The sequence below is a fragment of the Prunus avium genome, chromosome 7, assembly GCF_965620075.1.
Source record: "Prunus avium chromosome 7, drPruAviu1.hap1.1, whole genome shotgun sequence".
Classification (NCBI taxonomy): domain Eukaryota; kingdom Viridiplantae; phylum Streptophyta; class Magnoliopsida; order Rosales; family Rosaceae; genus Prunus; species Prunus avium.
In genome coordinates this window covers 22,349,229-22,407,406 of record NC_142290.1, presented here as the reverse complement: position 1 = coordinate 22,407,406, position 58,178 = coordinate 22,349,229, and the positions used below count along the sequence as shown (strand labels likewise).

The 58,178-nt window shown below is 35.9% G+C and overlaps 1 protein-coding gene, 1 long non-coding RNA gene and 1 pseudogene across 2 annotated transcripts; 1 reads left to right on the top strand and 2 right to left on the bottom strand.

Annotated features, from left to right (window-relative positions):
• Positions 1-8,801: 8,801 nt before the first annotated feature.
• On the top strand, positions 8,802-11,249 carry LOC110772005 (uncharacterized). The gene is made up of 3 exons (XR_015837031.1): positions 8,802-9,494; positions 10,466-10,643; positions 10,801-11,249. It is a non-coding gene; the product is annotated as an uncharacterized LOC110772005 (long non-coding RNA).
• Positions 11,250-17,197: 5,948 nt separating this feature from the next.
• LOC110772004 (uncharacterized) lies at positions 17,198-39,122 on the bottom strand (annotated as a pseudogene).
• Positions 39,123-41,850: 2,728 nt separating this feature from the next.
• LOC110772014 (two-component response regulator ORR10-like) lies at positions 41,851-43,919 on the bottom strand. The gene is made up of 5 exons (XM_021976376.2): positions 43,403-43,919; positions 43,127-43,230; positions 42,909-42,986; positions 42,507-42,577; positions 41,851-42,331 (listed from the first exon to the last, which is right to left on the bottom strand). Exons 1-5 carry the CDS (start codon positions 43,506-43,508, stop codon positions 42,013-42,015), a joined length of 678 nt encoding a protein of 225 aa, XP_021832068.1. The 5' UTR covers positions 43,509-43,919; the 3' UTR covers positions 41,851-42,012.
• Positions 43,920-58,178: the final 14,259 nt, after the last annotated feature.

The window sequence follows — 58,178 nt, the reverse complement described above, 5'->3', positions numbered from 1 at the left end:
ATTAGTGGGCTAGCAAGTAGTTAGGTTATTTTTATTTCTATTAGTGAACCCAAGTCCTAGAAACAACAAGCCCAATATTTTTATTTTTTTTATTTAAACTAGCCCCTTGACACACGCTCACGCGTGTGCCAATTGATTTTCTTTTTTTAGTTTTTAGAATTAAGAAAATAAAAAAATGGGTAGTTATTTGCCATAAAAGTAGGATCCAATATCTGATTTTAGTTTTAATTTTAATTTTTTTTAATTGTGAATTTACCATATTATCCTCATTTAATTAATAATTTTAATTCTTAATATTTGAATTAACCAATGACATTTTCTGGTATTTTGAATGTTTCACCATTCTCTGCCTTTTTCTTTATATATATATAGATAAAGTATTTAACTTTTGTCTAAGCTCTCTATCTTTAAAAACGTACCATTCTTACGGTCTCTCTCTGCAACTCTCATCTCTTCTTCAACACAATTACTTCATCATTTTTTTCAAACTATTCTCCTCGTAACTTCCAAAGAAAAAAAAAACTGAAGCTCAGTTTCTTTAATTGTTTGGATCATCATGTGAGGCTGGAAGTGACTTGTTTCAGTTGGTAGGATCTCCATCTTTGGAATTTTCTTCATCAAGCAACTGAAATCTCTTTCTAATGTTTATATATATATCCTCTGTAAACTATTTTTCCAGCCATGCATGTACAAATTTGTTGGTTCTAAACTGTCTTTCTTATCAAAACCGAACACCCTTTGGACAATGGTCTCCTTTTCCTTATTTTTGTCCTTTTGAGTTTTAAATTCTTGACTCTTTGTGTTTTTCTTCTATCTACAAGTAAAGATTTATTAAAGTTGTGTATTTGTATTTCTCTTAATTAGATTGGGAGACGTTTAATTTTCAATTTATGTTGGGAATCTTGGGAGAGGACTTGGGGCTTCACAGTGAATAACTTGGTACTCAAAGAGATGCCTAAGTGGTGTGAGGAAAAGCCCAAAGGAAGAAAAAGAAAATTTATGTTCAGAAAACTGTTTTGTGGCAGTATGTTTGATTTTGAGCTAGAGTTTGAACAATATCATTATTTTTGTATAGATAAGAAGAAGAAGATAGTAGCTATTGCAGAGCAAGTTGGTGAACAAATTTGGAAGTGAAGTACCACCTCATTGAGTTGAGGTAGGGGGTTTTTGAATAAGAAAATGTTTTAGTTGTTTTAATGATGCCTCTTACAATTGTGAATATGGTTTCTGTATTTTGTTTAATGGTACGGTCGTTTTCAAGCAACAAAAACACATGCTTTGAAACAATTTTTATACTATATGTTTCCTTTATAACTTTTACAAGGTTCTCGTTGATTTATTTCTTTTGAGTTAAACTCATGATGTTAACCTGAATTTGTTTTTTTTGTGAAAAATATGAGAATATATATATTGATTTATACTTGGAAGAGGATTGTGGGTAACTTGAATTACGTGAAAGCTTGGCTGTTATTTGGGCAACCTGTAAATTCTGAAATGGTATGGGCACAATGACCCAATTTTCACGGGGAAGGCTCTATGTGTGGACAGTAAAGTGTTGAGATATTGATATGTTACTGACTAGCCAAGCCAGGTGTGCTACCAAATCCCTTCCAGCATGTTTTGAGACAAAAACAGACTTTAAATCTTATGGTTTCAAATGTTTTCATAGCATAACTTATGCAGCAGAAATTTTCAAAATCCTGCAGTTTAGCTTATTTGCATTCAGCATTTTGAAATGTCATTTGTACTCAGAATTCTTTGAAATTTTGACACATTATAGTTTCACATGTCTTCTTCAATTCTGGAAATTTTCGTTCCTATTGGTGCAAAGCTCAATTTTTGGTGCATTTTATCTTACTGGACGTTGCTAGATTTTTCTTTGTGGCTAGTAAAATCAATGAGAAATTTTCTAACCATTTTAAGTTGTTTAATTTTGTTGATTTCTTCCATTAAACTTTCTATTCTATTATTTTTATTTGTCATTTAATCGTTTATGTATCCCTTTAATTCACACTTCAGTTTTGGGGTGTGACAATTGGTATCAGAGCCCAGGTTGTAGATTGTTAGGACTGAGTATAGAAGTAGGTAGACTAGGAACTGTTTTGAGTTTCAATAGTTTGAAGGCAAAAAGTCACTTTTAGTCCCTGTAGTTTGTCACTTTTACCACTTTGGTCCCTGTCGTTTCAATTTAGTCAATTTTGTCACTGTAGTTTCAATTTGAAGCAATTCAAGACAATTCTCAATTTCTGTCAAATTTTTTTAACTTCTATTACTTCTAAAGGGGCAATTCGGTCCATAAATATAAATTAAGAAAAATAATTTTAAAATAAAAATAAAACCTCTATTTTCCCTTATCCTCAACACCAACACCCACCAAAAGTCCCCAGCAACCACCTCTTGTAACCCAACCACCACCCAAGCCAACCAAGCCTGCCCCAACCTCAAACGAAATCGTGATATGTCCTCGGAAAATCATGATCGGTGGCAAGGGAAGATCGACTTTGTTTTCGGGGAGCTTCTCTTCCAACCAGACGACGTTGCTATTGTTGTTAAGAGAGTGAGAGGCTGCGATTGCGGGATTGAGTGAGGGTTTGAGGGGCAGGGAAGGGCTAAGGGGCACCGGAGAAAACGAGAGAGAGCCAAGTCGCAGTGGAGATCAACAACGCGACGACGAAGATGATGGCGGTGGCCACATGGCTTTGATGGTGACGACGGTTTTTGGGTGATCGGGTGGCGTTGATGTCGTGGTCTTTGGGGTTTGTTGACGGCGTCGTCATCGTCCCCAACGTTCATGTTTGTACACCGATCGCCACATCAAAACCTCATCTCTGTGAATTTGATTAATTAGGGGTTTGGGTTTGGGACATTTGTTCTTTGTGATTTTTTTATTTTTTTTTATTTGAAAATTTGAAGCTTTTTTGAATTTTGAAACAGCAAATGTTAACAGAGGCTTAGAGTTTTGGTAAATAGAGAGGTTGCTGTGGTGGTGGTTCTTGTGAAAAGGCGCAAAATCGTGGTTGTACAATTTTGCTATATCGAGGCCTGTTTATGTATCGTTAAGGGTTGGGGCAGGCTTGGGTGGCTAGGTTGGTGGTTGGTTACAGGGAGGTGGTGGTTGGCTGGGGTTGGCTGGGGTGGGGACTGTTGGTGGGCGTCGGGGTTGGGAGGAGGAATGGAGAAAGATGTTTTATTTTTATTTTAAAATTATTTTTCTTATTTTAATAATTTGTGGACTGAATTACCCCTCTACAACTAACGGAAGTTAAAAAAAATTGACAGAAATTGAGAATTGTCCTTAAATTGCTTCAAATTGAAACTACAGGGACAAAATTGACCAAATTGAAACGACAGGGACCAAAGTGGTAAAAGTGATAAACTATAGGGACCAAAAGTGACCTTTTGCCTAGTTTGAATGTTGTTGTGGAATAAACGTTTGCTATGGAATAGTTTGAAAAAGTTATATATGTGCATTATTTATTATAATATATATTATATTACATATATTACATATATAGACGTATATGTATATTATCTATATATATAAAGCAAAAGGCAGAGAATGGTGAAACATTCAAAATACCAGAAAATGCCCTTGGTTAATTCAAACATTAATAATTGAAATTATTAATTAAATGAGGATAATATAGTAAATTCACATTTTTTTTTCATATTTAAAAAAATAAAAATAAAAATAAAATCAGATAATAGGTCCTACTTTTATGGAACATAACTACCCATATTATCTTTTCTTAATTCTAAAAATAAAATAAAAAATAAAAAAGAAAACCAAGTAATAATAATAATAATAATATACGTGTATACATTTATATATATATATATCATTCCCGTTCTCTTGGACCTTTGTGGTCTAAGGATTTTGTGATCACTCATCCTTTGATCTAATCTAAGGGTATAGAAAAACTGAGTTAAAAATTCATATAAATATTTATATAATTTTAACTTACCCAAAATATTCTTTTGGAAGATAAAAAATTAAAAAAAGAGAAAAACAAAAGAAGAAAAGCTCAAAACACGTTCTTTCTTATTTGTTCCGTCGCTCAAGAAGCTTGTAGCTACCATTGCAGTGGAGGGAGGTGCGGCTTCAATTACACAACCTATGGTCGCCGATTCCGAAAAGTGTGACCAACCCATTATTGAACATCAAAATAATAGGTATATTAGAAAATTAATAGGTATATTATTATCCATAAAAATAATAGGTAAATTAGAAAATTAATAGGTATATTATCATTCATAAAAAAGAAAAAAATTGATATGCTGTTTTTAATAAATCACGAAATCTATATATATAAAGCAAAAGGCAGAGAATGGTGAAACATTCAAAATACCAAAAAATGTCCTTGGTTAATTCAAACATTAAGAATTGAAATTATTAATTAAATGAGGATAATATGGTAAATTCACATTTTTTCATATTTAAAAAAATAAAAATAAAAACAAAATCAGATAATAGGTCCTACTTTTATGGAACATAACTACTCATGTTATCTTTTCTTAATTAAAATAAAAGAAAAAAGAAAAAAGAAAACCAATTGGCGGGGCTAGTAATAATAATAATAATAATAATATACGTGTATACATAAAAAGAATAGGATATGATTTTATAGAGGGTTACTGGAACGAAGCCAATTAACATTAAAGATAATATTAAAAAAGCCTTACCAAAGATACGTGTACCCATCTTAAAAATTAATAATCATTTTTCGTGAATATATCATTTGGATATGATATTATACTTAAATGATATATGTGAACTGCTATAGTGAGTATATAGTACTTACCAATATATCATTTATATATTTGTAATTGTAACTGATATACGTGAATATATCACGAAAAAAGTAAGCAATATATAATACATTGCTAAGCCTATATATACATTACCAATATCACGTAATGTAAGAAGTTTATATTGAATCATGTTAAGCCTATATCACGTAATGATATTCACGTTGGATTTATAAATACTACTGCTAAGCCTATATATCACAGTCTCTGATTTGGACAGAGACTTAGCAATATATTTTATATATAGTGTATATTGTGCAATATAATTTAAGGAGAGACTGTGCAATATAGGCTTAATCCTATATTATGCCCTCCAACTGCACAATATGTACAGTATAATCTGCTATATAATCTGCTAAGCCTATATTGTACAGTTTCTTAACATGTCTCTGCTAGGGGGATTCTGAATGTACTCATGGGTGTACTTACCACTAAAATGGTAAATTATGTCCAAATGATAATGTATATAACTTCTTACTTTTGTGAACTGCTAAGCCTATCATTTGGTAACAAAATATTGGTACACATTATCTTTTTAGAAACTTCTTTTTTAAAAAGCCTCTCCTTTCTTATTTGGTAAGCCTCTGTCCAAATAACATGGATGGGTACCAAATCATATGCCCTTGGTTGGTACTCGCGTGAATATATTCAGTCTCTCCTTTCCTATAATTAAGCCTAGACATGGATTGTTCAAACAACTTGTGGGTGACCTCTCTTTCCTCGACTCTACACCCTTGTTGACTTAATTTGTATTGTGAATTTACCATATTATCTTTTTTTAATATATATATATGCCCTTGGTTCATAGATGGGTACTATATAATCTGCTAAGCCTATATATAGTCTCTCCTATATATTCACGCGCGCTACTGCTAAGCAGAGACTGTGATATATATTCTTATTATCTTTTTCGTTGGATGTATACGTACTTCATGGATGTCTATAATATTAAAAAAGAAAAAAAATTGATATGCTGTTTTTAATAAATCACGAAATAGGTACATTATTATTCAAAAAAATTTAAAATCAAGTAACCAATAAATCAAATGTTAAAATATTAGGAGATAAACACATAAGAAGCATTTTGATCGAAAACACATAAGAAGCATAGGTGAGTGTAAAAAGTTACAAACATGACTTTTTTCTATTTTAATGCACACAAAAAAACTAACTAACAAATCCCTAAATTTATATCAATTATTTGAATGACTAATTTTTTTTTTCAAGGGGAAAATATTGATTTTACATTAGACTCATAAATCCAAATTCCTACGAAAAACGCTATATATTACCAATAAAAGAGCCAGCTTCAGCACTAGCCTACACTACTAGAAAATCAGCTACTAGCCACTGATATAGAGAGAAATTCAAATAAGTGCCTTTAAATTTTTTTGCGGATACTAATAATATCACCATGCCTATTAAAGTAATTAGCATAGACATGAGTGTCTAATACAATTAAAGTGAATTTCAGACTTTTACTTAATTCTTTATCAGTCCCAAATGATGTTGAAAGAAGCTGTCAACCCACTCCCAATCGGTTTCACTTACAAATAACCCAATTCAGCTTGGCTTCCCTTGACTCGGAGCTTCTTCTGGCTTAAATTAGTTGCTGACTTTTAGGGTAGTCCCAAAGGGCTTTGATGACAGAAGTACTTGGCAACATAGGTCCAAAAATAAGGGCCATATTTTCCTGCTGGTTCCTATTACCTTGACTATGAAATTTGAAAGCAGGCAGGAGAATATAAACACATACATATTTGAAAAGCAGAGCAGCCTATAAAGTGGAATTATTCAACCATACATGCATTGTATTCCAAATGAGGATCATGCTTCTGCTTTCAAGAGATGCAATGGGCTTCCCAGCTTCCTCCCTCTATGGTGCTTCTACTTTCAAGAGATGGTCTTCTAGGCCCCCTTGGTGATCCTTTTTTTTATGTTAATATCTTTTGTATATTTCTGTAAGCTTTTTGTTGGCCTCATGGATTTGTTTCTACTATGTCTTTGCTTGCCTGGGTTCTTTGGGTTTCCTTATTAGAGTTCTAGCTAGGGCCGTTTACCTGAGTGTATTTATCCACGTTGTACTCTTGTGCATCCATCTCCTATTGCTGGAGGACTCATGTAAAGTAATGAGCATTATGTATATGAGGTATACCAAATTTCTATCTCTATGCATTTTGCCTTTTATGGAATTAATTTTGGAAACAAGATAATTAAGGGGAAGAAACAAGAACAATTGGGATGTAGTAACCTTGAGAAGGTACAATTTAACTAACAACGACAAGCTGATGCACCAACAAGACTAGTAAATTAAATATAGTCAATAGAATAATATGAAAATCAGCCCCCAAATCGTATTTGAAAAGTGCATATTATTAAATTAAAATACACATTCTTGTGAATATTAAAAGTAATATATGAATGGGAACTAATGGCTTTAAGTGTATTAAATAAATGATAAATGATATAGGGTGTTATTAAATGGTTACTCATACAATGGAGAAGATACTAAAACTCAAATATGTCTTGTTTGAAGAGTACACAAACTGATATGTCATGATTAGTGCCTAATATAATAGACACCATTCCAAATATCAGATCCCAAGCTTGAAGCCATTGAACATGGCTTTGACTTAACTCAAATGGCTTGTATCTTAAAAGATATTTCTTTAATGGAAAATAGGGAATGACTGACTCATTAAATGGTACCCAAAAAACAATAGCAACCCCAAACTAGGATACTTATTTAAAAATAGTGGCTGCATAGTCTCTATTGGTTAATGGAGACAATTTATTGTCTCAAAATTTAACTTAGGGAACAAATCTGGATCAGTACATAATGTGTGTTTTTTTAGTAGTGCTATTATATATCCCAAAGAAAACCTCCCTGCTAACTGCAAATATTTCAACTGACATGTAGAAAGACAAGAGAGGTCGGTCGAATGACCATTTATCGGATGGTAAGAGAACACATATGTGCATATAAAATCATAACTCATCCACTTAACTAAAACTTTCCATCAGGATTTCTTGTTTGACATGTATATCAAAATGAGGAACCGCATCAAAAGATTCGACAGCTGCCTAACAAGCTCAATTTTCTTTCTTCTTTGAAATACTGTTATACTGAACAAGCCGTCATTATATCTATGATGGGTTGCACTTGCACGTAAGGAAAACTAAATTTGAGGGGAGAAACCCAAATTTTCTATGATATTGTAATAAGAAGATGGAAAATTAGTTACCCAAATAGCCCGCAGAAAAAGCCTTTCAAGAGTACCATCCATGTTAGTTTTGTTGTACAGTGCCGCACCAAAACACATGCGGTAAGCGACCAGAACTGTGAGGTTTAACCATCTTCAGCAGCCAATTTGTACAGAAGGTTATTCACAATACAAATTGGCTGCTGAAGACGGTATAGATCTCACAGTTCTGGTCGCTTACCGGATGTGTTTTGGTGCAGCCGTAATGTTTGTCCTATCCATAATATTTGAAAGGTCCTGCCACTTTTGTACAAAGAAGAATGAATGGTAACGTTTAGAAAAGAGAGATACAGGGAGAAGACAGAGGGTGGAGGGTGGAGGGTGGAGGGTGGAGGGTGGATTAATAGGAATAAGCAACAGCGAAGTACAAGACAAGTAAAGTGTTCAAATTACTAAGTATGGGGTTCATGGGTTTCCAACAGAGAGAAGGGGGAAGATTCATAAAGACGCACTACTCAGTTTTAGAAAAGGGGGTTTTATAAATATATATATATACTCAGTTACAATGGCAACTGATAAAATTCGCATAAAAAAAGAAACTGAATTGCATAAAATATGAACATACCAAATCAATGACAAGCAAAGAGGAGCAGATAAGCCATGATAAAGTCATTGATTATACCATGCAAGAAACGCTACTAACAAACCCATATACAACAATTGCCACAAATTTTTTTGAAAAGAAAGAGACACACATAATTGTGTGCTTCAGCTCGGCTGTGCTTTTAATATAATTCAAAATATAAAACCAACTTTCCAATTAAGAAAATTAAAGAAAATAAACTTGAGAAATAAGTAATCCCTTTGAGACTATGATCATTTGGTAATATACAAGGGAAGGACAGTGCTGAAATAGGCCAAACTCTTACATGAGATGAAATTTGAATTCAAAAGACTTTCTTTTGTAGTTTAAGGTGGAATTTCCTCTTTTATTCATGTGGTGGGTAGTTTTATTGGGAATGAATGTGATTAACATGTGATTAAATTAAACTATTATCAAATTACTAAATGTCCGTTTGGCATTGCGTTTTGAGGAAGCAGCTCTAGTGGCCCTGTGTGGTTCCTTCTCTTTTGGGTGTGCTGTATGTGACCAAATTCACATAACACCACTTGCATACAGTATTAATATTTTTATGCATTTTTTTGTGTTCTGATTTTCGTGTGTTTGTTTTGAATAATACTGTGGTACGCCTTCGAGTTCATTGTGGTTTGCATTGGGAAGTATGGTGATATACCCAAAATTCCAGAGTTTCCACACAACAAAGGCCCTGAAGTATTTCAAGGCCGGGCTGCATGCTCATGATTACTGCAAATTGGACGAGGACGCTGCTTCTGATTTGCTAAAGGATAAGAAGGTCGTTGTAGTTGGCTACAAAAAATAAGCTATTGATTTAGCTCTAGAGGCAGCGGAGGCAAACCAAGGTAAATATATAGGTTTATAATTTCCATCCCCTTTCATGTAGTTGTTTGATTTTCAGGTTAATTTTTAAATATGTTTCCCTGTTCTGGATTGTTAGCTTTCTTCTGTATGTTTTTTTTTTTGGCATGCAAACCAATTAATCTTCAGTGATGATGAGCACTGGAAAATTTTGGTAAAAAAGAATCCTAATGAAACTAAGACAAAATAAAACAAAGAGCTGTGGAATTTTACTGATTTTCAGACTACACGAACTTTTTTCGTTCTCACTTTTGTACCCAAACTTTCATTTCACTACAGTTTCATACCTACCGTCAGTCTTTCCGTTAACAAATCTGTTAACTGCTGATGTGGCAGTAAATGGGCCGCATGGACCACTTAAATTATGTCAAAGGGAACTCAATTAAGATGGTTTTGACTACACTTTGACTGGAAACGTTTTCAACGATTCTGAAACTGAATCACATGAATAGAATACAATTCCACAACATCAGATTTGACTTAAAACAAATATGTTGTTCAATTGCTAACATAATAAAATTCATAAATATATGATACAACTTTCAATTTTTTTCTTTAAGCGTTTACTCTACCATTTCCTTGACCCATCTGCATAATGCAAACACTCATGTAGCATGCAACCTTCTTGTCTTCTTTTGTTGCTGAAAGTCTGTTCCATGAAAATTGTGTTAATCTAAGTCTAAAAGTTATATACGAGGGCCTTATACTTTAAGTGGTTAAGAGTACTTATCCATGCATTCTAGGTTCTAAGTTCGATTCTCCCTCTCCCAGTGTTACTTTAATTGTATCCCAAAAAAAACATTTAAAGTTGTATGTCATAATTTGTTTGAAAACCAAAAAGGAAAAAAAAAAGAGGCTGATGTATTGCATATATTGCATATAGATTTTGGTCTTTATGATTTTAACCTGAGTTATTTTGGTGGTTTGGTTTTTCATGGATTTTTTTTTTTTTCAGGACCAGAAGGGAAACCATGCACCATGGTTGTAAGGACTTTACATTGGACTATTCCACACTACTGGGTTTGGGGTTTGCCCTTTTTCTTGTTCTATTCAACATGATCTTCACAGTTTCTCCACCAAAGACCTAACCAAAGCTTCCTCAGGGCCCTCCTTCCCTAGTTATGCCTCCAATGGTAAATCAACAACATTAATTAATTGATATAAGAAAAGAAAATGTTTTTGTACTGCCTTGCTCTGCAGCTAATAACAGAGTCAAAGCTTATTGAACCATACAAACTGTGGAAGCTGCCTTTGGAGAAGTATGGACTAAAACCAGATTATCCATTTCAGGAAGACTATGCATCCTACCAGACCAGCCATCATGTTTACGTTCGAAATTCTCACAAAAGTAGGATGTGATAATACTGCAGAAGGGCAACAAGGCAGGGGATAAGAAACATAAACATGAGCTGATTTCAGGCTTCCCCTCGCACTAAACTAATGGGAGAATTAGAACATGCAACAATGTCATTATTTTTAAACCTGTTTGGTGAACCCTGGGGTCTCATCAGCAGAGCAGAAATAGAGAACCACAGACTTTCCTTTGAATTTGGAGAGGCTCACAGTTTTTACATCCTGATCTTTCAATGTGAAGGATGGTGGAACCTTACCCTTGTCCGCCTGTAAAGAAGCACACAATCATAAGTTCCATAATCAATCAACAAAGAAGTAGCCATATCCCACAAGACGCTCAACATATCAGAAAATCTGAATTAAGCAATGTACCTTAGCTTAACATCTTCCCGGAAGAAGAAGAAGAAGATGTTTATTTAATATTTCTTCAATATTTTTAATATTAGAGTATAATTAATTTATATTTTATATTTCAAGTTTGGTCAACGAGAAATTTTAGATTTCATTAGTTTCGGGTAACAAGTTAATAACTTGTTGAATTTTTTAAAAGGCGAAATCTCCATTTCTCCCTTAGATTATAGAAATCATGCTGATACCATCCTCCACGTCCCACATGCTACCATGGGACAACATAGAACAAATCTTATGTGTCACCGGAGTTGGTCGACAACATTCACTACCACCCGCCACTGTGTTGGCCGCCATCAGCCACTATTATTAATTTTGATATCCTATTTTTATGTATAGTATTGCTTTCAAATAGATATTAAGGGACATAGCATGTAGTTGCTCGCTGGATGAAGCTGCTCGCTAGCTCCAAACTTTGTGAAGCATGGCATGTTCTTCCAAAACTCATTCTTTAACACTACTCATGTTTTCTAAATTTGGGTCTACATCGTCTTCTACGGATGTTGCTGCAAATCATTTTTGAAATCTGCTTCTATATTTGAAAATCACTTCACCCATTGAGATTTTTTGAGAGTAAAACTTCTACTTTGCATTCTCTACTTGGTGACGTCTTAGTTTTCATTATTAGATTTTGAAGATTATTCTTTGAAATATGTTGTGTTTTTTAAAATCTACATATAGGTTCAGTTATGACTAGTTATTTTCTTCAGTCTATATCAGATTCTTGGTTGATTTCTTCAAGAGAATGGTTTCTTGAAGAAATTGGCCCTTTCATTTAAGAATCTATATTTCATTATGTTTGTTCAATCTGGAGTTGAGTCGTCGGTGCCATGGAGTGAAGGAGCTGATGGACTGGCTGCCACTCACATGAAGGACTAGCTACTAGCTCAACTAAGTTGGAGAATAAGGTTGCACAAGGAGGTAATAGACCAAGGACTGCTTGAGCTTGAGATTACTTTTTCTATAAGAACCTTCTTGACGTAATGGATTGTTTGGTCAATTTGATGACCCCCAGTTTTTCCCAGTGGTGGGTTTCTAGGTCACCATGTTTTCTGTGTTGATGCTTGATGAATACTAGGCTTTTGAGTGAACAATTTCTGGTGTGTGTTCTTATTTGTTTGACTAGTCATACTCTATCTAATGCTTTTGATTTATGAATGACTATTCACACACTGTGCACCTTAGTTGTTGCTTGCACAAGGGATGCCTGGATTGATGGGTCCTACTAAGTGCTTAGGTTGTCACTTAGTCATTTTCTAGGTTTGTAGGGGCAATTCAGAATTGATTGATGAATGGATGTGTATTCTGCTGTGTGTTCTTAGGTTTAAGCCTAGTTATAGACTAGTCATATTTCTGCTAGGTACATATGATCATTGTCATTGTCATATCAGTTTGATTAGGGGATTTGGATTTGTGTATCCGGTGTCTGTTCATAAGTCTAAGACTAGTAGTTGACTAGTCATATTGTTATTAGAAACAGTTAATCATTGTTGTCTTACATTTGTCCATTAGAGGAGGAGCTGAAGAATACAAGGAATTGTAGGTCCTAGTACTCCTCCTTGTGTGGCCTGCCATGGTGGAGGGGAGGGAGGAGTATGGTGTTGCCTCCTTATCCTCCCATCATCCAAAACCCTAAAAAAAGATGACGTTCATCTATATCTCTATATAGGCTAGGCATTTCAAGTTGGGTACCCATGACCCATATCACTTTAAATGACTCATGCGAGTCATCAAGTGGATCAAAATCAACCAAAACTCCCTATTCCATATTTCACCGTTATGGGTGTGCGATCTATTAGGTTTTAATCGGTAAGATAGTGGGCAATTCAGACTCTTCCTTAATCGATTGTGAATTAAAACCCCTTTTTAATTCTCCCTTTCATGAGAACATAGTTATGGCATATCCTCAAGGCTTTCACAAACCATAAGTGACGTCTAGCAACATGTTCTGATTACCCAAGCCAATGTCGAATAAGGTGGAGAACCTATTCAATTGAAATTACAATGTAATATTTTCCTTCTCTAACTCAATGTTTACTCTCACATCATTAGGGCATGGAAAACATGTCAAGCCCCTAATGTGAACTTCAAGCTTATATGACTCATACAAGTGTGATTGGAATCACCATTCTCAATCATACTTAATGCTTCAGCTGAAGACTCTTAAATCCTATCGTCAGAGCATTCTCCTTCTTTACTGAAGGTAGAGATCCCTTGTTGTACACTCACCTGCTTCCACGGATTGATCATGAACCCTAATTATACAATATGGTCATGCCCCCGAGGAGAACAATGTTTTGGTATATCAAAGGTCCACGACGCTGCCACAAAACCACTGTGGTGACTCGGATCGAGGATTAATTTACAGTATTGCAACTATGGAGATTTTGTTTGACGTGCAGGTAAAATTTCCATACAAGATCCCTGGTTGATCACGCTCAGTGAATTCACTCCCTAGTGAACACCTATACAAATAACTTGAGACTAGTAATCCTCTAAATTGAGCAGATATAGTGTATACCGGTCTTTGGGGATTGTCAATGCCCAGTTAACAGTCCTATGACCAAGAACTCTTCAGGGTATGAGTTTATAGGGAAAGATCTCCTAGACCTAACTTCTTTAGATCGCTTTCCCCATCTCATTGCCCATGGACTTGTCTTTTAGATGAATAACCTAAATCGACTAATTGCCCTTGTTATTTACCAAAAACGGTAATGAAATATCCTTAAAGTAACGTCATATGTTTGGCTTTAGGGCATTTTTCCAACAAACACAAGTTAAATGAGCCCAAATGGACCCATGGCTGAAATTCCCGTACTTAGGCTATTCTCAAGTTAGGGTTTGAGCCTCCTAGGAAATTGGTTGTGGTGTTCAGACGAATGAGAAATCCTCTCGTCCACCTTAGCTAAAATCGGTCCACCAAGAGGTTTGTAGCATATCTATCCTCTTGGTTGATACCTTCTTCACCTCATTTGCATTTGGTGTGGTGAAATACAAGGCATCACCTTTGAAGCATTTGTTGAAGAATCTCAACAAGTTCAAGGAAGTGGCCTTGCACAAGTTGTTAAAACTTGGTTTAACCAAGATGAGCTTTAAGGGTATTTTCTCATCCTTATTCCCCTTTAGTTTTGTGTATAAAGAGATTAGTCCTTAAAGATACATTGGTAAAAATAAAAAAAATTATTCGATCGATAGTCTATTATAAGGAGAGGGGGAATTCTATTTTAAGGGGAGGCGGCACCCACAAGGGATTCGAACTGATGCCATGGGGTTTGCAAACAAAGACCTCAACCACTGAGGTAAACACCTACTGGCAATACATGGGTAAAATTTGAGTAGGCTTATCCCAACATGATTTAAGTAAATAGCTTCAGCATTTGAATAGTTGATTCACATGTTCTGTGGCTAAAATACAATTGAAAGTTGTTAGATACACGTTTCCTTCACATTTGTGGTCGTCATAACAAGGCCTTGGATTGCTTCAACCTTGAAGCTATTTAGAGCATCTCCAATAGCCTCTTCAATCACTTCGAGATACTCAAATAGGTGAGCCACATCATAAAAAATCTCTCCCACCAACCTTGTTTAACTCAATCATCAATACTGCAATCTACACTCATAGATCATCCTTACAAAAAATTAGACAAATCGAAAACCGTTTCGACATCCAATTGTGTTCTACAAAATCAATGAACACGGTGTTTCAAGAAAGTACTAAAATTTCAATAACTCAATTGAGAGGTCATATCGAATTTAAATGATTTTTTTGTAGAGATGATTTTTGACTGATTATCTGAAAAATAGACGGGTTGGATTAGTGAAATACAATGCAGAGTGGGCCCTACAAGGGTATCTCTCAAATAAGCTTATTTGACGGGGAAGCTCTTTGTGTGTATATATATATATATATATACAATTATTCTCTTATACTAAAATTTCAATAATTAAATTGAGTGGTTAAATGATATCGAATTCGAGTGATTTTTTTTTTCCAGAGATGATATTTGAATGAATATCTACAAAATAGACGACTTGAATTAGTGAAATACAATACGGAGTGGGCCCTACAAGGGTGTCCCTCAATAAACTTATTTGAGGGATCCCTTAACTGAAACTCATTATATATATTGAAATGCCCCCTATAACTCAATTTCAATCTCAGTTTCCCCCCTGAAACTCCAAGTGTCTCACTTTCCCCTATGAAACTCCATATAGTGTCTCTCACTTTGCCTAGATTCCATCTAACCGTAACAGAAGTCATCAAACTTGCACAAGTGGCTCCCATGTGCCATTTTTCTTGGTTCATGTCCATATAAGAATTTATGGGTATATTAACTATGCACAAATTAGTCCCAAATGACAAACAATTGTGGACCCTAAAAACCTCCTTCAACAATTGAATTGAAGCTGCGATGGAGGGTCGACAACGAAAGCATTGCCATTGTGGGAAGCTCTGCCGAGTTCAGACCTCGTGGACAAATTCCAACCCAGAGGTTTCTAGTCTGCCCACTGGTAACAACCACTTTAATATTTGTAGATTTTTGCTTGTTTATGGTAGTTTTTGATGATATTATGGTGTTACAGGGAAGGAACAGAGGTTGTTGCTTCTTTGAGTGGTTTGATCCAGAGATGTGTTCTCGTTCAAAGGATATAATACCTGGGTTGCTGAAGAATAGGGGAAGACTAGAACAAGATCTAGCCAAGCTTCGAGGTAGAGAGAAATTGTTGTGGGGATTTCTGTTTCTTTCTTGGATAATGTTGATTTCCATGATGGTTGGTGGTTTAAGGGATAATCATCATTAGGTTTAGAGTTGACTATGTAATGTAGGTTTAGTAATCTTAACTGTAACAAAGGGGAGAAGGAAGGTTTGTAATCTGCAAGTGTTTTGGGAATGGTTGAGCACAATGGCATTTGTGTGTTATGTAATCTGGTGTTTTTTTAGAATGGCTAATCCAATGGTATTTGAATATTGTCATACTTTTTGTTGTTGTTTAATGTTTCTCTGTAAAGTGGTCTTACTTTCTTTTCTTTTTTTTTTGGTATCAACTGACCATACTTTGAGATAGTGAGCAAACTAAACAAATAGGTAAAGGAGTTCTGAAACTAAAAAATCACCACTAGCTCAATTTACTTGACAAATAAACTTGATGCCAACATAGGCTTAATTCATTAAGTACATTTCTACTGTGAACATCAGTTTACACATTCTAATTCGACAAGAAAAGACCATGTCCACATCAAAAACCCAAAAAGACATATAAAAAACTTATATCCACATCAACTGCAGCCAATTATACATCAAATCTATTTCAAAAGGCTTACAATTCCATATCAAGAACACAAAATGCCAAAATTAGTTCTTTCACTTAAACAACAATGATTGTTTTCTCCCTTTCCTTATCAAAACATAATTCCACATCAACTGCAGTCAACACAATTGCAATCTTCTTCATGGACATCAAAATCACCATTGCCAAGGTTGCATAGTGGCCTTAACTTTCTTTAGCCACTTCTTGTTGTTTGCAGCAGATGTCAACCTCTTCTTTGAAGACCTCCCTCTTTATCAGAAATGATGTGGGCTTGCAGTGACTATGATTGAGCTCGAGATGATTGGCTTGGCTGTGAAAGATGCGTTGATTGGCTTTGTTGTGAAAGATGAGTTGATTGGCTTGGCTGTGCATTAGGCTCAGTGACAATTTGAACGAGCTCTGCTCACCTACATAAATGACATATTAGTATGTATGTTTTTGTAAAACTAGTGTATAAATTGAGTTATAGGAAGCTTATGTCTTGGCTGTGAATGAGGTTGGACTGACTGTCCTAATGTATTAGCTCTCCTCACCTACACAAATGATATATTAGTGTCAGTTTTTCTAAATATAATAAATAAATGGTGCAATTGTAATGAAATATAATAAGCAATACTTACAAATGTTTACGCCTTGGTTGGTTCTTCATTGGCTCCTTACATTTAGTTCTGTTATGGCCCTCTTGCCCACAATTGCTACATTTGATGACAGTGTGGTATCTTTGGAGTTTGTTGGGATTTGATTTCTTTTTAGGCTCATCAGATGCCTTCTTCCTACTCTTCTTTGGCCTACCAGGTTGTTTATGGTAAAGAGAAGGCTTCAAAGAAGGTAAACCACTTTTAGGCCATAAGTCTTGGCTAGGCAATGGGTGAATCATGTCCCTATAAGTTCTTAGATAAGCATCCTTCTTGTAGAAGTCATGCACATAATCTTCTGGATTCCCATGGAATCTACTCACTACAGCACAAGCATGGAGGCAAGGAAGACCACTGAGATCCCATGCTCTGCAAGAGCATGTGTGGGCATTCAAATCTACCACAAACTGTCTCCCACTGTGATGTATCACTTGGAATTTATTTTGCCCTGCATGCCTTGGAATGCACCACTGCCCAGCTGCCTCATTTACCTCCAATACCCCTCTAGGCCCAACTTGACCATGCCACTTATCCATGGCTACTCTCCTTGAAGCCATTAAGATCATTAAATACATTCTAATCCTCTCCAAAGCAATCAACACAGGCTTGTTCCTTGCAGGTAATATGGATGAGTTAAAAGCCTCACTTAAGTTATTCATCAAAATGTCACATTTAAAGTTAGTTCTAAAATGGGATCTAGCCCATTGACTTGCATCCCTCTCACATAACCAAGCATGTGCAACTATATCTAACTCTAACATCTTCTTCATTTCCTCAACAAACCATGGCAGTGTAGTGGCCCTTGCTATTGATTCCATTTGCAGCTTTAGGGCCAATCCTTTATGTTCCTTCAAGAAATTTGCATATAAATGCTTCAAACAACACCTATGCTCAACATTTGGGAATAAATCATCCACAACATCAATTAATCCCTTTTGTTTGTCAGTCATAAACAATTAGCCGTGGCTATTCTCTATCTTCAAATCATGACTTAATAGCTCCAAAAACCACTTCCAAGTATTGTAACTCTCAACTTCAGCTACAACATATGCCAATGGGAACATCCCATTATTTGCATCAACTCCTACAGCACGTAGCAATTGGCCAGGGTGAGGGCCTTTGATGTGGCAACCATCCAACCCTATATAAGGCCTACAACCATCCAAGAACCCTTGCTTACAAGCTTGCAAGCAAATGTAAACCCTCTGAAATCTTGGCATATCACCCTCTAACTCAAACTTTACCACCACTTAACTACCAGGATTTGTCCTTTTCAACTCCTCATAATAATCCCATAAAAGTTCATATTGTTCGGTATAACTCCCCTCAATATTGTTGGTTGCCAAGCTTCTTGCCCTATAAGCTTGTGCCCTAGAAGGATAATAACCAGTTTCTTGGTTCACCTTCTCTTGAAAAGATCCCACATCCCAGTTAGGATTTGTTAAATTGCTTTCATACCAATTTGAAAAATACTTTGCATTGGCATGAATATTCGCATTCCCCTACCCACAAGTATGTTTCCCGACATAAGTTTTCACTTGAACATGCTTGCTTCCATGCACAGATGATGCATAAAGGTGAAATGGACACTTCTCATCACAAATTACTCGAATCCTACTACCATCATTCACCTTAAACTTAAGCTCTCTTCCAATTAGGACAGAATGCCTCCTCACAGCTGTCCTAAAGATTTCACGACTAGGAAATCTTAAACCAAGCTCAAATTAAGGATTTTTCATATCGATGGATGGGATGAAGTCTTTAAAGTTAGGGAGCTTTCTCTTTCTCAAGCAGTTTCCAGTCACAACCTCAGACTCAGAAGAAGAGTGCTCTGGTGTACACATCCTAGGTGAGGCAGGGTTATTATCTGACTCCTCATCCTCTTCACTTGTATTAGGGTCTATGTAAATTGCATCATGATCTACATATCCCTGAAACTGATTATCATCATCCCTCAACAATCTCACATCCTCCTCACTTTGTACATAGGCAAGGTCTACCAAATCTGGGTCTTCATCCAAATCCTCGTCACTCTCACTGCTAGTTTGTTCTTCTTCCTCATTTGTCCAATTTGATTCCACATTTACAACACAAAATAGAGCATAAAACTTGAATTTACTCTACCAACCAATCATTTGTAGCAGTAAAAAGCCACAAAGTCAAATCAAAAGCGTCATCTTCATGAGTATACTGTTGCTTCGATTCAGCTGCACCAAAATGGATTCAGCTGCATCCTCAACTTGTGATACTCGCAAGTGCACGAGCCGTTTGGTAGTATAGCATATGTAAGTGCGAGGTCGATCCCACGAGGATTGGTGATTGAATGATCCAATTTGTTTCCCCTACACAAAATAGAAATGAAAAAGAAAATAAATAAAACAAGAAAAAAGGAAATAACTCAAGCAAATAAGTTCCCAAGTTCAATTAGATTAACGGATTGATTCTAGCTAAAGTATGATTAAGCCATGGTGTTTGGTCATAACCTTGTGTTCCTAATTCCCTAATTTGATCATTTGTTGTCTAACCTAAAACTAAGCATTAGGAACCCATTAAGCATAGAAGAACAATTTAAACAACCAAGCATGTATCTAATCCCTGTTGTCGAATGTCCATACATACTCTTCTTATCCATAGTTCAATTCGAATTAAAGCATGGTGTCTACTCTTAATTCAAACCAAGATAGCTAACATGCAAGCCTAAATGGTGATCAATCATTCAAACTAGCATATTAACTTATAAGCATAATGAATAAGAACAAAAACCATAATTGAAACTTGGAAACTAATTAAACTTGAATACTTAAGAAAGAATGTACATTACAAATAAAAGTAAAGTGGAACTAAGAAAACTTGAAGGAAAATTTAGTAAACTCATTTTGTTACAACAATTTACAACTTGAAAGGAAACTAAGAGAATTTGAGGGAGAGAAGGGAAGGGAGCTCTAGAGAAGTGTTTGAGAGCTCCCCCCCTTGGGGTGTGTTTTGAAGCTTGAAGACTTCTCTATTTATAGGGCTAAGAGGGAGGAACATCATGATGAACTCCCACACCATCCTTCATCTTTTGCTGCACCTCAAGCATCTTCACATGGGTTCAAAGGTGATCAGTTGTGGCTGCCTTTGCTGCCAACCCATGTGGTTGCCTTTTGGTTGCCAACCCATGTGGTTGCCTTTTGGTTGCTGAAAAACGAGTTTTCTGAACCAGTCTTGGTGTAGGAAGGCCAGAGGTTTCAAAACGTATCCAATGGTGCTCAAATTTGGATATGTTATACTAGACACCCATTGGAACAACTTCTATGAAGAAAGTATTCCCATCGGAGCAGTAGAAGTGTGCGTTTTGGGCCTTGCAAGTTGACAGCCGAACAGAGACTGGAATTGACTTCATTTCATTTCTTTGCTTTACATGCATGCACATGCTTTGTTTATAATAGCTCCAGCATGTACCAACTTGCTCCTTTAGAATTTCATAGCTGGAATGCCTCCCCACTTCACTCATTATGTTGGATCCAAAGTCAGTTGCAGCATGGGTGAGGCACATGGCTTAAAGGAGGAGACAAGGCTCAAAGCTGGCAGCTGCAAATCCTCCTGAGCATGGTTCAGTGTTGGACGGGCTAAGGACTCCACATATGTTCAATTGGGCTGAATTTTGGATATGTTATACTAGACACCCAATTGAACAACTTCTATGAAGAATGTCTCCTCATCCGAGTTGTGCAGATTGCTGAAATGAGACCTGCAAGGTGACTTACGAAACTGGACTGACAAGGAGTCTGGCCCAACTTTGGTTTTGTCTTTAAGCTCTTGCTCTTATGCCAATCAGCCCTTAACATGCATGGATTGCATCAAATGTGATCTCTTGCTATCTTAACCTACAAAACACACAAATAGAGGTAAGTGACTCAAAATAAAGAGAAACTAAGCAAAATCACTAAGTAAAGAAGGCAAGCAAGTGTATGAAATTATGGACTTATCAAAACAGAAAATGGATTAAAAGCACAAGTTTAACTCAATAACATAACCAAATCATAAGCTAGAATGGTACAAAATGATATACAATTATGAACCGATCAAATACCCCCAAACCTAGATTTTGCTAATCCTCGAGCAAAACAAAAGGAAAACAAAGATAAAAACAAAACAAGAAGTTAAGTAAACCACTTCCGCAGGTAACTCGATTGCATTGAGCATATGCAACAAGCCTTTAAACCTCTAGGCATCCCTAGTAGGAGGAGTTGTGTCTCCTGAGGGTTTAACAGATACGACACCCACAAACGTTTTCCTAACTCTACAAAACAAAGTGGTTAGAAAACTTATTAGATTTGTTAGTCCTTAAGCAAAATAAAACAAAAACAAAAACAAAAAAAAACAAAAAAAACTCAAAATAATCTTCCCGAACATTTTCTGAAGAGAAATGACTCATGCACATGACTCAAAAGTTTTAACAATAAAAGCTCAGTTTTTTTTTTTTTTTTCAATATTTACAGGGTGGCAAAGTTCAAAACACAACATGCTCAAAGTGTAGTAATGTGATAGCCAAATGCAACAAATTCCCCAATCTTAGTTTTCACACAATTTCAAAAATCATACCAAGCACAAATGCAACTTCAAATCTCACCAAAGTTGTCCTCTCACAAATGAATCACTCAGAAGAGGGCTACAATGCAACACTCAATTATAAACATGAGATTAGAGTTAAATCATAAGGGACATAACTCAAAAATAGGAAGATGAAGAACATGCATTAATATGATCTCAAGAAGGATGCCAAACACTTAAAAGTAAGAAAATGCATGCAATTCAACCACATGACATTTAAGATCAATTTAGGTCTTTAAGATAGGTTGTAATGGGGCCAAGGGTGTAAGGTGAGTGAGAAATGAAGGGTATGGATAATACAAAGTCCAAGGAACTCAAAATGTAAGAGCATAAAATAATTGTTTACAAGACTTCGAATCATCATGATTAGATTTTTTTCTTTTACATGATCAAAACTCCTTATACCTTCATTTACATTGATTCACACTCCTTTCCAAACACCAATTTATTTTGAAGGCCCAAAAATGAATTTTCAATCAACCACCACTTAATCACAACTTTTTTTTTTTTTTTTTTTCTTCTTTTCTTTCACCAATTGTGTGAATTTCTCTTCTATTTTTTTTTTCTTTATGTAATATCCCTTCCCAAACTTAGCATGAAAAACACATCCGAATTAGAGCTCATGAGTTCCTTAGAAAGGTAAATATTTGTTTTTCGGGCTAAGGTGAGGAAATATAATTGGTAAAATGAAAGAAAAGGTTTACATGTAGGCTCAAAATGGTTAACAATGGAAAATCATGCTTAAGCATGCATAAGGTTAGCTTGAAAGGCACAAACGATCCAAAGAGGGCCTTAATATCATTTCTTAAATGTCATGAAATCAAATTGCAAAAGAATGAATGACTTTTAAGTGTTCAACCAAATCAATGAATAATGAGATCAAACAACAACTTTGATGACAAGAAAATAAGAGTATGTGTATAACACTCATGAAATGAAGAACAAGGCTCAAAAGCTCACATTATATGGTTATATAAGTCTAATTTATGCTTGATACAATTCTTTGGGGTCATGCAAATCCTTTAATTGGAAAATTATGAAACAAATGGCAAGTGCAAAGAAGGTTTCGAACATATCATGCTAGAACGATGCCAAAATTTTATTTTTTTCATAATTAAATAATAATAATAAAATGAAATCCAATTTTAAGTCATGCAAACATTTATCACAATCTCATCATAAGTGTTCGGAAAGTGACTCAAAACAAAACAAGACTCAAAATAAAACAAGCAAGAAATTAATTTAAATTTGTTGTTTTTTTTTTTTTTTTTTTAAAGAAAAACCAAATTTACTTGCTAAACTCCAATACCCCCAAACCTAGAAATGAACATTGTCCTCAATGTTTAAAAATTAGGAACAAGCAATGTCATAACAAGAAATGAAAGGTACTAAAGTAAGTAAATATAAAATCACAAAACACACAAGAATTAAAATACAAAAATAAAATAATTACAAAATAAAAATTACAAAACAAACAAACAAATAAAAAAGAAACGAAACAGTAAAACACTCGAAACCAAAAGTCCTAAACAAACAATCTTACGCAAACCAAAACCCAAACGATTGAAAGCCCAACCCAAAAGAAGGTTAACCCACTTTGAAACCTAAACAACGGTGAAAACCCGAAGCCCACAATGAAGTCCGAAGCCCACACGTTTATTATTATTTTTTTATTTTTAAGAAGAAACGTGAATTGGGAGCGCAAAGGCGGGATTTCTGAAAAGAGAAAATGTGGTCCCTGTTGTGTGGATTTCAGCTACACCAAAATGGATTCAGCTGCATCCTCAACTTGTGATACTCGCAAGTGCACGAGCCGTTCGGTAGTATAGCGTATGTAAGTGCGAGGTCGATCCCATGAGGATTGGTGATTGAATGATCCAATTCATTTCCCTACACAAAATAGAAATGAAAAAAAAAAGGAAATAAATACAACAAGAAAGAAAGAAAATAACTAACTCAAGCAGATAAGTTCCCAAGTTCAATTTAGATTAATGGATTGATTCTAGCTAAAGTATGATTAAGCCATGGTGTGTGGTCATAACCTTGTGTTCCTAATTCCCTAATTTGATCATTTGTTGTCTAACCTAAAATTAAGCATTAGGAACCCATTAAGCATAGAAGAACATTTTAAACAACCAAGTATGTATCTAATCCCTGTTGTCGAATGTCCATACATACTCTTCCTATTCATAGTTCAATTCGAATTAAAGCATGGTGTATACTCTTAATTCAAACCAAGATAGCTAACATGCAAGCCTAAATGGTGATCAATCATTCAAACTAGCATATTAACTTATAAGCATAATGAATAAGAACATGAACCATAATTGAAACTTGGAAACTAATCAAACTTGAAACTAAAGAAAAGAATTTACATAACAATGAAAATTAAAGTAGAACTTGGAAAGACTTAAAGAGAATTTCAGCACAAATATTTCATTACAACAATTGAAAACTAGAAAATGTAACTAAGAGAATTTGAGGGAGAGAAGGGAAGGGAGCTCTAGAGAAGTGTTTGAGAGCTCCCCCCCTTGGGGTGTGTTTACAAGCTTGGGAAACCTCACTATATATAGGCCTAAGGAAGCTGAAAATCTGAATTAAGTATGGCTAATGCATACAACACTTGTTTTATAAAATCTGAAATGGTTGATGCACTTCACTAATGCATACAACACTTCCATTATAAAATCTGAAATGGTTGATGCACTTCACTAATAAATCCCACCAGCAGCCCTAGCTCATCTTCATGTCACCATGACCAAGCTTCCAACCAGAAATAATAGCTCATCCTGAGGTCAGCATGACCAGCAACTTCAAGGGCTTACGAATTGGGCTTCCCTTAAGCAAATTAAGACTTTAAGCACTCAAACTTGAAGTTAAGAATGTCTTCTTTCCAGCCATATATCATTTGGGCCAATCCAAGGTCGGAGGAGGAAGTTAAGGCCAAAACAAATTGCTAACTCATTTTGCGCGCTGATAAAATCCATCCTGAGCATGGCTCTGTGTTTGCTAGGTAACAGACTCCATATTTATCCAATGGGGCTGAATTTTGGATATGTTATATTACACACCCATTGGAACAACTTTCATGAAGAATGTGGCCTCATCCGAGCTATGTAGGTTGCTGAAACAAAGCTTGCAATATGACCTACGAAACTGGGCTGGCAGGGGACTGTAGCCAAAATTGAGTTTGTCTTTAAGCTCTTCATCCATTCATCCAAATTAGGCCCTAACATGCATGGATTGCATCATTTACTATCCAAAGCCCTCATTATTACCTAAAGCTTAATGAACTGAAAGATAAACACAAAAAGGATTAAAAGCACAAGTTTAACTAAAAAACATAACCAAATCATAAGCTAGAAGGGTACAAAATGATATGTAAATATGCACCGATCAAATACCCCCAAACCTAGGTTTTGCTAGTCCTCGAGCAAAACAAAAGGAAAACAAAGATAAAAACAAACAAGAAGTTAACTAGACCACTTTCGTAGGTAACTCGATTGCATTGAGCATATGCAACAAGCCTTTAAACCTCTAGGCATCCCTAGTAGGAGGAGTTGTGTCTCCTGAGGGTTTAACAGATACGATACCCACAAACGTTTTACTGACTCTGTAAAACAAGGTATTTAGAAAACTTAAAAGATTGTTAGTCCTTAAGCAAAATATAAAAAAAAAAAAAAAAAAAATTACATTAACAAAAACAAAACAAAACAAAACAAAAAAAAATTACAAAAATAAAAAGAACTCAAAACAATCTTTCCGAACATTTTCTGAAGAGAAATGACTAATGCACATGACTCAATAGTTTTAACAATAAAAGCTTAAATTTAAACATTATTCACAAAGCGGCAAAGTTCAAAACATAATATGCTCAAAGTGTGGTAGTGTGATAGCCAAATGCAACAAATTCCCCAATCTTAGTTTTCACACAATTTCAAAAATCATACAAAGCACAAGTTCAACTTCAAATCTCACCAAAGTTGTCATCTCACAAATGAATCACTCGGACGAGGGCTATAATGCAACACTCAGTTATAAACATGAGATTAGAGTTAAACCATAAAGACTTAACTCGAAATAGAAAGATGAAGAACTTGCATTAATATGATCTCAAGAAGGATGCCAAACACTTAAAAGTAGAAAAATGAATGCAATTCAACCACATGACATTTAAGATCAATTTAGGTCTTTAGCATAGGTTGTAATGGGGCCAAGGGTGTAAGGTGAGTAAGAAATGAAGGGTATGGATAAAACAAAGTCCAAGAAACTCAAAATATAAGAGCATAAAACAATTGTTTACAAGACTTCGAATCATCACGATTAGATTTTTTCTTTTACATGATCAAAACTCCTTATACCTTCATTTACAATGATTTAAACTCCTTTCCAAACACCAATGAAACCCAAAAACAAAATTTCATTCAACTACCATTTAATCATAACTTTTTTTTTTCTTTTCTTTCACCAATTGTGTGATTTTCTTTTTTTTCTTTTTTTTTTCTTCTATGTAATATCCCTTCCCAAACTTAGCATGAAAAACACATCCGAATTAGAGCTCATGAGTTCCTTAGAAAGGTAAATATTTATTTTTCGGGCTAAGGCGAGGAATTATAATTGGTAAAATGAAAGAAAAGGTTTACATGTAGGCTCAAAATGGTTAACAATGGAAAATCATGCTTAAGCATGCATAAGGTTAGCTTGAAAGGCACAAACGATCCAAAGAAGGCCTTAATATCATTTCTTTAAATGTCATGAAATCAAATTGCATAAGAATGAATGACTTTTAAGTGTTCAACCAAATCAATGAATAATGAGATCAAACAACAACTTTGATGACAAGAAAATAAGAGTATGTGTATAACACTCATGAAATGAAGCACAAGGCTCAAAAGCTCACATTATATGGTTATATAAGTCTAATTTATGCTTCATACAATTCTTTGGGTCATGCAAATCCTTTAATTGGAAAATTATGAAACAAATGGCAAGTGAAAAGAAGGTTTCGAACATATCATGCTAGAACGATGCCAAATTAATCAATTAATTAAATTTTTTTTTTTACAATAAAAATTTACAAGGAAAAAAATAAATAATAAATAAAATTCAATTTTCATTTAAGTCATGCAAACATTTATCACAATCTCATCAAATGTGTTCGGAAAGTGAATAAAATCAAAATCAAAATCAAAATCAAAATAAAAATAAAAGCAAGACTTAACAAAATAAAATAAAAATAAAAACAAGCAAATAAAAAAAAATTAAATAAAATTAAGGAAAAACCAATTTTACATGCTAAACTCCAATACCCCCAAACCTAGAAATGAACATTGTCCTCAATGTTTAAAAATTAGGAACAAGCAATGTCATAATAAGAAATGAAAGGTACTAAATTAAATATAAACCACCAAAAAAAAAAAAAAAAAAAAACACAAATAAAATAAAATAATTACAAAAATAAAAATTACAAAACAAACAAACAAATAAACAAAAAAGAAAAAAAAAATGAAACAGTAAAACACTCGAAACAGAAAGCCCTAAACAGACAAAACAGTAAGCCCTAAACAGACAGTCTTACGCAAACCAAAACCCAAACAATTGAAAGCCCAACCCAAAAGAAAGTTAACCCACCTTGAAACCTAACAACGGTGAAAACCTAACCCACAATGAAATCTGAAGCCCACACGTTTGTTATTATTATTATTATTTTTTTTATTTTATTTTAAATAAAATGAAACTTGAATTGGGAGCGCAAAGGCGGGATTTCTGAAAAGAAAGTGTGTGGTCCCTGATGCCTTGGTTCCTGGGAAGTCACGGGTGAAAGGGGTGAGGGACGTGTCGCCGCGCAGAAGCAGCTGTCACATCCCCCAAGCCAGAATTATTGGCTTCTTGGGTGAAGCGGGACGACTTTTTCACTAGAAGGTGGTGAAAGGTGAAAATGCAATTAAGGGGGGTTGGGAAACGGGTGCGGCGACATATAGAGATAAGCCGTAAGGGCCGCACAGAACTCAGAACCGCAGCGGCTAGGGTTTAGCAGACTAAGTCTATAAAAGGTAAAAAGAAAGGGTAAAAAAAACACAAACTCAGAAACACACAAAAGAGAAAAGAAAGAAAGAAGAAAAGAGAGTGAGAAATCAAATGGCCTCTAACTACCCATTTTCGTTGGATCTCAACCTAGCTCCACCGACTCAGACGCGAGGCCAAGCAGCGGCACCAGTATGGATGCCCTACTTTGCTTCCGCACGGGGGCCTGTGACAGTAACTGACTCAATACTCCTGGACAACGATGTTGCCATTGGAGTGGCTAGAAATTTAGTGACTCCTAAAGATATACGTGTTCTGGGGACAAGGGATGACAACCGGGTCGTGAGCGATGCCCTGGCACTGAGCGTGCAGAGTACGGCAACAGTCGCAAGTTTGGGTCATCGCCTACTTGCGAAGTCCCATGAGGTAGAGGTGCTGAAAGGTCAGTTGGCGGCGGAGCGAAGTATGGTTGAGGAGTGTCAGACTGCTATAAAAAGCTTGAAAAGGGAGAGGTCAAGGATAGTGGAGGTGAATCGACACCAGCTAGAAGTATTGCGGGACGAGAATAGAAACCTATCAAAGATGGTAGAGTTGTACTCTCGCGACATGCGAAAACAGCTGGAAGACCTAGACCGACCGGGTAAACGCAAACAAGCAGATCACGAGAGTAGTTACGCTCAAGCTAAGATTGTGATCTTTGGGAGCTCAAGTGATGAGCCCCAAGAAGCTGTGCGTGAAGCCCCGGAAGAGGACAGCCAGAGGGCCAAACTCAAAGCTCCAATGGTCGAGACACCAAGCACCGAGAAGAAATGATTTCCTACTGCATTATTGTTGTTTTTATTTTATTTTGTTGTTTTTATATTTTCGTTATTTTGTTTCGGAAATAAAAGAGTAAGGTTGCAGAAAGAAAAAGAAAAAGAAAAAGAAAACACACTTCCCAACTAAAATAAAACAAAGACGACAAACGGAAAAGAAAACACATTTCCCTAACTAAAATAAACTAAAGATGATAGCCGAAAGGGAAAAGCAAAAACACAAAGCTCTAGAAAATGAAAGTAACGGGCAAAAATATTAAACACCAGAAAACACGGAGGAAAAAAAGTAAAGTAAAGTAAAGGTGCTCCCCCTTGAAGCGATTAGGTCGAGCATGCCCGGGAAATCCGAAATGGTGTTGGCTCTCTCTCATCAGCATATGTCTATTTAAACCACACTTCTGCAAGCGGATGATACCCAGCATTTCTTCCTGCAAACTCAAGGAAAAAAAATCAAAAAATTCAGAAGCAAAACAAATGGCATCCTCATGCACTCACCTTGATGATCTCAACCTTGAGCTCTCACTTGCACCACCGAATGCCCAGACAAGGGCTCCTCCAACTCCTGTCTTCCCAAACTCCACATATCATCACGGTACGGCCTCAAACTTTGCTGAGATAATACCAAACTTTTCTGAGGCAATGCCGAACAGAGCAGCGCTGCTGGGAGGCATGATTGGCAGCAAGCTCACACCGACAGATCATCTGCATGTGGCACAGAGGTCTGACAAGGCAGCGGTGGAGGAGTCCCACAATTTAACTGTGCTCCACGCGGTCTCCGCTACCAATTTGGGCATGCGATTACTGACGAGGACAAGGGAGTGTGCCGCGATGAGCGAGGAAATAGCTTCCTTGAAGGCTATGGTGGCGGACTTGCAGAAGCGGCTCTACTGTGCCAATCAGCACGTGGAAGCACTGCAGAGAAAAAATGAGGACCATGTGGAGCTGCTGCAGATTCTACAAGTGCGAGAAAATAGAGGCAAGCCATGATGATGATGGAGATGAAGAAGATGAAGAAGATGATGAAGAAGATGATGATGAAGATGATGATGATGATGTTTTTTTTTTTTTATTATTGTTTTTGTTTTTATTTTGTTTTTGTTGTTTTGTTGTTTTTTTTTTTTTATGCAATGTTTGAAATAAAAATGTGTTTTAACACTCAGAAATAAACTAACCAACCAAACCACGTAAATAAAAACATAAACTAACTTAACGAAACAAAAACAAAAACAAATCAAAAACAAAGACTCAACAGAAAAGAAAACAAAGAAAATAAAAATAAACTTAATTTAAATACACACGAATATACAAGCAACTCACGGATGACCAGTTAAGGGCCTCAGAAAACACAGCCAGGGGATCCGGGAAGGTTGGAGGGGTCACAATGGTCCCGCTTAAAACCCAAACTTCTTAGACACCGAAGGTGTCGCCTATAGAACTCCTAGACACTGTATTGACGGAAGTGCTCACTGGAGTTACCATAAGTCAGCTCATATGAAAAATCTTTTTAAAATTTTTAAGATAAGAAACAAAAACAAATTAAGATAAAATGGAACAACAAACCATAAACGAAAATGAACTAAGTACTCTAAACAAATTCAAACAAACAACATAAATTGTTGTACTAAAAGAAACAAACCAACAAACCAAAGAAAAACACAAACAGCACTTTCTATCACCCGTTTACCACCATTTGGACAGATTCGTTTCTCTGTTTTTCAGCTTCGACCTGTGTTCAGTTTTTAGGCTATAACTTTCCAACCGTAAGTCCAAATTTCACGTTCTTTATATGGTTGGATTCAGCACAGAAAAACAAAGAACTCAAAGCGGACCAAAAGGTAAAAACAATGACGGAAATAAACATAATTCAAAGAAGAGAAAGGATTGAAATGCTCCCCCTTGAAGCGATTAGGTCGAATGTGATGCACTTGGAGGTCGCGACTTCTCCCATTGCTCCACACTTCCCATTCTTATGATTGAGGTTGCCATCTCTCTCCATTTTTATTAAGCTATCATAAATTGCTAAAACAAGCACACAAACTTGAAATGGAATTAAAAGGATTAGGAAATAAAAACTAAAATGAAAAGGAAAATCAACACACATCCAATTCCATGCTTCAAAGCAACAAGCACCAATGGGTTGTGTAAGCTGGGACTTAAACCCAGTTCTCTTGCTTGTTGGGCAATTGTCCTTTTCTGTTGGACTACAAACACAACTTGTCCATTAACGTCATTAACTTTAAAACTTGAAATTGTCTAGTTAAGAAAAAAAAATAAAGTAGGAAAGCCAAATAGAATCAAACAATGTTACCGATCCCCGGCAACGGCGCCAAAAACTTGGTGCGTGGATACAGCTCCACCAAAATGGATTAAGCTGCATCCTCAACTTGTGATACTCGCAAGTGCACGAACCGTTGGTAGTTTAGCGTATGTAAGTGCGAGGTCGATTCCACAGGGATTGGTGATTGAATGATCCAATTTAGTTTCCCTACACAAAACAGAAATGAAAAAAAAAAGGAAATAAATACAACAAGAAAGAAAGAAAATAACTAACTCAAGCAGATAAGTTCCCAAGTTCAATTTAGATTAATGGATTGATTCTAGCTAAAGTATGATTAAGCCATGGTGTGTGGTCATAACCTTGTGTTCCTAATTCCCTAATTTGATCATTTGTTGTCTAACCTAAAATTAAGCATTAGGAACCCATTAAGCATAGAAGAACATTTTAAACAACCAAGTATGTATCTAATCCCTGTTGTCGAATGTCCATACATACTCTTCCTATTCATAGTTCAATTCGAATTAAAGCATGGTGTATACTCTTAATTCAAACCAAGATAGCTAACATGCAAGCCTAAATGGTGATCAATCATTCAAACTAGCATATTAACTTATAAGCATAATGAATAAGAACATGAACCATAATTGAAACTTGGAAACTAATCAAACTTGAAACTAAAGAAAAGAATTTACATAACAATGAAAATTAAAGTAGAACTTGGAAAGACTTAAAGAGAATTTCAGCACAAATATTTCATTACAACAATTGAAAACTAGAAAATGTAACTAAGAGAATTTGAGGGAGAGAAGGGAAGGGAGCTCTAGAGAAGTGTTTGAGAGTTCCCCCCCTTGGGGTGTGTTTACAAGCTTGGGAAACCTCACTATATATAGGCCTAAGGAAGCTGAAAATCTGAATTAAGTATGGCTAATGCATACAACACTTGTTTTATAAAATCTGAAATGGTTGATGCACTTCACTAATGCATACAACACTTCCATTATAAAATCTGAAATGGTTGATGCACTTCACTAATAAATCCCACCAGCAGCCCTAGCTCATCTTCATGTCACCATGACCAAGCTTCCAACCAGAAATAATAGCTCATCCTGAGGTCAGCATGACCAGCAACTTCAAGGGCTTACGAATTGGGCTTCCCTTAAGCAAATTAAGACTTTAAGCACTCAAACTTGAAGTTAAGAATGTCTTCTTTCCAGCCATATATCATTTGGGCCAATCCAAGGTCGGAGGAGGAAGTTAAGGCCAAAACAAATTGCTAACTCATTTTGCGCGCTGATAAAATCCATCCTGAGCATGGCTCTGTGTTTGCTAGGTAACAGACTCCATATTTATCCAATGGGGCTGAATTTTGGATATGTTATATTACACACCCATTGGAACAACTTTCATGAAGAATGTGGCCTCATCCGAGCTATGTAGGTTGCTGAAACAAAGCTTGCAATATGACCTACGAAACTGGGCTGGCAGGGGACTGTAGCCAAAATTGAGTTTGTCTTTAAGCTCTTCATCCATTCATCCAAATTAGGCCCTAACATGCATGGATTGCATCATTTACTATCCAAAGCCCTCATTATTACCTAAAGCTTAATGAACTGAAAGATAAACACAAAAAGGATTAAAAGCACAAGTTTAACTAAAAAACATAACCAAATCATAAGCTAGAAGGGTACAAAATGATATGTAAATATGCACCGATCAGTCCCTAATGCCTCGGTTCCTGGGAAGTCACGGGTGAAAGGGGTGAGGGACGTGTCAGCGTGCAGAAGCAGCTGTCACATCCCCCAAGCCAGAATTATTGGCCTCTTGGGTGAAGCGGGACGACTTTTCACTTGGAAGGTTGTGAAAGGTGAAAATGCAATTAAGGGGAGGTTGGGAAATGGGTGCGGCGATATATAGAGATAAGCCGTAAGGGCCACACATAACCCAGAATCGCAGCGGCTAGGGTTTAGCAGACTAAGTCTATAAAAAGGTAAAAAGAACGGGTGAAAAACACAAACTCAGAAACACACAAAACAGAAAAGAAAGAAGAACAAAGAGTGAGAAATCAAATGGCCTCTAACTACCCATTTTCGTTGGATCTCAACCTAGCTCCACCGACTCAGACACGAGGCCAAGCAGCGGCACCAGTATGGATGCCCTACTTTGCTTCCGCACGGGGGCCTGTGACAGTAACTGACTCAATACTCCTGGACAACGATGTTGCCATTGGAGTGGCTAGAAATTTAGTGACTCCTAAAGATATACGTGTGCTGGGGACAAGGGATGACAACCGGGTCGTGAGCGATGCCCTGGCACTGAGCGTGCAGAGTACGGCAACAGTCGCAAGTTTGGGTCATCGCCTACTTGCGAAGTCCCATGAGGTAGAGGTGCTAAAAGGTCAGTTGGCGGCGGAGCGAAGTATGGTTGAAGAGTGTCAGAGTGCTATAAAAAGCTTGAAAAGGGAGAGGGCAAGGATAGTGGAGGTGAATCGACACCAGCTAGAAGTATTGCGGGACGAGAATAAAAACCTATCAAAAATGGTAGAGTTGTACTCTCGCGACATGCGAAAGCAGCTAGAGGACCTAGACCGATCGGGTAAACGCAAACAAGCAGATCGCGAGAGTAGTTACGCTCAAGCTAAGATTGCGATCTTTGGGAGCTCAAGTGATGAGCCCCAAGAAGCTGTGCGTGAAGCCCCGGAAGAGGACAGCCAGAGGGCCAAACTCAAAGCTCCAATGGTCGAGACACCGAGCACTGTGAAGAAATGATTTCTACTGCTAATTTTGTTGTTTTTATTTTATTTTTATTTTTTGGTTGTTTTTGTTTTTATTATTCAGAAATAAAAGAGTAAGGTTGCAGAAAGAAAAAGAAAAAAGAAAAAAGAAAGCACAGTTCCCTAACTAAAATAAAATAAAGATGATAGCCGAAAGGGAAAAGCAAAAACACAAAGCTCTAGAAAATGAAAGTAACGGGCAAAAACACAAAACACCAGAAAACACGGAAAAAAGAAAAGTAAAGTGAAAGTTAATGTGCTCCCCCTTGAAGCGATTAGGTCGAGCATGCCCGGGAAATCCGAAATGGTGTTGGCTCTCTCTCATCAGCATATGTCTATTTAAACCACACCTCTGCAAGCGGATGATACCCAGCATTCCTTCCTGCAAACTCAAGGAAAAACATCAAAAAAATTCAGAAGCAAAACAAATGGCATCCTCATGTACTCACCTTGATGATCTAAACCTTGAGCTCTCACTTGCACCACCGAATGCCCAAATAAGGGCTCCTCCAACTCCTGTCTTCCCAAACTCCACATATCATCACGGCACGGCCTCAAACTTTGCTGAGGCAATGCCGAACAGAGCAGTGTTGTTGGGTGGCATGATTGGCAGTATACTCACACCGGCAGATCATCTGCATGTGGCACGTAGGTCTGACAAGATGGCAGTGGATGAGTCCCACTCTTTATCTGTGCTCCATGCGGTCTCGGCTACCAATTTGGGCATGCGATTACTGGCGAGGATGCGGGAGTGCACAGCGCTGAACGAGGAAGTGGCTTCCTTGAAGGCTATGGTGGCAGATTTGCAGAAGCAGCTTTACTGTGCCAATCAGCATGTGGAAGCACTGCAGAGAAAGAATGAGGACCATGTAGAGCTGCTGCAGATTCTACAAGTGCGAGACAATAGAGGCAAGCCATGATGATGATGAAGATGAAGATAAAGAAGATGAAGAAGAAGAAGAAGTTTTTTTTTTTTTGTTTTTTTGTTTTTTTTGTTTTTTTTTTTTTTGTTTGTTTTTAATGCAGAGTTTGAAATAAAATAAAAATGTGTTTTAACACTCAGAAATAAACTAACTAACCATACCACGTAAATAAAATACATAAACTAACTTAACAAAACAAAAACAAAAACAAATACTCAACAGAAAAGATAACAAAGAAAATATAAAAAAAACTTAATTTAAAAACACACGAATATACAAGCAACTCACGGATGACCAGTTAAGGGCCTCAGAAAACACAGCCAGGGGATCCGGGAAGGTTGGAGGGGTCACAATGGTCCCGCTTAAAACCCAAACTTCTTAGACACCGAAGGTGTCGCCTAAAGAACTCCTAGACACTGTATTGACAGAAGTGCTCACTGGGGTTACCATAAGTCAGCTCATATGAAAAATCTTTTTAAAATTTTTAAGATAAAAAAAAAACAAAAACAAATTAAGATAAAATGAAACAACAAACCATAAATGAAAATGAACTAAGTACTCTAAACAAACTCAAACAAACGAAATAAATTGTTGTACTAAAAGAAACAAACCAAGAAACCAAAGAAAAACACAAACAACACTTTCTATCACCTATTTATCACCATTTGGACAGATTCGTTTCTCTGTTTTTCAGCTTCGACCTGTGTTCAGTTTTTAGGCCATAACTTTCCAACCGCAAGTCCAAATTTCACGTTCTTTATATGGTTGGATTCAGCACAGAAAAACAAAGAACCCAACGCGGACCAAAAGGCAAAAAAAACAAACAGAAATAAACAGAATTCAAAGAAGAGAAAGGATTGAAATGCTCCCCCTTGAAGCGATTAGGTCGAGCATGGATGCACTTGGAGGTCGACTTCTCCCATTGCTCCACACTTCCCATTCTTACGATTGAGGTTGCCATCTCTCTCCATTTTTATTAAGCTGTCATAAATTGCTAAAACCAACACACAAACTTGAAATGGAATTAAAAGGATTAGGAATGAACAATAGAGAACTAAGTAGACTTTAAACATTATAAATAAATAAAAAGTAGGAAAATCAAATAGAATCAAACAATGTTACCGATCCCCGGCAACGGCGCCAAAAACTTGTTGCTTCGATTCAGCTGCATCAAAATGGATTCAGCTGCATCCTCAACTTGTGATACTCGCAAGTGCACGAGCCGTTTGGTAGTATAGCATATGTAAGTGCGAGGTCGATCCCACGAGGATTGGTGATTGAATGATCCAATTCATTTCTCCTACACAAAACAGAAATGAAAAAGAAAATAAATAAAACAAGAACAAAGGAAATAACTCAAGCAAATAAGTTCCCAAGCTCAATTAGATTAACGGATTGATTCTAGCTAAAGTATGATTAAGCCATGGTGTTTGGTCATAACCTTGTGTTCCTAATTCCCTAATTTGATCATTTGTTGTCTAACCTAAAACTAAGCATTAGGAACCCATTAAGCATAGAAGAACAATTTAAACAACCAAGCATGTATCTAATCCCTGTTGTCGAATGTCCATACATACTCTTCTTATCCATAGTTCAATTCGAATTAAAGCATGGTGTCTACTCTTAATTCAAACCAAGATAGCTAACATGCAAGCCTAAATGGTGATCAATCATTCAAACTAGCATATTAACTTATAAGCATAATGAATAAGAACAAAAACCATAATTGAAACTTGGAAACTAATTAAACTTGAATACTTAAGAAAGAATGTACATTACAAATAAAAGTAAAGTGGAACTAAGAAAACTTGAAGGAAAATTTAGTAAACTCATTTTGTTACAACAATTTACAACTTGAAAGGAAACTAAGAGAATTTGAGGGAGAGAAGGGAAGGGAGCTCTAGAGAAGTGTTTGAGAGCTCCCCCCCTTGGGGTGTGTTTTGAAGCTTGAAGGCTTCTCTATTTATAGGGCTAAGAGGGAGGAACATCATGATGAACTCCCACACCATCCTTCATCTTTTGCTGCACCTCAAGCATCTTCACATGGGTTCAAAGGTGATCAGTTGTGGCTGCCTTTGCTGCCAACCCATGTGGTTGCCTTTTGGTTGCCAACCCATGTGGTTGCCTTTTGGTTGCTGAAAAACGAGTTTTCTGAATCAGTCTTGGTGTAGGAAGGCCAGAGGTTTCAAAACGTATCCAATGGTGCTCAAATTTGGATATGTTATACTAGACACCCATTGGAACAACTTCTATGAAGAAAGTATTCCCATCGGAGCAGTAGAAGTGTGCGTTTTGGGCCTTGCAAGTTGACAGCCGAACAGAGACTGGAATTGACTTCATTTCATTTCTTTGCTTTACATGCATGCACATGCTTTGTTTATAATAGCTCCAGCATGTACCAACTTGCTCCTTTAGAATTTCATAGCTGGAATGCCTCCCCACTTCACTCATTATGTTGGATCCAAAGTCAGTTGCAGCATGGGTGAGGCACATGGCTTAAAGGAGGAGACAAGGCTCAAAGCTGGCAGCTGCAAATCCTCCTGAGCATGGTTCAGTGTTGGACGGGCTAAGGACTCCACATATGTTCAATTGGGCTGAATTTTGGATATGTTATACTAGACACCCAATTGAACAACTTCTATGAAGAATGTCTCCTCATCCGAGTTGTGCAGATTGCTGAAATGAGACCTGCAAGGTGACTTACGAAACTGGACTGACAAGGAGTCTGGCCCAACTTTGGTTTTGTCTTTAAGCTCTTGCTCTTATGCCAATCAGCCCTTAACATGCATGGATTGCATCAAATGTGATCTCTTGCTATCTTAACCTACAAAACACACAAATAGAGGTAAGTGACTCAAAATAAAGAGAAACTAAGCAAAATCACTAAGTAAAGAAGGCAAGCAAGTGTATGAAATTATGGACTTATCAAAACAGAAAATGGATTAAAAGCACAAGTTTAACTCAATAACATAACCAAATCATAAGCTAGAATGGTACAAAATGATATACAATTATGAACCGATCATATACCTAACTTAATAAAGCAATGTACTCATCACTACTTGGACAACACCCATTTTAATATTCCTTGAAGTTCAAAGCCAAATACAATAATACAAAGCCTAATAGTCAGATTCGAACCCAAGACCAAGAATAAATAAAGAATCACTACTTGGACAACACCCATTTTAATATTTCTTAAAGTTCAAAGCCAAATACAATAATACAAAGCCTAATAGTCAGATTCGAACCCAAGGCCAAGAATAAATAAAGAATCTGAAGGTCCACTTACCTGTGAGACCTGAAGGTCCTCCTGCTTCTGTCATTGTCAAATTCAGTTTACACCTTCACTGTTGAAGATTCTATTGCTTTACTCAGATTTTGAAATCACCCAAAATATCTCTCCTTGTGCGAAGATTTTACCCTAATTGAAGATATGGTCGATGTTTTACATCTATTGTGGGTCCCGCCTTTTTGGCACTTCAAAACCTACAAGTACAGAAGAACCGAGAGAAATGGCACATGGGCGTCACGTGTGCAAGTTTGACGACTTCTGTTAGGCTGGATGGAATCCAGGCAAAATGAGACACTATATGGAGTTTCATAGGGGAAAGTGAGACACTTAGAGTTTCAGGGGGGAAACTGAGACTGAAATTGAGTTACAGGGGGCATTTCAATAATTTAGCCTATATACATATTATATATAGGAAAAACTACATAAAACCCCTAAACTATCATTTTCAAGTTCATACTCAAATTTAGAGACATTTACGAGTATATACTCAAACTCCCGGAAACCCTACAATTTACCCACACCGTTATACAAACTGTTAGTTAATCTGTTAAATGCTGATGTGGCATTTGTGGGACCTATTTTTTTAGGGGGAACTTGAAAATAATTAATTAAAGATTAAAAGAAAAAAAATATCTTTGCCTCTCTCCTCCCAAGCCCCCGATCACAATGTCGGCGATTCTCTCATCACCACACCGAGCCAACCCCATCCTCCCCTCCCCATCACCCCCACCACACCCAAACCGGCAATAACCTACCCTCAAACTCAATCACTTTCAACCTAAAATCCCCAATTTCCCAATTAAACACCCATTCTTTCATCTTTTGGGTGCAAATCGTTGGAAGTGATTAATCCACTATTGGAATGAGTTGGAGTTGCAAAGATGGGAATGTCACTGTTTAAAAACTTAAATTGAAAATGAAAATGAAAAAAAGCCATCTCTCATCCCACAATGGGATCAAACCAGAAATCTAATCTTGCACAACTGAATAAACGCACCATGAGCTCCGGCGAGATCTGAAGAACTACTACGAGCTCTGGTGAGGTCTTGAGAACGTCCCCTATGGCGTGTTGCGAAGACCCAACCACCTGGGTTTTGTAGATTGAAGATTTCTAAGTCCAAGGGAGTGGACGGTGTCGCATGCTGCAGACTAGGGACGATCCATACGAGAAGGGCATATGTGGAAGCGGGATAGCCTACAAGCGACATCAACTCTACCGTTGCCAGTAGACTTTGCAGATGATGGGTTCGCTACGTCCGAGCCTCGCGAGTTGAGCGGCACAAGCCGAGTCGCAAGTTGAGCCTGGGGAAGTTCCTTCCTTTATTTGTTTTCTATAAAATAAAATAAAAAATAAAAAATAAAAAATAAAAAAAGTTCTTGCATTCTTTCACAGAGAGAGAGAGAGAGAGAGAGAGAGAGAGAGAGAGAGAGAGAAAGAGAGCTGGCGAGGATAGGCAAATAGGATTCCGACAAGGATAGGAAAGTTGGCATCGACGACGATTCTGGTGGGGAAGCATTGAGTGGCTAGGTGTTTTGGCAGCGGTGTTGGGTCTGGTACAGTAGTAAGTTGGGCTGAGAGGTTGGGAGGAGGAGAGGGACAATGATTTTTCCTTTTCTTTTAATTTTGAATGAAAATTAATTATTTAATATTTACTTGTTTTGTATAATAATTTATTAATTTTTTGTCCAAGTGGAATCCCACGTCAATTGAAAAATGGGTCCCATAAATGCCACATCAGCATTTAACAGATTAACTAATAGTTTGGCTAATGGAGGGGGTAAATTGTAGGGTTTCCGAGAGTTTGAGTATGTACTCGTAAATGTCTCTAAAGTTGGATATGAACTTGAAAATGACCCTATAGTTTATGGGGTTTTATGTAATTTACCCTTATATATATGTATATATTATTATGCATAAAGTATTATATCACTTAAACATTGAAAAATAAAATAAAAAAATGTAGTCCCAGTCCAAGCATACACGAAACACATGACAAGTATTATCCAACTTAAACCAAGACAAGCCAAGCCAATACAATCTCTAAGCATAGTTCATATCAAGACAGTCATGTGTAACAAATAAGGCCTTAATGAATTACTTTCTACCTGACAAAGTCATCGTGGGTTTTTAATCCTATCTTGGGGTTTTCTCACGTTAAACCCATTGCACACTTTATTTTTATTGCTTGTTGGTTTCTTTGTTTTTAAACTAGATTTAATTGGGTAAAACTAAAATTAACATTTGGTAAAAGCCTATTCACCCACTCTAGGCTTATAGGTGGTTTAGCTATGCAATTTCACCTTATTGATCTCAAAAGGTGAAATTGACACAACAAAACAAGTAATAAAATTCACAAAATCTGCATCTACAAAAATTAATAATACTGATAATAGATGTGGACTAAACCAAATAATAATTAATCGTTTTGGACCTAAGTCTAATAACCCTAGCATAAATACGAATTAGCACTTAATCTAGCAGTGCTTCACCACTTAGAGCATGTCCACCCATAAGGGCTAAGTCTAGGGCAAGGGCAAGCAAGGGCTGCCACTATTCATGTGAATAGTGTCAGCCTTGCCATTTGTGGTTCCACCCATGGGGGCTAAGTCTAGGGCAAGTCTAAGGCAAGAAAGGAAAAAAATATTATGCAACAAAATATAAACAATTTAGAAAGTGAATTGTTATGTATTTATAGGGAAAGCATCTATAATTTTTTGGTATTTTTTTTATAAAAAAATGAAATTTTTTTGGATTTTTTAAATATTTTTTTGCTCGCTGACGTCAGCCTTGATGTCACAGCCCTCGGGCTGAAGCCCAGGCGAAACTTGCCCTTGGGCTTGCCCGGGCTGGTGGGACCCACGCCAAACCGGGCTGCAGGCTGCTGCGCTGGAGCTGCCTTGGCCTGTTGAGGGGGGCCTTTTGCCCGGGTTTGGACCTGCGGTGGAGTTGCTCTTATGTATTGTAAATAGTTCGAATTATCTGTATCCATCTCCCATAATAAAATAAATAAAATTCATAAAAGCTCTTTTGAATTACTAAAATAATTGTTCATATGAATATGGGTGGACCCCATTAAGTTTGTATTTGGAGCCATTTCCCACATCTTTTGCTCATGGCAAACATTAGGGCGGAACCCGTACCGCCCAATTATACTTTTCCATTTCTCCTATGCAGTTTACTCCAGACATCCAACTTATTTTATATAATGAGCTTTTCATGTGGGCACATTCTAACGTAACATTTTATACAAAAATTCTTAGAGAGTCTATTTGGAGAAAAAAGAAACCTCAACTAGTCACTTGTTATTTTTTTAATTGGTTAGTGTATTACAATTTTTTAACTTGAAAGTACGTAGAATTTTTCTAAAATATTGTACTTGAATGATTTTTTAAAATTTTAAAATGTCATATTAAAATGGACCTATTTGTAAAAAGTAATTTATATATCAAGCCATCTCTTCTAGCCCAGCCCACCTTATCATAGTGGATAGTTGTTAGGCCCATTTCCGGCAATAAATAAAAAATTTGCATATCTCATGTTTCATACGTCTTTCTCTCTTCATATGATGATAGAGATAGACAGACAGTTGAATAAAACATGTGTTACATGGAAATTTTACTCTTTACTTGGTGCTTCTTAGGTTCAGCCTAAGGAGACAAATCATGTTACGGGGGTTATTATTTGGCCCACAGGCTCATGATTTGATGGAGGCACGCACAAACCAATGAGGAAAAGTCCGGCCCTGCCTGTTTCGGGCCACGCATTATTAAAGCTCAATAGATTGGTAAAGTTTAACAATATTGGGGCAGTTGCGTATCAAAACTAAAAACAGAACAAGGAAAAAAAAAAAAATGCGGGAAAATCCAGTAATCTTGCTTCATATACATGATTTTTTTTTTCTTTCTACTTTATGTCATTTAAGTGGCAAAACAAAATTGGAATGAACTATTTCCATGTAAATTGTATACATGAAAAAACCTCTCTACACTCATTTCGGCCAGCATCAACCAGCAGTGAAATGGAAAGAAAAAGAAAAAAGGTAATAGAATTATTACATTGTTTAAATCAAAGGAAAAATTTGTTCCATGATCAATCAATCAAACCACAGTGGTTATGCCATTGTATCTTGGTCTAGTTCTATCAGGTGAAAGCCCCTCTTCCATGGCCTTCCTCTTGTTACTGTTTGCTGGCACTGGTGGTGGTTGTTGTTGTTGTTGTTGTTGATCTACTACTTGTTGATCCTGCTCCTGTGAAGCCTCTAAGCTTTCAGATGATTCTTCTTGTTTTTCTTCGTTTTCTTCCTTTCCTTGGTTTTGATCCTTGGACTTGGTTTTCATGATATGGGGTCTAAGCCTACTCAAGTCTGATAGCCTCACTGGCTTTAAGAAAAATTCTTCAGCCCCTTCTTCCAAGCATCTGTTACCAACCACATCAATTCATCAATTCATCAATTCATCAATTCATCAATTCCACTTCACAAACCAAAATCCCAGATTCCTACACTATTCTAAATCTCCAAGGGAAAGAAAATAAAAAACAAAAAAACATGCAAATCAGGTAAGCTCATATTATTTTTCTCCTCTGTTGTTACCTGTTGATTCTTGAAGGCACATTCTCAGATGACATGATCACAACTGGTATGTTTCTCAGAGATGAAGATTCCTGTAAAAACAATCAAAGTCCCATTAATTTCTTGAACAAACATTTTTCAAAAAGTTCATGAAAAGATTTGTAATTTTGATGACAAGAGGACCCATGTAAAACAAAGGAAATCTTCTGACCTCCAGAACCTGATCTAATTTGGGTTGAAAATTAGTGGGGAAATATTCCAAGAGAATTTTAATTGATATTCAAAACCAAGTGGTAAAAAGGAAGGACAATTGTCAAACTCTTGTCGATAGATGGAAAACTCAATGGGGAAAGATTGAGGAAAAAGCAAGGGAATATAATGATGAAGGAGAAAAGAGACAAAGGAATAGAAAATAAAGCATACCTTGATTTTCTTGAGCAAATCATATCCTGTCATGCCAGGCATACAATAGTCTGTAATAACAAGATTCACTCCCACTTCCTGCAAAAACACAAGAAAACAAAATAAATTTAGAAACCCAGAAAAGAAAAGTTGTGGGAAATTAGGAAGAAAATAAAAAAGCTCTGGGAATCTCAGACATTAAAGAAGAGAAGAATCCATCAATCAATCAATCGTAGTACCTGTTGATTGCTTGGGGAAACAGAAGGTGACTCTGGACTACTTTGGTCATCCTCATACAAACCCAGAAACTCTAGAGCCTTGCTACCAGAATCAACTGTAGTAACTGCAATGAAGAACAGAGGAGCATAAAAATCACACCACAGGGATAACATAATAAAACAATGAGACCCAAGATTGAACTTTCATTCAGATTAGCTCCCTCTGTTTTTCTTCTTTTTTCTTTTTGGTGCTGTTGGGGTGGGTGGTAAGTAGAAGCAACCCAAGAAATGAAGTACCTTGATATGAAGAGGTCTTGAGGAGCCTCTCAATCAGTTTGCGATCTATGAGGCTGTCATCAACAGCTAAAACATGGAACTGTGAATCTGCAGCAGCCATCACCATTTCACTAGATGAAGAAGATTCAAGATGAAAGCAAATACCAAAAGGCCAAGAGAAGAACAGATGGCAGTGACTGAGAAAAATAGCTAAAAGCCTTCGTGAGCTTTTCTTTTTCTTCTTTGGGGGTTGGTTTGGTTTTCCTATGGGAGGAGGAGGAGAAGATGAGAAAGAGGGGAGCTTTGTATTGAAATAAGAAGAAGACCCACCAATATCCACATCCCACAAAGCAAGATCCGACCAGATTTCATCCCAAATCTTGTAAATTTTCCAACTTGATTTTTGAATTACAGGGCAAGCAATGCAAAAGAAAAAGAAAAACAAAAGAAAAATGAAACGAGTAATAAGAAATGACAGAAAATAATCCCAATGAATATTTTAGTTGATGGGGGGGTGGTGGGTTGTATATTTATACAAAAGGCCAGACGTAATAAGAGAGGGGCAGGAAGATTTTGTGTGAAAAATAGAAAGTCTTGGATGAAAGCAAAAGGGTAAAGCTTGAGAGTGGAGGTGAGAGAAGAGAAGAGGAGAGAGAGAGAGAGAAAGGGTGGGGGAGGTGGGGCCCACCAAAATCCTCCCAAGAGATACAGGTGACATCAGCAGAGGTGCCTTTTTCCCTGGGTGTGAAATCATGTGGCGCTTACCATATCTTGAGCAGGTGGGGGAGTGGTGGCAAAGAGAGGGCAATTTCTTTTGATTCCCTTTTAAGATTTGCTTCCCATGCATGATGATGATGCTCATCTCCGTTCAATGCCCATACCCATTCCATCCATGCATCCATACATTCAACATTCATGAGCTGCCAATGCCATGCCTAATAGCCACTTACCCCACCCCCAATTCCTATTAAAATTCTCTATTGGATTGAACAAACTTATCCGACACGTAGAATCCGTCATTCACGCGCGCATATATTGGGTCGTTGAATGAGTTTAATTTTTGAAATCTAGATAGTTTAAATCAAAATCCTTTAGTTAATGACGGTGAACAAATCTTTCGTTTATGTCAATGGGGTCATACCGTAGAGTGTTTGGCCTCAGACCATGTCTAAGGTTCGAAACCCACCCCTAGCATCAGAGTTTGTATTCTCTCATCCTATCGACTAGAAAAACAAAAACAAAAATAAACAATCAAATCTTCCATTTATTCTCTAATTACAATTAACGGCATTTTGAATTTTCTCATGTGTCTACTTAAATATTTACAAATAAGTCGTTACTTGTGTCACTCTTTATGCAAAAATATATAACAAATTTTAAGTATGTCAAAATTATCACAATGTTCACTTCTTCTTTGTTGGCTATTTAAACAATTTAAGAATAGGTTGTCTTTGTCTAAAACCCTAGCCTCCTCTCTCCCAAAAAACACTCTAGAGCCGTTTTCACTTTGAGGGGGAAGGAAGCCATTGTTCTTCCTTCCCTCCCCCCTCCTCTCTTCCTATCCTCTCCGTTCTCCTCTCTTCCCCCATATTCAAAGACATAAGGTTTCCCCTATTTGTCTTTGCTTTGTTACGATTTTCCTCCACCCATCATAAGCAGCTGCATCTCAGCGTCAGATCTCCACTTGCGTTTCGATATCGGATCTCTACCACTATCCTTTTTGCGGTTTCTTTACGTTTGGAATAAGTCACAGAAACTCTTTGAGTTTTCTATATAGTTTTCACCTCTCCTTTTGTGAGAGTTTTTCACTTCTCTTTTTGTGAGAGTTTTCCACCTCTCTTTTGTGAGAGTTATATTTGTATTTTTATGGCTTGGTTTTTTCAAGCTTTATCTCCTTTTGGTTTTTCTGAGTTTGCAATTTTAGTTGGGATGCCTATGTCTAAGTTTCTTCGATCATGCATGATCGTTAATGGAAGCACACCAGATTGTCTTAATTTTGATGTTACATCGCTCTTTTATTGTAATTACCATTTGTGCCTAATTTATATTGGCCTTTTGTGGCTAGTGGGTTTTTTGGTTGAATTATAAATGCAATCTTAGAATTTCTCAACCAAAAAAAAAAAAAAATCTTTTTCTAATTTAAAATTAATTACCGACTAACTCTTGATCTAATAATACTTGTCCTAAAGTTGAAAGAGGGCTTAAATTCAAATATCATCTTCCCCGTTAATTAAAAAGAACTCAAAATTGACTAATTGACAAAAGCATTCAATAAGATTCCTTTTCATTTCATCAGTAAATTAATAGTTCATTTCAAAATTGTCATCATATAGTGTGGAATCTCATCGAAATTTAGATTGACCCTCTAGAAGTATAACACCAAACCGTGTTGTGCATTTCACCTATGTCAAAATATCATTATCATAAGATTTTCACAATCATATGCTATCTTGTATTAATAGGTATAAGATTGGTAATTAGAAGAAAAAAGAAAACACTTCTGAAAAGACTGAGAAATTACGTAAAGTATAAAAGATCTTATTTTGTTTTTTTTCTCTAGAATAATATTTTATTTTCTCTTTCTACAAATACGCAAAGATATTGTCGCGGCACTTTTTTGTGTGGTTTTTGAGTCGTGTTCGAAATGGTCACTCCTAAAATAAAGTAGGATTGCAACCTTAAACACTAAACTTTGCTCTGTCCTCTTGATTTTAATTTATAAATTTGCAAAAGAGTTGTTTTCCATTTTTATTTTTTTTTATAAAATGCAATGCATATACACTTTGGTCCAACAATTTTTCTTTGAAAACATGAGTAAAAACCCTAAGAATTGGGCAAAATAAAAAAGAAGCTTCTGTTCCAAAAGTGGAACACCACATAGGGCACGATGTAAGAGATAATTTGAATTTGTTTCTATTTTTTCGTAGAAATAGAAAAAGATTCTCAGACAGACACACTTTATTTTGTTGTACAACCTGTCACACTTGTTAAAACTTGTACAATACTAATAAAGGGTATGTTTTGTGGGGGCCCACTACCATATTGGACGACACAGCCTGCCATTGCCAGACATGATTTTTGATCCAATGCTGCTCAGCTCCACCAACAACCATGGACCCAAAGCCTAACGAATTTTCCGACGAATTTTCCGTTCCTCGTCTTATCGTAAACCCTAAATTGGTCACTATATTAACCAAAGTTTCCAATTTATAGACTTGTCGTTAAGTTTCCATTAAGTTGTTAGTTTAAATACCTTTTGGTTATTAGGTTTTACACGAAATTTCAATTTGATCACTGAGAAAATAAAAAATTACCCAAAATCCATGAAAATGCTATGCTCTTGCACATGCTGCTTGTAGACTAAACATTTATGATTGGTGGCAAACGGGGCTAGCCGAGTGGAAAGGGCCTTGATTTGTAGACCAGTCGTCTCAAGTTCGAACCCGCATGGTACCTTGGTAATATGTATGCGAGAAACCTAATTCCCCTTGTAGTTTAGACTATTGTTCGTTTTTATTTATAAAAATAAAAATTATGGTTGTTGTAGCATCAATTAAGACTAAAAAGAGGAATCGTGTCATGACAAAATTGTTTATACCTAAATTTTTTCCTATTGGGACTCACATGAGGGAATGACGTGGTATTAACCCATTAAATCAGTGATTAGGCTTAAAGAAAGTTGAACCCATAATCAAGGCAATACCAGTAAATTGAGCCCAAAGACCTAAGGCTGTGATGATTTTGACTCGGCCCAAACAATGGGTTCGGTTCTATTTTTAAGATAGGATCAGAACGAGAAGCCCAAATGCAGATACATGTGGGCTGAAATCTTAGCCCAAGAACTTCGACAACTTCCCAAATGCATGGCCCAATTTAAATCCATGATAAACTCGATTGAAGTTAAAGCTCGGTAGCTTGTTCCTATGCCATAAGAGTCTTGGCCGAGTAAAAATTGCAAGTACTGACTTTAGGTAAAGGTATCACGTGACCTGTATTGATCAAAATGTCGCATAGAGGGCAAAAGGAATGATGCGACGTTTAGCTATTTTTTGAAACTTGTGCACTCGGACATAGAATCTTTGGAGCTCACAAGGGAAGCGTGTGCAGAAGGACGAGCCTCTGGACCAGTGATCGAGGCATGACGTGAGGGTGAGAAGGCACCTTACACAACAATTTGGGTGATGGCCGACTTTCTTGGTAGTTTGTGAAGGCGGCAACATTTGCCTATAAATAGGGGACTTATACTTCATTTTAACACACTCACATCTCAACAAAATCAACCAACAATTATGCTTAAATTCCCTCTCAAAACAAACTTAGATAATTTTTATTGCTTTCTTATAATTTCACGTAGTTATCTCACCGAGAGACTTTGAAGCTTGTTCAAAGTTCTCCAGAGCACCAACATTGTAATCGTCCACATTTTATATCAACAAACAACTCTGTTCATAAGAGTTTTCGTTTGAGCATCATCCAATTCACCCTGATTTCTCATTTAAGCTTTGTCTTAGTTAATAATTCACAGAACATGGTTGTCACACAAGCACTCGACTAGCACAAACCACACCAATAGCTTTGTTACCAAAGCTAAGAGCCCAACGGCCGAGACCATGTTCCTTACCTGACCATCATTGCTTGGCGAAGTTAGAATCCATGGCACTATCCATCATCTACTCCACCAAGCTAACGCATCGCTATCACAGCTAGAAGTGACCGTGGTAGCTGGAATGGCACAAACTTCGCACCAAAGGACAACGTTGTTACCATCTTCATTCGGCCTTCAATTAATTTATTCCGAAGAGTCCACATGCCAGGCCAAAAAGGTTTTAAGGTCAACAAAATATGTTTATATTTCAAGAATAGTTTCACCCATGAGCGTAAACGAACCCTACCGCCACCACATGAAGAAACGATGTCGCAGTCACACCCACCACGGTATCGTAACATATATAAGGAAAATATGATTTCTAGTGATCTACCTGCGCATAAGAGCAAACAAATAAACGAAAACAACAATTGGGTAATTTACGGGCTTTGTTTGAGCTTATGGTTAATTGTGGTGATGTAGACTAGTAGTTTTAGTGCAGCTTTTGTCCGCTTTAGTTTTGCTTTTAGCATGTTAGTTTGTTGCCCTTTTGGAATTGGTACTTTAGATGACGTGTTGATTTCTGTGATTGTACCGTTGAAGTTCATCTAATGAAGTTTCTCTTTGATCCCAAAAAAATAAATAAATAATAGTTTCACAAAAATGCAAATCGATCTTTTAAAAAAAGCTCCAATCATAATCCCAACCATTATCATACTCCCACATTCACAAAAGTTCAAATCCATAACTACATCAATACATAGATTTGACAAACAAACAAAAAGTTCAAAATAAATTTTCGCATTTGCATGGCCTTTGACTAATTTTTTTTTTCTTTTTAAGTGACCAAATTGAAATTTCGTGTAAAACCAAGTGACTAAAAAAATATTTAATCTAACAACTTAACGAAAACTAAGTGCAAGTCTATAAATTGTAAACTTTTGATAATACAGTGACAAATTTGGCTAAATTTGTTTCTCAGTGACCAAATTGAAATTTCATGTAAAATCCAATGACCAAAAAGGTATTTAACCCAAAAAATTATAAAGTTGATTTACCACTACATCGTCGCGAAGACAACCAAACAACCAACAAACTCAACCAAGATGGCCACACACCAAAATCCAGTCAAAAGCTGATCAAAGCCCCAAGGAGTAGAGGGGTAGAGGGGAAGACAACCAAATAACTAACAAAATCAACCTGTAATTCCCCAGTTAAACTTAAGGGTAAATTGGTAATTTCTCAGTTAAATTTTTTATTTAATAATTATTTTAGATCGGGATGTTACACAACCCCAAGATGGCCACGCACCAAAATTCAGTCAAAAGCTGATAAAAGCCCCAAGGAGTAGAGGGGTAGAGGGGAAGACAACCAAACAACCAACAAACTCAACCTGTAATTTCCCAGTTAAACTTAAGGGTAAATTGTTAATTTCTCAATTAAAATTTTAATTTAATAATTATTTTAGGTCGGGATGTTACACAACCCCAAAATGGCCACGCACCAAAATTTAGTCAAAAGCTGATAAAAGCCCCAAGGAGTAGAGGGGTAGAGGGGAAGACAACCAAACAACTAACAAACTCAACCTGTAATTTCCCAGTTAAACTTAAGGGTAAATTGGTAATTTCTCAGTTAAATTTTTAATTTAATAATTATTTTAGATTGCGATGTTACACAACCAAGATGGCCACACACAAAAATTCAGTCAAAAGCTGATAAAAGCCCCAAGGAGTAGAGGGGTAGAGGGAAGGGGAGGGAAGGAGAGCAGCTCAATAATCACCATATATAGTTTTCTACTATTGTTCAATTTTATGGTATGAAACTCCCTTCATATATGCTTTTGAAGAAAAATGGTCAAACCAAAGCACTCAAGTGGAGTGGTTTGATTCGATTATGCTATTAGTTTGATATCTAAACCGAGTCAATTCGAACCGTAATATTACATCAGATCTGTAAGCGATTTAAGATATAAACTAAACTAAATCAAAGCGCACTCCTCTTATTTATAATATAACATTTTCATAAGCTTCTAAGTTCTAACCAAAGTACTAGAACATAAAAAATAAAAATAAAAAATCTACACAAACACTCCAAAACATCTCTCAATCAGAAACCAAGGCTAAATCTACTTTTAAATATCCATAGTGGAAATGAAATTGTACACGCAAGCCACCGACCCATCACCTTGGCATAATGTTGGCCAAGACCCCATTGAAAACTCCCTGAGAGATACGAAATAGTTAGTGTCTTGATGGAGCAACGAAGCTAATTGAAGAGAAGTAATTTGGATGGACAGAAAGTAGGCCAAATATTCGCAATAATCTTAGGCCATGATCATTCTAACGGTACAGTTTGTCCACCAAGGCCTGCTTGCTTCAGGAACCTTGCATGTTCTCATTTCATACATTTCATCATCACATGACGACCCTACCAACGTAATTTGCAGTATAATTGGTTGCGCTCATCATGGACCAATATATCAATCTCGGGATCCTGTCGCATTGTTGTTGTCTAGTTGTTTGTTTTGTTTGTTATTACTTACTAGCAGGAGCAGCTCTGCACTGCATGCATAATATTATTATTCATCATCCACAGATTATTAATTTTGTCTCCATAACAGTTGGATCGGTAAAACAAGAGTTAATTAGGAAATTATTGAGATTGATTTACAGAAAGAAAAAAAAATTAACAAAAAACAAAAAAAGATGCATGCAGTGTCAGAAGACTCATCATTATCTTGATTGCAATATACGAATATGATCACCACATGGCTTGTGTTGTCCACATATACGTGTGTATATATATATATATATATATATATATATATATATATATATATATATATGCATGTTTAATTATCTTTCCTTCCTTTTCTTTTGGGTATTTAGGAAACCTTGATTTAAAGTAAATTTAGGATGACTCTTTAGTTTAGCAGCATTTAGTCCTATATAAATCTGATGAACAAAGAGTTTATAGTTGTCGAATAAAAAATATGAAGTAAATATCTGAATACATGCAATTACTCACAAATCACAAGAGATCAAGTAGATTGAAGTGATAATTGGCCGGCCGGCCGGCCGGTAAGGGTTGAACCTAAAATTCTTATGTTTGTTACCCAATATGTTTTTTCTTATATAGCGCATGTGGTTCCTCAAGATCATTTCTACAAAGATAAATCACAATCCTTTTCACTAAAATACAGCAAGAAGGAAAACGTGTGCATAGTGAATATGTTATCATGAAATGTGAATTGGCGTATAGGAAAGTTAGAGAAGAGAGGAAGCATCTTCGATCACCACATGGGTTGTCACGTAGAATTTGACAGGTAGAAAATACTGATTAGCATTAGCTTTTTTGCATGCATATATATATATATATATATATATATATATGATATGATATATGGTCCCCTTCTTCCTTGTCTTAGGGCTTTTCTAGTTCATGCCTTCATGGTCCCCCCTTTCACCTTCTTCAATTTATTTTTTCTCCATGTCTAAAAGTAGTCCCCTAAAAGTGATCTTGGGTACCACATTATATGGGCAAGTGCGCATTCATCATCATCCGTTATTATCTTCGATTATTACATATATAAGCGTTTCAAAATATGAATTTTACTAACTTCTATACACGCGCTAGCTACATACAAGAAGTGTTTTTCTTAATCATGCATGACGCGACATAAATGTTTGTTAGTTCATATTGTGCTGGAAGATGATTTTTTTCTTAATCACAAATCATAAAGAATTTAGAAAAGTTGATATAGATCCAAAATTCCTACTGACGAGTTGGGTTTAATCCTTGAATTTGGTGACTTTGATCCAAGTCCTTTGACTTTTGCGCCACATAGAATTACATTCCTATTTTAATATTTTATGATGTAATCTTTATATTATTTTATTTTTAAAATCATTTTTTGTTCCAATGTTGCCCCTTATGACTTGAATCGGGTAATAGTCATTTATTAATAGGCAATATTGCATAGGTATATATATGTTTTCCATATTTTCGACAATGTGTAATAATATTTTATGTACCTTCTTTTTTTTTCTTTTTTTTTATAAGTAACATACAATTTTAATTTGTCTATTTTTGTATCTAATTTATAGGTAGTCTTCTAATTTATGTTCCTAACTTATAGATAATACGATTTATCACTAAGTATTTTTCGTTACTAATAATAACACTATTTACCTGTATGCCAGGTACATAATTTAATGTGGGTGCTTGTCTGATTGATTGGTATAATATGTGGGTCTTTACTTTTTATTGATTAAATTGTATTTTATCAATATATTATGAATATTATAAAGGAAATAATTCAAAATTTAAATTCTAGAATTCAATTACATGGAAATAATGCATTAAATTTAGATTTTCAATGTGTTTTCCTTATTTACCTCAAAGGGTAAAATCGACGCAACAAAAAAAGTAATAAATGTCAAAGGACCTACATCTAAAACCAAAAACGCGAGAACTAAACCCATGACAACTAATCGTTTTGGACCTAGATCTAAGAAGCAGGGACGGTCCTATGGGCTGACTAACCTAGGCTATAGCCTAGGTCACTTGATATTTTATAGCTCAAATTAATACCCCCAGACCACCCAAGCAAGCACCACATACCCCCATCTTACCTAAATAAAATCCCATTAACTAACCCTACAAATTATTGTCTCTTGCACATCAGACCATCCTTTAGCTTAGCCAACCCCTATCTCTTGCAATTGATTTTGGTGTTCTTACTTAATGAATCAATAATTAGTTATTTTAACTTTGTGAAGATTAGGAAAGGTGCAATTTATATAAGTGTTATTTATATTTGAATTGCATGTTTATTTCTTGACTTTTTTTCTTACTAGTTTCTATGTACACGTGCTATATGCATTTTGAGGGGTTAGGCTTATTATGTCCCTCTGTGTATTTTTTTTGTTATCAATGAAATTCACTTGTATCATCGAGTTTTCTATCATTTTAGCAAGTTTGTAAGTAAAGTAAATTTAGCCCACCTTATTTTGAAATCCTGAATCCGTCCCTGCTAAGAAGCCCTAAAGAATTTCATGAATATGAATAGCAGCCAAGCAATACTCATTTTTTCACCTCATACCATACCACCCCAGTTTTATTATCACCCACTCTTTTATTTTTTTTCCAATCCCGACTAATTTATATATATATAATACCCAACCCACCTCCCTAAATATTCCTAATGCCGTGGATGGGCATGTCTTAAGTTGTCACGACATATCATTGAGTTGCATTATTCACAGCTAATTCCTTGAATTTTTTTTTAAATCTAAAACTTCTTTATTAATGCATTTTCCTAATTCATTTTATAAAATAATAACATAAGCACATGGACAACATAACTTCAACTATAAGGTAATGGTCCAAACCCACACCCAAAAAAAAAAAAAAAAAAAAAAAACACTACTCTAAGGTAATGGCTCACGGTCAATATATAATTAAAACTAAATCATGGATGTCTAGAACTAAAGATGGTGAATTAAATAAAAAGCAATGCAAAGTCGTTCTAATTTATTTTTTCAGTTATGAAATTTAGGTAGGAATATTTATTTAATCTCCCACCAAACTACAAATAAAGAACTTCACATCACATTAGCCCCTTGTTAGACCTTTTCAAGGTATAAGGTTTGTCAACCACTTTTTTTTATGTTTCTTTTTAGATAAAAGTTCTCAAATGATAAACTCCATATATTTTGATGATTTATATAAACCAAACAATTAGTATTTGACTTTTAATGAAATTAATATGAGTTTAGTGTTAGGTCAATGTCAACAAATTGACGTGCTAAAAAACATTGTTACATGTGACAAGATATGACGTACGTTAGTCTATTCATGAATCAATGGAAATGTGACAATAAGATGTGCCACTTGAAAAAAGTTGAACCAAAACCTACCTCTTAAAATTAACCCTTAAATTAGCCACCCACTTGTCAATTAAACAAAGCCACACTTATAACGCTTCAATAATTTTTTATTTTTTTAAGACCTCTCCTATTGAGCGGGACGATAACATATTAAACTCACATACACTACACGGATACGCTCGGACTCGAACTGATTACATTTCTTGGGAGAGCAATTCCTCCAAACCACTACACTAATGGGGCCATTGCGCTTCAATATTTCTTATAATAATATTGAAATAAAGTAACTCGTGCCCCCCAATTTCTTTATCATAATGCATCAAATAAATGGAAGCAAACAAACATAATCACTCAATAATTTAATGTACCTAAAAGATTTGGACTTATTCTGAAGAATATATTCATCATATGTTAAGTAATTTATACAGAGCCATCAAGGGAAGGGGAGAAACAATATGAATAAGAAAGAATTTAAAAATAATAGAGAAGATATGGTTAGAGGTCCTAATTATATGTTTAGTGAGAGGAGCGGGTGCATCCAATCATGATTTAGATGTTAATTAAAGAGACTTATCGTCAAATACAGTGAACCCACAACCAAAACCAAGGCAGTATATAGTTTTAAGAGATACAGTTGTACTTGAAGATCTTGAAAAAATAAACAAATAATTTAAAAAGATTGGGATCAAGGGCATAAGTTAGGTCTTACGTGGGAGATCAATTATATTATGTGCAAATAAATCATGCACGACCAAAAGTGACATTAAAAAAAAAAAAAACTATCAGAAAAAGCCTAACGATTTGTCAAAGTTGGAAAATAAGTGCAAAGTGAAAGGCTAAAAGAAGGCCTTTGTTGGAATGGCTTTTGAAAGTCGTCTCTGTTATCAGAATTACTTCTACACTGCTTTTTATTAGTCAAAAAAAGATCTTGCAGGAAATTTTAACTTCAAATTAAGGGTACGATTGTAGAAAATCTTGTATGAAATGCGTGGTGTACTATGATTGACTGGAAATAGCAAAATAGTGATATTTCCATTTCATGTAAGTGTTTCTCGTACGATTGAGGACAATCAATACGTATATTGGTTGCTAGAAAACTATTACTCATCAAAGTAGCAAATAAAAGACGTGTACCTCAAGTTAAGAGTAATCCTTGCACTTGAAATTTTTTATTTCTATTTTTTATTATCCGATTTCCTAATTTGGCTTGTAAAAAATATGTAGCATGACAAATATTGCCTTTTCCCAACTGCATTTCAAAGTAAAGGAAATATGTCCTCATACCAAGAACAAGTCAAATCGGTATGGAATGAGGAAGGGTGGTATTTAATTCAGAGACCCAATAAGTCCTTATCATCGAATTACTTGACGTGCAGGATTTCTGATTGCAAAAAAACTAACGTTCAAAACCTTGTAAATTCTTGTCAAATCTTATCAAATTACAACAACTTTCGTTGTAACGGAGTCATATTTTAGGAGGATGTCGCGCCCAAAAGTACAGATTTTGGAACAAAGTACTAAACGCAGATTTGTCAATGCTTATGCTTTAATAATGGAGTATATGACATTCATCAGTCTCTTAATTAAAAAAACTATGTAGCGATTTTTCACTTCCAATTTAGACTTTAACACTTCAAATGTATTTTGTAATTTTATACACTCACAATGGAAGTGCTAAAAGATAAACATGAGTGCCGAAATCGTTACCCCAAAAAGCCGCATGCTAGCAAAATAAATTGAGAACTCGTTTGTGAGTGATTCTGGATAGGCCAAAAATCACTTCTACATTTAAATTTTAAGTGATTTTATGGGGAATCACATGGAAAGTGCTTCTCCCCAAAATCACTTAAAGTGATTATATGGTGAAGCATGCATGTAGTGCTTCTCTCCAGAAGTGATTTTAAGTGATGTTGGGGAGAAACACCTCCCATGTGCTTCCATAAAATTACTTAAAACCATTTAAAGTGATTATGTGGAGAAGTGATTTTCCATAGAAGTGATTTTTGGCCTATCCAAATTCACTCTCAAACGAGCCCTTAAATAAAATAAAAGCATCTTTGGTATTTTCTTGAATTTCCATAACGTTGCTTCCCAATAATTTCCTATTCTCAGTAAACATGTACACTTGACATTTGTCAACTCTAAAACTGCTGCTTAAAAATATTTAGATAGTCAACGCACTAATATCATGATGTTATCTGTTAATTAAGCATAGTTTTATACTGGAACTGTTTGTTTATTGTTTTTTGTGTATTCATGTTCATGGAACGATACATTGCACTAGGAGAACCAACTGCAATTCCAAGAGATACTTTGTGTTTAAACAGATCCTTTTTGGGAATATACAATTCAAGTAAAAGCCTACACATATATATATAATACGTCCTTAACAACCTAATTAAAAACCCTAGTTGCGAGATTTGTATACAATAATGAATACATAAGTTTGGTGCCAAAAGGTTAGAAAGTGCTTCTTTTGGGATTGGAGATGATCATCCAGAAATTCCTTTCTTTTCTTTTTTTCCTTTTTAAGGCAATAATATTTGAATGTGTGGTACTTTATAATGATTCTAATTATTAGCAGGCTAGGCCACTTGTGATTATTGGTTTATTATTAATGAAGGAACTTAGGATTTAACTCTCAAATTAGTAGGCTAGGCCACTTGTGCATGTGCTTATGTTATGTGCAAACTTGTTATGCTTACAGTTCTTAACCTTTAGGATCCATTTGGATGGAATTCGGATGACAAGGTTAAATTCTTTGTTTTTACACAAGTGATGGGGTATTTTTGGGATTGTAACTTCGGAATTACTCAATTACGATATTTTTTTTACACAAGCGATATTGTGGGAAGGGGGATTCAAACACATGACCTTAGATGCAGAGATAACTGCTTTTAATCACTGGAGCTATAAGCCCCTTGCACTCAAATACAAATTGGAGTCGTGAATTATATATGCGCTGTGTTGTTTTGTTTATTTTTATTTTTAGGAGCATGGAATATTTGGAGATTCTAAATATCTTCACCAACATGGAATATATGATTTGTAAAGGGTCAAATAATATTTTCAAAGGCAACTCATTACCATACCCATTGTCCATAGACATGCATATACCAATACAAAAAAGTGAAGAACCAATACCATAATTAAATTGCACTTGCAAATCTGAAATTTGCTGTAGTTATGGCTGATTTTAATGGGAAGAAAAATGGTCCCAAATCTCTTATTTGAAAAAGGAAGATTTGCTCTTCAAAACCAAGGATCCTTTGGCATATTTGAAGTTTTCAAATTCAATGATTCTTGCCTGGTGTAGTGGGTCAGTCAGACTCAGGCTTGCTTTTTATAAAGAAGAATGCAATGGCAGTCAATGCAGAAGAAAAGGGTTGTGGTTTGTGGGGTAAATTGCCCCATCCCCCATCCAAACAAACACACTTTAATTATTATTTACCATTTACCAAATGAAAATGACCTCTCCAATTTACCAATGCTGGCTGGCATGAGATCACTGTAACAAAATTTTACCCGGTTCAACTAGTTTTGCAGTAACATTTTTGCTCTTCTTGTAAGGATGATAAGTTAATAACTCACCAAAATATTAGATGTGAGGCATAATGTTCATTATGGGCAATGACAATTCAACTATTTAAATGAATACACTATTAAATTGATGAAAGAAGACTTTATAATAATTTGTGGTAGGTATTAGGATGAAGTGTTCTATCATTAAAGTTATAAATTCGCATAAATCAGAGCAGTGAGGGCGGCCCCTTGCATCCATGTTTGAATCCACCTCCCTGTAAATTATACTAGTTTAGAATAGATTATCGTTTGTATATAGATAAAACTAAAAATCATAAACTTGCATAAGAATTGGCATCATTGAATGTAACCGAACAACATATATGTTCCGCGTTTCTAATAAATTTGGTGAGAAAGAAGTGTATAGCTAACGGAAGTTTTGTTAGATGGCGTACAACAATAATTTTTGCCATACAAGAATCTTGTCTCATACATTTTTTACAAAATCTTGTTGCCAGCCTAGCCTATGCTTGTTGGGTATCATGCTTGAACTTTGAACTTTAATAATGCCTAAGTTTTCGAATTTACAGATCAGTTATGAAGTTTGTGGAAGGCATCCTAATACATGCAATGTGGAATAATAAGTATTAAATTATAATTTAATAATTATATTTTTTAGTTTTAGTTTTACTTTTATTTTTAAAGCTTTGAGATATACAAAGGCAAGAAACATTGGAAGACTTTCGCATGGCTTAATAGTTGGGGGCCCTAACTTAATTGGTCTCTATTGGGCAAGGAT

Bases quoted from the DNA above. Each gene is read 5' to 3' on its own strand.
- LOC110772014 (XM_021976376.2), bottom strand. From the start codon at position 43,508: ATGGTGATGGCTGCTGCAGATTCACAGTTCCATGTTTTAGCTGTTGAT. The intron at 43,231-43,402 runs GTACTTCATTTC...TCTTCATTGCAG, and splicing joins CAAGACCTCTTCATATCAAG to TTACTACAGTTGATTCTGGT. The intron at 42,332-42,506 runs GTAACAACAGAG...GGTTGGTAACAG, and splicing joins GTGCCTTCAAGAATCAACAG to ATGCTTGGAAGAAGGGGCTG.